We start from the raw sequence: 72,089 nt of genomic DNA on the forward strand, positions 1-72,089 counted from the left end.
ACTGCATAATTTTTTTATGCAGTGTAAATAACTTTTTTTTTTAATGCTCCCCCAGGCTGAATTATTATTTTAAAATTTCAGTAAAATCAGGTATAATATTAAATATTATTACAATTTAAAATAACTGTTATAAGATGTAATTTATTTCTGTGATGAAAAGCTGAACTTTCTGCATCAACTTCAGTTTTTAGTGTCACATGATCCTTCAGAAATCATTCTAATGTGCTGATTTGCTGGTCAAGAAATATTTCTAATTATTTTCAATGTTGAAAACAGTTGTGCTGCCCAATATTTTTGTGGAAACCATGATTCTTTAATATATAGAATATTTCAAAAGAACAGCATTTATTTGAAATAGAAATCTTTTGTAGCATTTTTACTGACACTTCTGATCAAATTACAGCATCCTTGCTGAATAAAAGTATTATTTTAATTACTGAACCCAAACTTGTGAAAGGTAGTGGGTATCTAATTGAAGAAAATGTAGGTTAGGACATAATTTTATCTATTAGGAATTGATTGGATTTTGAAAAGTGGTTATAAGATGCCAAAAGGGACTTGAATATGAGCATGCTAAAACAATTTCCAGTAGTTATTTGGCAATCAATTTTAATTATCCCACTCTGAAGTAAAGTCATTTCAGAGGCAAAACAGGTTATTATATTTTTTTTTCCATAAAATATTGTGAAGACAAATGTTTTTCTTTCTGAGTAATGTGCACTGATGAATCCTTCACAGTAAGACCAGGAATGAATATTAACAAATTAAATGGGGTCAGTTTTCATTTTATGTTGTATATTGTATGTATTAGGTGCATACTCAACATCCTCTGTGCATTTATGTAGCTTGTGCACTAACTTTTTACATTTACTGTAAATGCAAATCACATGCATATTTTTATGGCAGACATTAAACAATAAGTTATTTAACAAACAGAATATCCCTTACTCTAACAGCCTTCCGGATGACATTGTTCAGTGTAAAATGAACCAGCAAAATGTTCTTCCTCTCAGCGATAGAACCCATAAAGAGTGGTGGAGCCGTCTGTAATCAGGTGTGCCGTCTCCACCCACCTGCTCCAGGTAAAGGACACCTGTCACACTCAGCTGCCTTCCAGCTGTCCGATCCCCCCCTTAATCTGCAGGAGCAGAAAAAAGAGCCATGAAATATTCACTCCCTGATCAGCCTCAGCACAATAGAGGAGAACTTACTTCAGGCAGCAGTGTTGGACAACAACCTATTGAGTTTCCTACTCTCTGGCATCAGCCATATGGAGGACAGAAGATCATGCAACATGGTCCTGGTTATCACACCCTGATCGTGACCCCGTCTAAGGTCATTGCATCTTGATAGTAGCATGAAAAAAAAATAAAATAAATAAACATTCAGTGCATATTACCTTTTTAAACTAAATGGTTTCCTAACACTGTTTCCTCATCAGAACAGATTTGAAAAAATGTAGCATTCCATTACTTGCTCACCAATGAATCCTCTGCAGTGAATGGGTGCCGTCAGAATGAGAGTCCAAACAGCTGATAAAAACATCACAATAATCCACAAGTAATCCACACCACTCCAGTTCATTAGTTACCAACTTATGAAACAAAAAACTGCAATTTGTAAGAAACATTCATCATTAAGGCATTTTAACCTAAAACCTGAAGTTCTCTGTTCATAATATTGATTTCTCCAGTGAAAAAGTTGTCTCGTCTGAATCAGGAAAGAAATCTGCACAGATCAGGCACCGTTTACAAACCAAAACAGTCCAAAATAGCAGAGGACAACAGGAAATGGACTCATATTTTGGCCAGTAAGTTAAGTGTAAGTTAAAATCATCTTAATGATGGATTTGTTTAATTCCAACATGCAGTTTTTGGCTTTCAAGATGTTAACTGATGGACTTGAGTGGTGTGGATTACTTGTGTATTATTGTGATGTTTTTATCAGGTGTTTGGGCTCTCGTTCTGACGGCACCCATTCACCACAGAGGATCCACTGGTGAGCAAATTTCACCAAATCTGATGAAGAAATAAACTCATCTATATCTTGGATGACCTGAGGGTGAACTAAAATGCATCTTAAAATGTCACTGCATAATATCATGAATAATTGTAACCACAAATATGTGACCCTGGACCACAAAACCAGTCTTAAGTCACTGGGGGTTTATTTGTAGCAATAACTAAAAATACACTGTATGGGTCAAAATTATTGATTTTTCTTTTATGCCAAAAATCAGATAGGATTCTATATGATTATCTAGATATCATATTCTACCGTAAATATATCAAAATTAAATTTTTGATTAGTAATATGCATTCCTAAGAACTTAATTTGGCCAACTTTAAAAGCGTTTTTCTCAATATTTTTATTTTGATTTTTTTTTTTTTTTTTTTGCACCCTCAGATTCCAGATTTTCAAATAGTTGTATCTCTGCCAAATATTGTCCTATCCTAAACCATACATCAATGGAAAACTTATTTATTCAGCTTTCAGAAAATGTATACCCTTATGACTGGTTTTGTTGACCCTCCATGACTGGTTTTGTGGTCCAGGGTTATAATACTTTTTTATTTATTTTATTACATCTTTAGAAAGTGTAATGCATAAAAACATAACTATTTCAAAGGAATCTGCAAATATAATGCTTTGGCTACAATTATTTATGTAAATATAAAATGCATTACTATGCAAATTATGAATGCCTGTAATAATGCATTATACATATAGGCTTCAAAAAAGTGTTCCCAGTATTTCTAGCAGGAAGTGTTTTTATGGGCCCGAAAGTGACAGAGTTGGCGTTTGGCTGCGGGATGCCCCTGCTCTGTTCGGTTTAATTAATAAAGGCAGTGCCAGGGGACTCCCGCAATACTGTCCGCTATGACAGGACGTGTCTCCGGTGCACTAAAGCATTAAATGACCAACTCCTGTCAGGCTAACTTCCATTGGCGTCCCTGGAGACCACTCGCTTTTTGCTTTTTATTTTCTTCGGTTTCTCTCCTGAAAGAGAAGCCCTTGCTATTTTTGTTCTCTCTTCCTTTTCACCCCTTTTTCTTTCTTAAAGAGCAGAGCTCCTGGTTCTCTGCTCAGGGTTTTTCTGTGTCTGATGGCTCTAGTTTATTTCTGCTGGATTAATTGGTCCCTGAATGAATTCGGTTGACAGGGTAATTCATCATGAGTTTACTCTGACAGAGAGGGGGAGGAGAGGAGAGATATACAGGAGAAAGAATGGGAACTGGGAGGATGGAGGTTGATAATTTGACTCTTTCTCTCGCTGTTAAAGGAAAAAATCACCCAAAATTAAAATTCCTTCATTATTTACTCATTAGTTACCCTCATGATGTTCTAAACATGTATAACATTTTCTTTTCCCCAGGCAAGCCAGCCAGGGTGCTCACACTATACATACAATGAAAGTGAATGACAGCAGACACTGTTGAGCTCCAGAAAAGGACAAAAAATACCATAAAAGTAGCTGTTCCCCACAGTTCTCTCTGTAAAAGGGCTGAAATCTCATTTGCAATCATGGACAGTGCCTTGATGCATTTTGGCAGGTTTTACATCACTGACAGCAAATGTTTTAGGCAAACCCAACATGCCAGAATAAATATGCAATATGGAGAATGAGATTTGAAAGCTACAGTGGAGTTAGCTTAGGTTTCATTTATGTAATGATTTGTATGTACAGTAATAACCATCTTTTTAAGTCATGTAATACAGTAAAAATAACCAAGATTCAATTTATACTTCAGTTAGGGAACTTTTCACCACTCTAGGTTAAAAAAAATATTTATTTATTTATTTATTTATTTATTATAAATGTATTTATCAATCTAGAGTGTTGAAAAGTTCCCTAAGTGAAGGATCTTCTACCAATATTGGTATAAATGTAATCCTGGTTATTTTTACTCTTGCAATCATGGAGAAATATTTTATATATATTATAGAAAAAAAAATAAATTAATTAATTAATAAAATAAAATAATATATATATAATTAAATTTTTTCCTAATATTTTCTAATGTTGTGATACTACCTGTGTTTTTAATCAGTTCTTCCTCATTTTTACTGAACTTTTTTTCATTGAAAGAAATAATTGTATATTCTATTTTTATTATTTAATAAATAAATACGCAAACAAACAAACTTCAGGTGGATTTTAGTTTGGTAACAACCTAGGTAACAGTGAATTTAATTTACAAAAATGTAGAAATTCTGCCAAATTAAACACAAATAAGGAAAAAGAATTTTAAATTTATAGTTTCTCAATGACTTTTTTTTTTTTTTTTTTTTTTTTTTTTTTTCAGATGACTTTAGAAAGATTGGATTATAGTGCACAAGTCTTAGTGAAAATAGCTGTATTTTTTATTTTTTTTTTTTATGGAAGTGTAAATAGTATTAGATGCTTATTAATTCATTCATTGTTTTATTTATTTGCTCCAAATAGTCTAAGAACTACCTCAGCATACACCTGTATATTTTATTATATTATGAAACCGTATGGATGCGTCATTATTGCTTTTTTGTCCTTTTTAGGTTAAATTTAGAAAAAAATTGGCTTTGGAACAACATGGGAGTAGGATTTTTTTTTTGGTTTTTTTTTTAGTTTCAGTGTTATTCAGAAGTCTTCAGTGTGACAGACGTGACTGATCACCGTGAGAGTTTGCGCTCTGGAGAGATCTGCACGTGTTTGGACGATTAAGGCAGTGCGTGTTTTGACACTCAGGACCCCTGACTGCCTGTCATTCTGCCTGCGGTAATCACATACGTGCATAACATTAGCTTTTAATTGCATCATGTATCACACAATAGCCATTAGGGCTAATTATTGAGTGGTGAGGGAGAAACGCTTGGCACTGGATGGACCGGGCGGCACGTTGGCAGTGCTGGAGTCGTTTAATTCACTCTCTCACACTCTCCTTGGCGTTTGCTGTATTGAGTATGAACAGCTTTCACCTGTGATGATTTTTCATGCTCATTTACTCCATTTTGAAACACTTGCTTCAGAAGGTCTGATCACTGAATGTTCACTCATTAGCTCCTGGAAGACCTTGCATTTCCTCAGTCAAAAATCATCTATAATTGTTGTTCAGCCATCAGGCACCTGGGACGGCCTGCTAACACTCTGTGCCACACGGGGCCATGACTTGATATAATGCTTCCTTAAGAGACCCATTATTTATTGCCATATCAAATTAGATTCTCAGTATTAAAATGACAGCTTTGCTGTGCAGTTATGCTGAAGACATGAAACACGTCTGATTTTCTTTGTTTCCATCTCACAGTGAAAATAAGCACATGAGATTCACTGAGAGGACGAAGTGATGACAAAATCTGTAATTATGTCGTAACAGTGGTTTATTTTAAACAAGCTGTGGATAGACGTTGTTAGCTGGCATTCGGTGTGCACTGGGTTGTGAAACTGCGACACGTTTATGACCTGATGGGAAACTAATGCTGCTAAAATGACAATGTTTGAATCACGCATGGCTTGTTAATTCATCAAAATGACACCTTTGTTTAGACTGTTTCATTCTGAGAAAAGTAAAGAAATGTACATTTATTATGAGTTTACATAGGTATGTAACAGAGTACAAATAATCAAGATTAAACTTAATATTGGTAGGAGATTCTTCAATTAGGAAAACTTTTCTAGTCTCTAGATTAAAATCATGTTTTTTTTTTTATTTTTGTTTATTTATTTTTTTTAATATCCACTATACACTTAATATAAGATATAGTGTATTTTTATTTTGTTTTTCCACCAGTTATTGTTAAAGTATATTGCAATCAAATACAGAAAATGTAAATAAATAAATAAACAAATAAATAAAAATATGGAGGCTTCTTACACTTTTTAAAAGATGCCATATTAATTTATTATGATTTTTAAATAGTAACAATAATTATAATGTTATATTTTGGCTGCAAAATCACTGTTATAATTTATTATAATTTATATATACAATTATAATTATTAATTATAATTAAATAATAATAATAATATATAATATATTTTTATTTAGTTTTCCTCATTAGTATTAAAAACTATAAAATAAATAAATGTGTTCTTTATCAATCTTCTGGTCTGATTTTAGTTGGGAAACAAGTTAGTTTACTGTGAATTAACCTTGAATTTACAAAAATGCTGCCAAATTAAACATTTAAAATACAAATGAGTGGGGACAAAATATAAAATATTATGGATAAAAAGGTATACATAAAAAAAAAAGAATAAATAAAATTTTAGAATTATTTTAGGCTGCATATTTATATGTATTATTATTTTTTTTTTTATTACTCTAAATATTTTTTTATCAGCAATCAACATGCACTTGAATGTTAAAGGTAAAATGAATGCAACTTCATTTGGTTTTATGATACCAATGTTTGACAGTGTTGTGGTTGTAACTCCACTTGCCACAAAGAACCTTCTGTGAAACAGAAAGGTTCTTCAGATGTTAAAGGTTCTTTATGGAACAATTTAGACAAAAAAAAAAAAAGTTTTTCTATGGCATCGTGAAGCACCTTTATTTTTAAGAGTGTAGGCTACATATTTATATGTCTATTATGTTTTTTAACTGACCACAGCGCTAACAGTAATCAACATGCACAATGTTAAAGGTAAACTGAATGCAACTCAGGTTTTATGAATGACAGTGTTGTGGTTGTAAACTGTTTATGCTGAACATTAGTGGTCATGTGTTTGTAAGTAACTGACCACAGCACTAACAGATCAGCTCATTAATGCTCAGTGAATGGAAACTTGTGTTTACGCAGCAGGTGCTCAGATCATTAAACTGCATGTTTATAAACCCTGTAACTTAATGATGACACATTTTAGCTGTAAAATCTAGACTAGTTGTCAAAAATGTGTGGGTTTGTATATTTTAAACAGTCTATATGATGTTATGTGTGTGTGTGCAGCATTTGAAAAGCCCTGACAGTGGCAGGTGCTTTTTTTGCCGTTCTGATGAGAGCCAATCAGCTGGCAGCTCTCTCTCTGTCTGTTCTCTCTCCCCTCCCCGAATCCCGTCATCTGGCACGCCGAAGTAACGCTCCGTTTGATTGACAGCTGCATCCAGGTTCACAGTTTACTGGTTTCAGTGAAAGAGCCAGAAATGCCAATTTAGACAGGAGTGACAAAAAGTTTCCATCTAAATGGAATAATTTTACCACAGGGAATTCTCCGCTCAGGGAGGGAAGGAGTCAACAGTGGGTTTTTTCTTCTCCTAACAAGGCCTGAATGACAAACATATACGACAGTTAGAGGCTGATGTGAGATGCTACACAAGGGAGCGGAGAGATAAACACGAGCTGAAAAGATGAAACTACAGAGAAAACTTCAGCTAAACCCTTGCACACATTTACCATTGTTAACACAGGTTTTCCACCAATTATTGTTAGAGTATATTGCAATCAAATACTAAAAATATTATATAATAAATGTAAATTATTATTATTATTATTATTATTATTATTATTATTATTATTTTGTCATTAGCTGTATTGTCTGGTTTGCAATATTAATCTTAATTTTTGTTTCCTTAATTTTTTTTTTTTTATTTATTAATTTTGTTTACAAGCTATTGTTAATAATTATGCCATTGTTTGTTAGGCAATTTTATATATTTATTTATTAATTTTGTTTACAAGTTTGTTAATGTTTGAATATAAGGCAAAATAAGTAAAGTAAATATGTGTTTGCGGATGTAAATAAATAAATGAAATATGGAAGAAGCTTACACTATTTGAGAGATGCCATATTAATTTATTATGATTTTAAAATAGCAGCAATAACTGTAATGTTATATTTTTGCTGAAACTATGATAACCATGGTAACTAACTCTGTTATATTAATTGATATAAATATAATTTATATATATTTTTATTTATGTTTCATTAATATATACAATTTTCTAATTTATATTAATTTATTATTTTTTAAAGTAGTTGTAGTGTGGTATTTTGGCTGAAATTATGATTAAATAACTATTATATAAATGTATATAAAAGTAATTTATATATATTATTTATTTATATATAATATATTAGAAATAATATATTTATATATACTTTATGTATTTATATTAATTATGATTTTAAAATTGTAATTGTAATGTGGTATGTTGGCTAAAATTCTAATTACCATGGTAAACAATTCTGTTATAGAGTCTTATTTTGAAATTATATAATTTATTTATAATTAATTTGTATAATAAGACAAACCTGCATTAAAATCAACAATTCCCAATTGAAAAAGCCAATAAAATACCTAATCTTTTCTTCAAAAATCTTCACCAAAGGGGAAAAAAAGTAGTTTAATGGTCAGATTTTGTTCATAGGCAAATAAAAAAAAATCTCTCCTAGGGCTAGTGATTTTGTTCAAGCGGAATGAACTCACCTCAGTCAATCTGGTCTTTTGTCCTTTTATTCATAATCAATAATGAAGCCCCAAACAATTCTCCATAAGCCTGCAGGATGAAGAGATGGGAAAAAATAATTTCCAAAGAAATTCATTGCATCCTGTGTGAGAATTCCTGCTTAGATGCCTCTGTCTTTTTGTGAGGTCTCTGCTAATTGAATTCATCCCCATTTCTTGAAATAATATTTCAGCTTTTCAGGGCCTGGAGAGGTTATACATTTTATATGCTCGGTGATCCAAATCATAAAGAAAACATTCTCTGGCGCTCTTCCCAGCCACATTGTGATCTCTGGCGCCCTTAAATAAGTTCATCTATTTACCTTTAAATTCCCTAATTACTTTTTTTGTGAATAAACAAAATAGAATTCAGTCCATTAAGCAACGAGGTGTTTATAAAGCCTCGAGGGGATCGTTCTCACGAGAGCCACTGAAATGCTTCTGAAAGAGATCTGGAAGTGAATTAATGCCACATTTTATTTTACAGACTAACAAATGGCCTATTCTTCACTCGCACTTTCTTGAAGTTATTGAAGACAGTGATATTCATAATGTCAGCATTCATGCTGTTGTACACTAAAAATGGATGGATAGATGGTAAGAAATCTTGTAAAATTCCTGCTATATTCTCAATATATAACTATTTTGCATAAAATAGTGCTGAGCTAGTTTCATTAGACTGAATTTAGAGACTGTAACTATTTGAATAATAATTTTTAAATAAGTTAAATAAATTGCTTGTATAAATAAGCATTACAAGAAGAGTCAAATCCAGCCTATTTTTCTGAAGTCTGAGGTATTTTAAAGTCTGTAAAGTGTTCAGACAAAGAATAAAATGTATTGCTATAATTTAGAAGCTGTTAGCTATATTGTGTATGTATTAGAATATTCCTGTTTGTATTCAACCCATGTGTGTCTATAAGTTGCTTGATAAAACCAGAGAGACGAACCAGATTTGATCAGAATGTATTTACAGTACAGAAATGACATTTCACACAAAATTATTTTAAAAATTATTATTTCACAAAATAACATAAATAATGAACAAAACAAACATGTCAGTAGTTTTATAGTTTATGCATACAACAGCTTTTCTTTGCTCTGCATAGGATTTGTACATATATTGAAAATGTTTTTACTATAATACTGTTTGTACAATGCAACAGCAGACTGTAAATAAAAATATACATCAACAAAAAGTCTTTGGCAAATATGATACAAGTACATTCTCTCAACTGTAACAAATTCGATGAAAACTAAAGTTGTCAGAAAATGAATGCAAACTGGAGCATACAGTACGTGATTATGAAAAACGACTTGCAGAATTGCACTTGTTGTAAAGCATCAAATGAAAGGGTTTTTTTTTTTTTGCGTTACTGAAACAGCTTGACGATCCCCAAGCAGAGTTCTGAAAAGTAAATCATAAAGCCGATAACCAGTGACCAACCCATCTGTTGATTAATTGAACAGCTGCTAACTATTCTGTAAACACATTTGGAGGTTTAAGTGCTTCGTCTGATCAGTAGTACATGTTTGTTTTTCTCAAATGCTTCAAAAATTTATAGCAAAACACTGAGCATCCAATCCGACCGAAGAGTAAGTTCACTGCTTATTCACTGAAGACTGAAGATATTCATAGTCATCTCATAAAGAGCACAACCCATAGTGCAAACAATAACACTGAGGGGTGAATTCACTAAACTGCTTCTGCATCCGTATTTCAGTACAAAAACCTGGGTCTTATTTGCTGACTAACTCTAAACCAGTGACCAGTTGCATAAACCGATTAGACTAGTCTTAAAAGTTAGTCACTGATTTTTTTTTTTTCCCTGCAAGTCTGGTCAGAACTTTTTTAAACTTGGATTTAATTTGAATTTCAAAAACTTGAATTTCAAAAATTGAATTTCAAAATTTTGAATTTTGAATTTGAATTTGAATTTGAATCCGAAAAGTAACACAGACTTGAGATACGTTTATGCAACTGGCTGAAATAGTGTTTTCAGTGTTTTCCACAAAATCAAGTGCTAAAACTATCATGCTTATCAATAATTGCAGTTCATTCTTAGTGAATTCCCCCCTGAGAATTTGACATAATTTGATCTATGATAAACACATAAAAATGCATAATGAATGAAAATAATCCATGCATACTTTAGAGTCCTTCATGATACTTTTGTCATTATAAAAAACAACATACAAAAATGTATCTTCCACTTATATCAAATCTGGTCTCTGTAGAACCATGATTGACAATGTCTCTATTTCTTGTCCGGTTTCTTCTCTTTCTTGTTGGTATCTGATTGTTTCTCACAGAAGTGTGCTAGCGATCTTCTGCTGGCATTGAGAGGGTGGAGAAGGCCTGTTTGCTTTGTATTTCCATGCTGAGTTTGAGTACATACTGTATTGAGTAATAGTTTACTGTGTTGATGAGTGGAGCGTCAAGTTTTGAGTTTTGATGCTCGTTTTTGCGCTGTCCAGAGACACGCCGAGAGAGAATCTACAACCATGCGTTGGAAAGGTTTTACTTGTTCAGATGCGTTTATCCATATTGTAGGTATTCATAAATAAAGTTTAACTAGACATTTTTGTACCTTTTGGATAGACATTGAAAGTACAATCTGAAATGCAAATGCTTTTACATATTAACAATTTTTTTTAAATAATAATAATAAAAAAAGTCAAAGTGTTGATATGATTCATTTCAGTGTCTATCCAAAACAAATGAATAAATACATATGCTAGAACCACTTTAAGTATGAATACCGATGAATAATGTTAATGATAAGACAAAATATAAAAGTATTAAAAAAGCAGATGTTAATTCCGTTTTAAAAATCATATTTACCCTCTGTTTTTGAGATTTACATTTATTGTTCGTTTATCGTTTTTCCCTCGTCAAGCCCGTTGAGGCTCGTGCGACTGGCTGAATTGTCATCTTGATGTTTTTGTTCCTGATTGGTCTGTTCTTCATCACGTGACCGCATGAAACCGCTCTGTCCAATCAGCTGCACCGCTCACACTGGCAGAATATGAAGTCCGAGTCCATGGGTGTGCCGCCTAATTTGGTTTCCGTGGTAACTAGTGGCGGTCATAGGCAGTGGCAGCAGTTGGGGGGGCGGAGCCTCGGGATGCACTATAATAATAGGGGGAACCTGAAAGTTAATAAGAAAGGAATGTACCATTTCAATACACACCGACAATGACTGCATATTAATTTATTAAATGCATATTTGTTTTAAGCATCACGTAGTATTGATTTCATGTATGGTAGTCCTTCCAGGATTTTGCTTTCACAATAATCAATGCAAATTTTACCAATTACAATAATACGAATTTTGACAATTTTTGCATATAACAATCTTCAGCCAAGATGAATTACAAGCCATTTAAGTTGAACCGATTATTGTAAATGACTGGGAGAATATTTTAACAGTTGCATTATTTTTTATCATGCTGAAAACACAAAGAAAACACAAATATATTTTATGTCATTTAAGCTAATATTTGGATGTTTACGACATTTAGCTTGTGCACTAAAATGTTCACAAATAATTGTTCCTGTATTTATATTAATTATGTAATGATTATTGGTAAAGATTCTATGCATAATATAATAGAAAAATGTCACAAATGAGAAAAACTATAGCAGATTCTATCATTCTGAAAATTAAAAATCAACAAGATCTGCAAATCTTATGGGACTGTTAATTAATTTCTAGGAATTATTATCTAGCATTAATTTATTTGACATCCTAAGGTCCTAAGTGTATTTATATTAATTACATAATGATCATTGATAAAGACTGTTTGTTTGTTTGTTTTATTATAAACATTTATTAGTAAATGTATTTATTTTTTAATTATATTATTTTGAAAGTGTATATATATATATATATTTATTTGTAATAAATATTTAAACATTACATTTAATTATTTTTACAATTATATTTATTTATTTATTTATTTTGTCTATTCATTTGCATTCTGAATTATGTATTCATTTAATTATTACAATTACATGTATTTATTTATTTATTCATTCTCATAACAGATACTGTTCCTGTTGACAGAAGCTATGTTTACCATGGTACATTTCTGTATGAGACAGATGGTTGGCGACACTCACTCAGTATTGCTGGGTTGCTGAATCTCCAGGCTTCATTGTAGGTGGTGTACTGTGGATGGCTGTAGGGATTCCCTGAAAATTCGCTCCCTGAATGAGACACAGGCATGCATGTTAAAATAATGCACCATCAATTTTACATCACACTTGCAGAAACTTTGATAAAACCTCAAACTTGTTTAGAAAATGTCAAAATATAGATCATAATGTCAATGTGTCCTGCTGACTGACTGCACTACTGTCTCGCTTTCTTCTCTAAAGTTTCTTTCTCTATTGTGTAATTTGTGCAGGAAGAAAGTCAGAGCGTCGTGCTGAACAATGTTGGTCCAACGCTGTTTCTCTTTTATAGGATAATAAAGAGGTGTTTTTATATGCGCCGGCCACATTGAGGGCTGTCAGTAAATCTCTTGTGAAGCAGCGCGTCTGCAGAGAGCCACTTCTGCTGCTCTTATTACCTGCAGCGGCTAAAAATAATGCGAGATCGAACCACATTTTACGAATTAGTTTGAGCTCAGTGATCACAAAATGCCTTTCGTCTGGAAATCTGTTGGACCAGTTAATTCTTTAGTCAATTGAGGTTTGATGGTCTATAGTTAAAGGCTTCCTGCATTCACACACCAGTGAAATGCTGCTTCTATGAATGTCTGCGGGCTGCTGTAAACACGACAGGACTTCTTTTATTGAGTCAGACTGGTATCAGTGTCTGGTCAGTTCATAAATGCAAGCCAATCTAATATTTTATTATTTAAGCTTTCTTCAATGTAGAAATGTTAAAGGGATAGTTCACCAAAAAATGAAATATCTGGTTACCAAACAGTTGAAAATAGCCATTGACTTCCACAGTATAGAAAAAAATGCAATGGAAGTCAATGGCTATCATCATTCTTCAGAATATCTTCCTTTGTGTTCAGCAGAAGAAAGAAACTTTGGCAAATTTGGAATAAGTGGGAGGTGAATAAATGATAAAAGAAATAGAATTTTCTTTTTTTTGGGTGAAATGCAGCATTTTTCTAACGTTAAAATAGTTTATTGTACTCCAGTTTAATGTGCTTAGACAATTGTGATGTTGTATTTTTAAATTTCACTTAAATTGCCTTGTACTCACCAGGAACCATTCCAGCCAGTGTGGATGTTGGGTAGCTGCCCTGACCTGTGGGTGGGACGTGAGGTGGATATCCAGGTAAGGTTGTGTTGGCCATATCCCGACCTGCACACATAAATCACACCAACATTCACTTTCTGTTCCGTCCATAAACAATAAATCATTCAGCTGATACTAAATAGATTGCAAATTCATTTTGAACTTCACTCTTACAAATAAAGGTTCTTTTTTGGAATCTATGGTGCATAAAGAACATCCATAGAACCTTTCCATTGGACAAAAGTGGGAAAAGGTTCTTATTAAATTGTAAGAAAAAAAAAAAAAATGGATCACTGAAATGTTCTTTGGTGAACCAAAAAGGTTCTTCTAGGGCAAAAATGCAAAAAAAAAATAAAAATAAATAAATAAATAAAATAAATAAATAAATAAAATTAAATAAAATTTAAAAAATTTAAAAAACTCCTTTTGGAACCTTTATTTTTAAGTGGTGTTGTATTGTTGTTGAAATAATGATTAGAACAGAATCTGTTTTTGGTCTGTGACAGAAATGCAGCAGCTACATTTGCAGAAACACTGAGTATCAAAGGATTTATTCTTGTCTTTTATGGGTCAGAACAGAGAACAGATGTAAGCAGGGTCATACCGACCAGCCCATACCGGCCTCCGCTAAACAGTCAGTATCTCTTCTTAGTGAGAAGAAGCTCCACATTCAGAGCAGTAATTGGGGCTGACGCTTGGCTGTCCTACCCAACGACGTGAAGCCTCGACCCAGCCGAGCGCTGAAGCCTGACACCCCTCACAGACTAATGTTTTTGTTCAGGAAAGGGGGGCTGGGGGAGATGTGGAGGGTTTACTGGGGACGCTGGGGGAAACTTGGCCACCGGTTCAATTCTAATGAGCAGGACAGTGTCCATCAAAGCTCAGCGAGTGTAATCCTGTGTGGACCGGGACGGCTTGCCAATGACCAGAAAAAAAACATGCAGCACAGTGCAAAAGCTAAACCGCAGCTAAAAATGCACTTGAACAAGACAAAAATCTGAAAAAACTTCATACTTTTTAATTTAAAAAGCATCCCATCACTTGCTGACCAGTGGATCCTCTGCAGTGAATGGGTGCCGTCAGAATAGGTGTCCAAACAGCTGATAAAAACATCACAATAATCCACAAGTAAACCACATCAGTGCAGACCATCAAGTTAATGTCTTGTGAAGCAAAAAGCTGCATGCTTGTAAGAAACAAATCCATAATTAAGAATTTTTTTGGTCAAAATACAAACCTATAATCCATAATAACACTTCCTCTAGTGAAAAAGTCCATCTCTTGTTGTCCACCTACATCAAAATCCACCAACATATTAGATTAGAGCTGTTTTGACCTGTTTTGACTGTGCTTGATCTGTCCATATTTCTCTTCTGATTCAAACTAGATTACTTTTTCACTGAAGAAAGCAATATTGTGGTTCAAGGACTCATATTTTAGCCAAAAGCAATGGTTTTGTTCAAACAGCTTAATGTTGGATTTGGCTTCATAAGATGTTAATTTATGGACTGGAGTGGTGTGGGTTACTTGTGAAATATTGTGATGTTTTTATCAGATGTTTGGACTCTTATTCTGATGGCACCCATTTACTGCAGAAGATCCATTGGTGAGCAAGTGATGGAATGCTACATTTTGCCAAATCTGTTTTGATGAAAACTAATTTTTAACTTTGTCAAAATGTCATTTTTGGGGTGGACTATTCCTTTAAAAAATGTAAAGAACCTACAGAGAATCAAATTATAACTCAACATACTTTAAGTATGCATTGCATTTGTTTCTCATTCAAGTACACTTGTTTGAATACTTGAGTATGTTTCTGATTTAAGCATTGCTAGGAAATTGCATGACTAAAGCTTTGCATCAATAATCTGTCAACATAAAAGAAGCACACATCACCTATTGAATTGTCTAAACCTTTTTGCTGAAAATCAGGATGACCTTAGTATTATCTGAAAAAGTCGAAAGGGTTGAGTGCATACACTTGCTTCAATTTCACTGTATTAAATTTGCCATGACAGGGACACCTTAATGTTCCAACAACGAGGCTACGGGAAACGTTTGACCTCTATTTTCTACATTCAGGATGCAGCAATTTATCACCAGCCAAAAAACACGGCACCCTAATTAATTACAACTAAGCAAAGGATGTTTGGAGAGCCAAATTGCCCTAATTCCCTGGATGCACGGTGAAAGTCGTTTGTTATCAAATGTGTGCTCAAAGGTTAGTTTGCTTTTTGTGAAGATGGAATAAGCATTAATTTGTGTGACTAGGAGCGTGGTGCCCTCAGGTGCGGACACGGATAGCCAGTTTGTCAGGAGAGAGAGAAACTACTGCTTCTTTTAAGTTGACAAATTCATTGCATTTTCCAGCAGCATTTTCCATATGGGACAAAGTTCAGCAGCAAACCAGATCTAGTGTTAAAGCTGTTTATAAATGTGATTTAAATTATTAAATTTTACCTGTAAATATATAATACTTTTTTATGGAATATTATATATTTTTTTTAATATTTTACATATAATTTCTTGAAGGCAGATGCATATAAAATTATATTTTATATCAAAGAATAAATTTGAAAAAATATATATATTTTTTATATTTTTAATATTTATTTATTTATTTATTTATTTTTTAGGTAGTAAGAATTTTTAATAGGACAAGCCAGGAAAATAAAAGATGTGTATCTGTGAGGTATTCACAGTTCACCAAGAACCCTCATCTCCTCTGGCACCGGCTGCTTCATGAATCATTCATTTTTAATAGATTATGCAAATTCCCTTGCATAAAATCAACAAGATCAATAACTGTGGGCATTTTAATTGGGGTTGGAAAACATTTTATGGATGAGTGTAATCTGTGTTTCTTTTCCTTCAAGGAAACCATTCATCTGAACACCGGATCTAAACATTGGAAATCATTTAAATATTTTTGTTTTGCTTCAGAATTTCTTTTTGGTAAGTTTATCATGCATGTTTAAACTGGAATACATTCATATTTAGTACTAGTGCAGCCAAAAATGATTTCTGTACTCATCTTCAGCTTATTCTAAATGCAAATGCAAAAAATTAGTGCAGTATATGTCATATGGACTATTTTTAATTCCCATTCATTTTTATATTCTTCATAAGATCTCCTTTTGTGTTTCAGAGAAGAAAGACAATCATTTGGGTTGAATGTGAGGCTCATGTAGGTGAGTAAATGATGACAAATTAACCTGATTATTATATTCATACTCAGTTAATATAAACAACACAAATCTGTTGTGATGTGAAACTACCATGAAACAGATAATCAGTCCAACCACAAACCCACATTCTCTCTCTCTTTCTCTCTCTCTCTCTCTTGGCTTTCTGTCACCAGCCAAACACACACACACAGCAATGGCTGTAATGGGTTTTGCATAATTATGTGAATTTTAATAAAAGCGGTGTATATTTATCTTTGACCTGAAGATGATCGTAAAACTGTCAGTAAACTTCACACATTTCACATTAATAACTGGCACAACAAGCACACTACGTTTTAATTAACCGTCCCATCATTTATTATTAACAAGAGCGGGCGAGTGAGCGAGAGAGAGAGACAGAGAAACAAATACCCCACGTTCCCTGTCTGCCATGAGCAAATGATGAATTTGTTTATGTAAATGTTAATATTTTATATCATTTTGAAGCTCAGCACTGTGATAGAGCAGTTAAGGAACAAACGTCCTCTGTGCAACAGCTCATTAGTCTAAATCTGGTTTCATTACCTTTGTTATAAGACCAGTATCACTACACATGAGTTTTGAAGCTGCAGATCTAATTCATGCATGTGGATAAAAGATGAGTGCCTTTGCATCCAGTTTTACTTCAAAAGCATTTTCAATGCATTATTATTTGAGGGCAGAGATGGTTATGAATGGGACAGATCATGTGATCTTACCTACAGGGTAGCTCTGTGACACGCTGGCGCCCAGGTCAGAGGTCGTGCCGGAGGATAAACTGGGTTTGACTTCATCCAGGCCTGCGTTTAATGCGGGAAGGCTGTATTCGCTTGCCTGCAGACCAGAGGAACATCAAGCATCAGTATAGTTGTAGTACCAGCCTTTATTATATTACAGATGTCAGTTCCTCTTCAAATCAAACTAAAAACTCACTCAGTTTATGTTATGCTTGTTCCTCTCACAATGTTCTTTTGTCTTGCCTTTTTTTTTTAGTTGTTTATTTATTCACATATGTTATTGCTATAACTATTTTGTCATACTTTAAGTTTGTTTGTTCCATAACCACAAATGTTAAAATCCCACTGATTTACATTGAGAGAGAGACTCAAACCTTATGTACAAACAAGAATATCAGAGACTTAAAGTTGGTCTATTTTTATTTGGGCCAGAAATCAACATTTACATTTACAATAAACAACATAAATTGACCTAGCAACCATATAAAAATAATTTAAAATGTATTCTTTATTATTATATTATTATTGTTTTAAACATATATTTTATTATTATTATTATTATTATTATAGACATATAATTATGAATTACAAACAATTAAAAAAATGATATATTTTCACTTTTCATTTAAGTTTATTTTTTGGTTTTCATTTAATTTAAATTTACTGTAATTTTTTTGTAATTTTGTTGTGCTTTTTATATTTTTTTTATTTTATTTTATTTTATTTTTGTTTTATTTTATTTTATTTTATTTTATTTTATTTTATTTTATTTTATTTTATTTTATTTTATTTTATTTTATTTTATTTTATTTCCAGGTAGTGATTTTAGTTCTCCAACTTATTTCAATCATTTGCCAAGGCACAATTTCTAATTTTATTTAGCTTATATTTTAAATTCAAATATTTATATTTTAATTTACACTTTTATTTATTAGTTTAAGTTTACAGTAGTTTTCCTGTCAGCCCTTCACAACACCCTGAAATATTTGTTTGCATCCTTTTCATCTTATAAAACATTTTTTATAAGCCATCTTTTGAGCCAGTTGTGTTTCCCAATGGGCAAAATTAAATTTTTTACTCTAGAAAATAAAGATGATGACATTTTATTATGAATTTAAATTGAGGGCTTGATTAGTTCAACTCATTCTATAAATAAAATAATTTCTGAAGTGTTGTTTGAGCCTTTGCTGAATCACTTATAGGCCCCCGCTTCGGAAATGACATTGATAAGATTTATGATTTTCACAACCCCCTTCCATTACAGACATGCTCCTCAGACCGTGTCAGCAGATGGGGGGTATTTTTTTTTTTTTTTTTAACTCTTTTGTTATTTAATGAGATGAGACTTCCGGCGTCTGCATGTTGAGAATGTCTGTCCAAAGTAAATGTGTGTGTGTGTGTGTGTGTGTCACAGGGAGGCCCCTGACCCCAGCCATGTCTGTCTCTATCACAGATAAACTCTAATTGTGGGCTACAACTGTTTGCGGCGGCCCTGCCTGATGTTTCGCTCTTTTCGGTGGAGGCTGTGGAGCAGAACAGGGCTTTTCTCATGCAGATGGAGGGAAGAGTGAATAGGATGAGCACATGGCTGGCAGAAGTGTGGGAGGAGAGCCTATCACATTCAGCATCTCAGAATGGCTTTTTAATGCCCCTAAACACAACCAAACCAATGGCTCTGCTCCAAAACCTAGTCAGCTGCCTATGTAGGAAGTGTTTTAGGAATCATAGGCATGCTCTGGAAATTAAAAGCTGCTCCAAAAGGCAAGATTTGAAGAATGGCAATACCAAGGCAATGAACTGTGACAAGCGCAGTGAAAATCTATAAAATATATAATATAAAATATGTAAATCTAAAAATAAATAAATGCTAATGAGGTGAGATGTGTTTAGCTTCATATATTTTATCTCACTGAGCTTACACATAAACAATTTATTTAGTACAAAAAAAAAAAAAAAAAACAAACAAACAAAAAAAAAAAAACACTGAATTGTGTTATGTGCACCAGGGATATTAAAGTTAACTAAACTTAAAGCCTAAAATTAAATGAAATTAAATTAAAGCCTAAAATAAAATAAAATAAAAAAGTTGCATTAAATCAATGTGAACTGAAAAAAAACAACAATAAAAACAAAAAACTTATTTTATTTCAGCTACTTCCTGAAGTAACATTTTTCATTTTTATTTAACTAACTAATATATAACTAAAATAACAAAAATAATTACTATTAAAATAAAATGTATATACTAATAAAAATATACAGACTTATTAAAAAAAAAAAAAAAGAACTAAAATCACCCATAAGATTCCTTAGTAGACAGCTATCTAAGTAGGCAGTAGACAGCTAGTCAGCTCACTAGATTTGGAACAGGGCCATTAACTAATAGCCCAACATAGAGAGAGACAAAAATAGAACGGTGGTCTGGTTTAGGGATAGCGAAGGAGGGGAAAAAAAGAAAGGTGGTCTATGAAAGGAGAAAATAGTCTGATTAATATTGCTTTAAATTAAAACTGATTTTTCTAGAGCGTTCAGTTCGCCCATTTTTTCCTTCAAAGGCTTTCGGTGTTTCCTTCGTCTTTTTTCCCTCCTTTTTAATACCCTCTTTGACGGCCTTTGTGATTGCGAGTCATTTCCAATTCATTTCGGTATTGATCTTGCAGTGAAAATCAGTTTTGTAATTAGCTGCAAATTAGGCCTTCTTCTGGAGGTGAGTGCTGTCGGCCTGATTAATCGCTGGAGTAATGTCTCCCGATCGCACCCAAATTAAAATGAACTCAATTAGGCCGTTCCCTTTGCTTTATGGCTCCGACTCGCTCTTTCGGGGAGAGAAATTAATCGTCACTTGTTGTTTAGTAGTCTAATGAAAGTAAATAAAGGTTATCCATTATAATAAATCCTGCACTTTTAATACGAAATTGTACATAAAGGGTTTCATATGCTGCTGTTTGTTTGTGTGTGCAAGTGTTATTAATTGCTAACACTGTTCCTTTGTGAGTGTTTGGCCACATTTGGATTTTGTAAACCGCTATGAAGGAGCCGTACAGGAAATGACATCATTTCTCATGTGCCCGTGTTGTCTGTGTTGTCTGGGTGGTAGCTCATCTCGTGTTCTTTTTCCTGAGAATGTATTTTTATTTCCATCAGAAAATCAATAAGTGGAGGGAGTTCTGCTCTTTGATCCTCAATGCATCACTGCAACACCAGCACTTACTAATAAACAACATGTATATATTTATACACACAGATACATAAAAGGAAAAACAGAAACAGGACTAGAAGCATACCTTAAATATTGTAATTTGCTTAGACAAAAAGAAATACCATGGTATTTTTCTGTTATTTGACATTTAACATGTATTATTATTATTATTATTATTATTTTGTGGAATCTGTGATACCATTAAACAATTTGGGATGCATGATATTTTGAAATTAAGATTTTATTCAGCATGCATGCAATAAATTAATCAAAAGTGCCAGTAAAGACATTTATAATGTTACAAAATATATACATTTTAAATAAATGCCATTTTTTTAAAAACTTTCTAAGAATTCTAAAAAAAAAGTTTCATGATTTCTGTAAAAATATTAAGCAAAAAAGCTGTTTCAAAAATGAATAATAAGAACCATTATTAAAAATTGAGCAGCAAATCAACATATTACAATTATTTCTGAAGCATCATGTGACACTGAAGACTGAAGTAATGATGCTGAAAATTCAGCTTTGATCACAGAAATAAATTACATTTTAAAATATATTCAAATAGAAAACTGTAATATTATTTCAATATTTTTGATCAAATAAATATAACCTTAGTGAGCAGAAGATACTTATTTTATTTTTTTAATTGTAATGATTTCAGACTTTTTACCTGTAGTGTATACCATGGTATTTGTATCTGATACCATCTTTGTACTGCTGCTGCTATTTTTGTAAGGATAAATAAGTCTAAATATCACTATATTTCCCAGTTCATCACTCACCTGCTCCGGTTTGATGTGTTCAGAAGTGGGAAAGACGTCTGGGAATGCCGGCCTCTCGAACACTCGGTCCAGGGCCTCTAACTGCTGCTGGGTGAAGGCATCGGCTCGCAGATGTTTCCTCAGGCTCTCCACGCTGCCCTGAGAATCACTGCTCTGCGCTGAACCCTCAGAACCATCTACAGACACAGAAAGTATCCTTCTAGACTCCAACATTCAATAACAACAGGCTGTAGTGAGGATTTTGAGAGAAGGTCACGTTTATGATTGAGTTCTCCTCATATGTAGAGCAGGAGGCCCCCATTTTTTTGGCTTAAGTGCATTAAAAACAAATAAAAGTGCTAATAAAATGTCCCTCAGCTGCTAAAACCAAAGAAATATCATGTTTGTACTAATGCACTTATAATGCATGTCAATGGGGCAAGTGTTTACATGTGCACAGTGCATTGCATGCTCATCTCTCTTGTTTTCTCCAGGCGTGTGCAACACTGATTTGATTCTCCAAAACCTCTTTACTCTGAACCTGACAAACACACACCTGAAGAAAACCTATGCTGTTATTGTTCAATCTCTTTACTGGTTAAACAACGTTCCACAAACAGCACATTCTCTTGGTTTTCCTCTGACCTGATTACCCTTGTGCAGAGTAAAAGACTCCCTCACACCTTTCCCTCTCTCTCTCTTTCTTTTCCTTTTCACCCTGCCAAAATGCTTTAGAGCTCCTTTAAATATCTTCACATCCCGCCTTCTCTGGAAAGTCGCGTCTCCCTTACAAATCTGTCACTCTACATTCGCAGCATATTATGTTCTCTGTGCGGCCCACAGGCACTGTGATGTATGACATGCTCTGCCTCTATTGATTGACCCGAGAGGGATGACATGAGAAAAAGATAAACTCTTGTGCTTCAGACATGAAGCAGAATGTTGTTATATTTATATTTAATATTTTTAATACACATTTCTATTCTGTTGTTTGTGTACAAATATTGTCAACTATTAGAAAAAAAATAAATAATTAGTTTAGTATTTTTAATGTTTTCTCTCATTTGAATTCGGTCCTATTAGTAGTCAACAACATCAGAAAAACTACATTGCTTTATTTGAAAAAATAAACAATATTTTTCAATTGTTTTGGGAAAATAAAATTTAATTTAAAATAGTCAAAAGTGACAGTAAAGATGTTTATAATGTTATAAAAAATAATTTCAAATAAATGCTGTTCTTTTAATTCATCAAATAATGCTGATAATTGAAAACAAAGCATAATCAGAAATGTTTCTATCTATATATCTATATATATATATATTTGTCAGAACTATTATCTGTTTTTTATAAAATAAAATGCTACAAATTTATTAATAAATTCTTATTATTTCTTATTAATTCTTATTATTTCTTTAATTAAAACTTTAATTTCTTTAATGCAGTCCAATGAGATGTTTTTTCCTAAAGAAAAAGCAAAAGGTTGCATCCAAATAAATGAATATCACTTAGCATTTAAGAAAATTCCTTGCTATATAAACTTTTATTTTGTTTTATAGGCCATTTTGTTCCAGTACTCAAGAATCAGTGATAAGAGGGATGAGGGGATAAACCCAAAGGGAACGAAAGAGAAAGAGAGAGGGATGGATGGATGGAGTGATAGAGGCTCAGGCTGGAATGAAGTCTTGATGAGTATCCTGTCCCAGCTCATCGTGTCTATAATACTCTTCTTGATCGCACATTTTTCACTGCCGCTGAATTCAATTGATCAATCATGTCTGTCTGATGGCACCATTTCAGCTGGTTATTACCACTGCGCTTGTCACGGTGACCTTTTCTTTCTGCACAGCGCGCTCTTTCACACACACACACACACACACACACACACTGGACACTGCTCTCTCTCTCTCTCTGTATATCTCTACAAGTAGATTTTTACATTTTCTGAAACTTACAAAACTGCCACAATGGTGTTTGAATGTTTTGTGTGGTTGCTAAGGTTACTGAGGTGTTTTGAATAGTTGCCAGGGAATTACATCCTTTCTAGGGTGTTCTGGGTGGTTGTTAACTTGTTTCTGGAGTATTTAGTGGGAAATGCATTGCTATACAATTGATTGTGTGAGCTAGGTGGTTGTTAGGGTATTGCTAGGATGATCTAAATAGTTTCTTGGGAGTTGTTGTGCTATTTCTAGGGTGTTCTGGGGAGTTGTTAACCTGTTTCTTTGGGATTGCTGGGATATGTAGTACAGAATGCTACACGTTTGATTGCGTGAGCTAGGCAGTTGTTAGGGTGTTGCTAGGGTGTTCTAAATAGTTGCTAGGGCATTGTGTATGCCATTTCTAAGGTGTTCTCGGTGTTCTTGATTTATGGGGTATTTGGTGGGCAGTTCATTGCCTGGGTGGATTGGGTGAGTTAGGCAGTTGTTTGGGTGTTGCTAGGGTGTTTGAATAGTTGCTAGGGAGTTGTTATGCTGTTTCTAGGATGTTTCAGTGTGTCATTATTAGGGTATTTAGTGGAAATGCATTGATATATGTTTTAATGGGTGAATTAGGCAGTTGCTAGGGTGTTCTAAATAATGTCTAGGGCATTATGTTGTTTCTATAGCGATCTAGGTGGTTGTTAACCTGTTTCAATGAAATTGCTAGGGTATTTAGTGGACGATACATTGCTATACGATTGATTGGATGGGCTAGGTGGTTGTTGGGGTGTTGCTATGCTGTTACTAGGATGTCTTAAATAGATACTATGGCATTGTTGTCATTTCAAGGGTGTTCTGGGTGGTTTTTAACCTGTTTCAATGTAATTTATAAGGTATTTATTGTGCAAAGCATTGCTATGATTGATTTGGTGAGTTAGGCAGTTGTTAGGGTGTTGCTAGGGAGTTGTTATGCTGTTTCTATGATGCTATGGGTCTTTGTTAACATGTTTCAGTGTGCTTTCTGAGTATTTAGTGGGCAATGCATTCCTATACGATTGATTGAGTGAACTAGGCAGTTATTAGGGTGTTGCTAGGGTGTTCTAAATAATGGCTACGGCCGGCAATGAGATTGCTAGGTTATTTAATGGACAATACATTGCTATACAGTTAATTGGATAGGATAGGCGGCTGTTGGGGTGTTGCCATACTATTGCTAGTGTGCTCTGAATAGTTGCTAGGGCATTGTTACACCATTTCTAGAGTGTTCTGGGTGGTTTTGAACCTGTTTCTATGTGACTTCTGGGGTATTTAGTGTGCAATGCATTACTATATGATTAATTAGGTGAGCTAGGGAGTTGTTAGGGTGTTGCTAGGGTGTTCTAAATTGCAGTTAGAGTATTATTATGTTGTTTTTATGGTGTTCTGTGTGGTTGTTGACCTGTTTCTATGTGATTTCTGGGGTATTTAGTGGGCAATGAACAGCTGTGTGATTGTGTGAGCTAGGCAGTTGTTTGGGTGTTGCTATGCTGTTGCTAGGGTGTTCTGAATAGTCACTACAGCATTTTTAGGGTATTCTATGTGGGTGGATGTTAAGCTGTTGCTTTGGGATTACTAGGGTATTTAGTGGGCAGTGCATTTGATTGACTGGGTGAGCTATGTGGTTGTTAGGGTCTTGCTAGAGTGTTTTAAATAGTAGCTAGGGCATTATGTTCTTTCAATGGTTTTCCAGGTGGTTGTTAACCTGTTTTTAAGTGATTTTTGTGGGGTATTTAGTGGGCAGTGCATTGCTATATGATTGATTGGGTGAGCTATGTGGTTGTTAAGGTTTTGCTAGGGTGTTGTAAATAGTAGCTAGGGCATTGTTATGTTGTTTCAATGGTTTTCCAGGTGATCGTTAACCTGTTTTAAATTATTTCTGGGGTATTTAGTGGGCAATGCACAGCTGTGCGATTGATTGGGTGGGCTAGATGGTTGTTGTGGTGTTGCTATGCTGTTGCTAGGGCATTGTTATGCCATTTCTAGGGTATTCTGGGTGGGTGTTAAGGTGCTGTGTATTTAGTGGGCAATGCATTGCTATATGATGGATTGGGTGAGCTCGGTGGTTGTTAGGGTGTTGGTATACTGTTGCTAGGATGCTCTTTTTAGTTTCCATAGTATTGCATTTTGTTTCCAGTGTTCTCTCTGTGTCCAAGATAGTTGATAAAATGTCCTGCATTTTTTTAGCATGGTGCTATGCGATTTCTAGGTACTGTAGTTGCTCACTGAAAAAGCATCCTCAAGTCTCTGAGCAATAGTAATAGTGATGCTTGACTTTTGTGTTTTTCCCTCTTTAGCCTGTTAAAGCTGGATGTTTCCGAGCAGGCACTCTGTTTGGACAGCTCCCATGGGGGTCCTTGAGGTGGAGTGGGTATTTGCTGTATCGGGCGCAGGGGCAAATGAAGTCATTAATTAGGTGCCATTAGGGAGCCTGGGCCACAAACCTGATCAATACAGCTGCATTTGTCATTCACACCAGTGACAACAGCTTCCCACTCACTGGATGAGCAACACGCACATGTGCGCCCATTACTGCTCTGGATCGCTGTGGTGTTTTGGCAGGAACGATGAGCGTAACGCTTCAGCTGCTTAGAGAAAATCGACTACTGAATCCACATGTGACTCCTACTGTGACCAGGAACCAACATCATTATATTACTGCAAAATCTGTTTTAACTAAAAAATTGAAACAATATTACAGGGAATATTAGACATAGATATGGTTATTATTCATTATATTGCAACACTCTCAGAAAAAAAGTTCAAAAGCTTTCACTGGGGGGTTACCCTTTTAAAAAAGTACTATGTACCATTTATAAATATATGTGCACTTTAGTTACAAATATGCACTTTTAATGTACTAAAATGCACCCTACGGGGTAAACAAGGCACAAATGTGTATCTTTTAAAAGGATACTGTTCCAGTTGGATCTTTTGTACCTGTTATTCTGAAAATGAAGTCTTCTGTATTAATTTTAAAAATGCTTTGTGAGAAGAATCAGACTGAATCTCGAATCAAATTTGCGTCCTCATATATTCATGTTTGCATATGCAAAAGTGCGAATGAGACTTCATATGACTTCAGAAGACTTTGAATATAGTGTGCACGTCATATAAACTGCTTTTAAGATGCTTTAATGTAGCTCCATTTTGGCAATATGTTTTCGTTTAATCTTATATGGATTTGCAACACCATGCAAAATGACAGAATTTTCATTTGTGTATCAACATTTGTGTTTTACTCTCTTCACTTTTGCACTGCTTCTTCCGTCTGTTAGGTTGCCAAAGTAAAGTACGCAGCTGATCAGGACATTTGCCAAATTTCTTCAGTCATAGAATGAGATTAGTGTTTGGGGAAATGCATTTAAAGTAACTCAAGTTACATAATCAGATTACTTTTGTAAGTAACTAGCAACTTATTACTTTTTAATTTACAAGACAATATCAGTCACTTTGTTTTTCCATTTCATGACAATTACTTTTTTAGAGACTAATGCAATATTATAATGCATTATTTTTAAAAGTACGTCTCCCCAACACTGCCCATTAGTGCTTATGTAATGGCTTTCACCTGGAGCCTCAATGGCACCGGCTTTGAGGCGCTGGTGCACAGTTGCGATGTGTGCTGCCCTGCTGCTGTGGTATTGATCTGCGACTGAGTGGAGCGGATTCCTTTTGACGTGAGTCAGTATTAAGACTGAGGTAACGAGGGAGCGCTCTCTCTGAGAGCAGATAAGCAACTCCATAACACCGCAGGATTCACACCCACAGGGCCTGACCCCATGGGAAAGAGAGAGAGAGAAACTTCTCTTATGGCTTTGCTTCAGGGCCCAGATTTTACATGACTTTCCAAATGGCAAATTAAAACAGCCCCTGTTTGTGTATAAAAGTAAATTAGAGCTCGTACCAATTTAAATACTTGCACTACAGACTTAATGTATGTACTTTCCATAATTTGAGCGTGTAGTAAAACTGTACAGAGATATAAAGACGTTTTCATTTGCATTTGCATCTAGCGTCTAGAGAAATTAATTACCTTAATTATTTAAGTTTTGTTCTCACTTTCACCCAAAAACCTAAAAAAAGAGCAAACCTTTCTTCTTCTAGTGGTTTACTGTTGGCAAACTAGCCTTAAAAAAGCATGTACTAATGCAAACCATCCGTGCATGTTTTGACATGCTGTTTTTAATGTACTATAATCTTAATGTTACATGCTATTTAGGATGGATAGTATCAGAATTGTAACCCTCCTGTTATAATAAACATTTGCATTTGTGCTTTTCTAGTTGTCACCTTGCCTCAAACATATTCAGTCAAGATATATATAAAAAAAATCTCATGTAGAAAAATAAAAAAAGTGGATTTAAACAATATTACTGAGAAAATTGTGGAAAACTGCAGTGCATGTGTCCATGGTCAAGTTTACCATCATAATCATAATTTAAATTAAAATGTCAGTGTTTTTATAGTTATTTACTACAATGAAGTTGAATTTTAAAAGCTTGTATTAATGTTTTATAATTTTCTAGTAGCAACAGTAATTGTTTAGTTGTTGATATAGTGCCACATCATATGAGTGCCATATCAAATTTTGTCTGTAATTTGAAAACTTTGTTTGTTGTTTACAAAATTAACTTTAAAAGCATGTATATGGACATGCCGTTGAAAATTCACTGGAATTATTATAGCATCCAGGGATCTTCTGGTCATGTTAAATTTTATAGTTAAAGCATGTCAATTCTAATCTTGCATACTATTTAGTACGGTTTTTGTATGCAGATAAATTATAAGCGATCTATTTGAAGAACATCCTGTTTTGTGTTTTTTGGTTCTTATGCTTATTTGTTAAAATCTTATTTAGAGGATTCTTTGGCCTAAACACTAACATCCTAGCTATAATGTTAAGACAAAAATCATTGCAAAGTGGAATTTTACAACTAAAATTGAACATGCATTTTTCCAGCATAAATACAAACAATCAATTTAATGGTAAGGAATATAAAAACACACATTCACAATCTGAGCTAAAGCTGCACAGCACCAGCTCGTTCTCTTCTCCGTGGTGTCTTGGGTTGGCCGGCGTAAAACTGCTCTCATCTTTTTAATGGTCTGCTCTTATGAGACAGCTGTAAAGGGGGGTGCTGGGATGTGTGGATGTTAGATGTTAATTTGTGCCGTAATAGCTTTTCTCGGCGGAATTGCAAATTCTCTTAAATGTCACTTGCAGCATCGCAGCTCAGACAGCCAGGGTCCGTGCGGATACCAGCGCTGTCTCTCTCTCTCTCTTTCTCTCTCTCTCTGTATCGTGCTACTTTTAATTTGCAGTAATACAGTAGCGCTGTCAGATTAATGGCTGGTGTGACACCTGTGTCCCCGCGGCCTGCTCTCTCAGCTCCGCCGTGTACATAACGCGTGTCACAGCGCATTATCTCTCTGCTCGGCTCGTAATGGGCCCTGCGTCTGAGGCCGCTGCTGACTCCAAACCTACTGTAAGAGCTGCGTGAGTTCTTGGCCTCTCTTGGCGTGCTGCCACAAGCAGGACCCAAAGAAACACTGTCCTTATACCACTAAGATCTGTTACATTGCATCTGATAGTGCAGCGTTTAAAAACTCGCTGTGGCTTTCTCAGAAAATGGCTGTTTTTATTGTGCATCTTGTTTGTGTGGTGGTTTAAAAAACTGTTTAAAGCAACCAGTGAAATCAAAATTGACTTTCTTATTGCATGTTTATGCATCTGTTTTCCTGTTTAACTTGGGAAAATGCATCACATTATGGAAATAAAATGCACTGAAAAATGATTTTTCATTTAGACAAAGATTATGGGAGTATGTTTTACAATTTCAGCTTTCTGCTTCAAAATTTTGCATTTAATTCATTGTGCTACTTGCTGTTTCTTTGTAATTATTGTGAAATTAATTAGCAATTTCTGAATGAAAATAGTTTGAGTTAATCCTGACAATTTAGAGTACATTTTAGTTCTCTAATGTAAAAAAAAAACTAGGAAAAAATAATCTCATTATGGAAGTAAAACACACTGTAAATATTATTTTACTAGGCTGTAAATAAAACAAGGATTAATAGAGTATGTTTTACTAGCCCAGCCTTTCTACTTTCAAATTTCACATTTATTTCGATAAGTTACTTGCCATTTCTTTGTAATTATTTGTGAAATTTACCAGCAATTTCTGAGGGAAAATTCTTTGTAAATTTGCTGTATTTAGTTATAATAAAAATAATAAAAACAAAGACTTTTGCAGTACATTTTAATATTTCAGTTTTTCATGGTTTCATGTTTCATGTTTAATTCAGTTATTTGTATTTTTTTTTTTTTTTTTTTTTACATATTATTTGTAGTATACAAGCAATTTCTAAAGGGGAAAGTTACTATATATTTTACTGTGCATTTTATTTCTATAATGGGGAAATCATGACATTATAAAAGTAAAATGCACTGTAAAAAATTACTTTTTTAAATTAAAAATGAAAAAATTGTTGGAGTATGTTTGACTATTTTTTAGTCTTTTTAATGTCATGTTTAATTCAATGAGCTACTTGATGATTCATTTACTTGTATGAATTAATTAAATTTACTAGCAAATTTTAAAGTAAATTTACTGTACATTTTACTTTCATAATGTGAAAAGTAGGTAAAAACATCATATTATAAATTTCAAAATATTTTTTTGTTAAGCATTTGCAATTTGCAACTTGCTGTTTCTTTGTAATTATGCACTTGAACATTTGTTTGAAGTGCACTTTACCTCTATAAAGTGATGCATTTTTCCTACAACAAATTTTGTTTTAGTGTAGTTGACAACAACAATGCATGTTGACTTTAAAGACGCAGCATTATGGGCATTATTATTTTGCATTCTATATTTACTAGATGTTTGCTGCAGGGAAGACATTGTGTTAAAAGCATTGTTAGCTCAGTGTGTGTGTGTGTGTGTGTGTGTGTGTGTGTGTGGCTGCAGGTTTGTCTGGCAAAGATAAAGTACACCTAATCTGGATTCCAGGTGTCTGCAGTCCATGTGTGTGTGTGTGTGTGTGTGTGTGCGTGTATCACATGACCATTTGTGAAGTTATACATAACATACACTGCCTTCCTCCTCTCCACTCTCCTCTCTCTCCTCCACCTCTTCATCCCCATCGCTTAAATCAAGAAAATGGCCACGCATCAAGAGGATCATTTGGGCCCGAGAACAACCCTCAAAACAGTCAATCATCTTAAAGACGCACACACAGACACAAGCAGATCTGAAGTCTCCCATCATTCCTTCTGCCGCTGATGTCACCCCTGCGCCCTTGCAGCATCTGACAGCAAGAAAACCGATGAACCCCAATGCAACACAAACGACTGCGAGTGTAATGCTCTAATCACAAGAACGACTCTTTCTGTGTGCAGCGGATCACGTGGTGCTGAATGCAGAATTGTATCAGTTACATGTTTAAAAAAAATGGCAATGGCACGACTGGCACAGGACATGCATGCTGTTATCTTTGCTTTGTTGTTTAGTTAAACACCTATTACCACGAGTCATCCATGCCATAAATATTCTCTCTAGAGTCACAGGAAAATGACATCATGACAGCTCTGGTGACTAATGGCACCACATGAACGTACACAGAACACGTACGCAGTGCACAAAACCCTTCGCTTGCAAAGACGGTGAGCTGTGACGTCAAAGTCAGCAGACAGGAAATCATGTAAGTGCATTTTATTATTTCTCTGAGTTCTTTCCCACTCACTGTTGTACTGTATTGCAACTTTTGAGATAAAACTATTCACAGGATTTGCTAAAAAAAATACAATACAAAGAATACAAAGATTTGGTCTGAGATATGTAAACAAATGTTATGTGGATATTTTAATATATGTTGAATCATTTATATAATGTCAAATAATATATTAATATTAGTTGTTATTAATAAAATTAATAGAAATATTAAATAATAATTAATAATAATTTAAATTGTGACTTAACATACAAAATATTTTAATTATACACTCCTGTTTAACAGTTTGGAGTCTCTTTTGCTCACCAAAGCTGCATTTATTTGGTCAAAAATACAACAAAATCAGTAATATTGTGAAATAATAATAATAATAATAATAATAATAATAATATTGTTTTCTCTTTGAATATAATGTACAATGTAGGTTATTTCTGTGATCAAAGCTGTATTTTCAGCACCATTACTCCAGTCTGCCACATGATCCTTCAGAAATCATTCTAATATTCTGATTTGCTGTTTAAAAAATATTTCTGATTATTATCAACATTTGTGCTGCTTCATATTTTTATGGAAACTGATACATTTTTTTTGGGAATACTTAATGAATAGAAAGTTCAGATAATCAACATTTATTTAAAATAGCAACCTTTTGTAAGAAAAGTATTCTTATCTTAATATATTTTTGATCAATTTTTCGCATACTTTTTGCATCCAATTTCTCCCAAAACAATATATATATATTAAAAAAAAACTAAAACTGTCAGTTGCTTTGAATGTGAATCTAATACTACAAAACAGGTGTACGATTTTTGGCCAGAATAAGCTGCAAAGTTGACCAGACGTACTGATAGTCAAAGCACTGTAGAAAGAGAGAGAGGTCCTTGAGCTAAATGTCCTCTTAAGACTGTCGCTCTTGTTTGACTGAGTTTGTTAGTTGGCTACATCATCTTGACATGTAATTACTGAAGCTCTCTTAATCACTGCAGTGCAGATTAATAACGGGGGGCTCCTGTGGGGGTCACATCAGCACATCAAACCCCCTCTGCCTCCCTCTGAGTCACACACTTGATAAATACTGCACCCAATCATTACACATTCAAGGGCAATCTGCTCTAAATATTATATGTGAAAACTAACAAAGTAGATTTAAACAGAAAACTGACTGTGAATGCACAATACAAAAGCACATTGGACAGTGTAAATCATCAGGTACCAGTAACTTCTCTCTAATTAAACATGCATCTCATATGCTCACTCATGAACAAATAAATAAAAATAAATAATAAAATGTACAAATATTAATTCATTTAAAAAAGAAATGTAAATAATTATGAAGGTAATATTTAATAATAATAATAATAATAATAATAATAATAATAAAAAGTAAAAAAAAAAAAAAAAAAAATTTTCTATTGTTTGTAGCCTTGCATGGCTTCAGGAATATTTTTCTGCATGTCCTCCAAATAACCATGAATGAGAGAGAAACCGCAGACTTACCAGCATCTCTTTTCCGCTTTTCTCCATTTGAGCGAGGGATTCCCAGAATGCCGTTGATTGAATAGGAGCCCACAGGGTCATTGGAAGAACTGGAGACTGGAGGAGATGCTGTACTGGGGACTATGAAAGTGAAAAAGAGAGGGTAAATGATCAAAACTCTTCCTATCACATTAGAATTACTTATATCAAATTGCATTCGAGCTGTTTGAGATACTTTGAGGTTTAAAAATCTGACACCACTAGTGTTTTGTATTTTTCTGCCTTAATGCACATTATTATAAATTATAATATCAGAATAACAATTTAGATGAATAAACAAAGTCATATTTGCATAATAGCAGGATAGAAACGGCATGAACAAAAGCTGATGATCATGATCTCCAGCATTATTTGAGAGCATCTTAAGCTTCAGTGGAAGCAAGAAAATCTGACAGTCTGTCACATTGTCGATGTTACTAATTTACCTGAATTTGATTAGTCACCTAAAATGTGCATAATCTTTAAGATTTCTTCTTTATTTTATGTCATTATGTCTTAAAACTTTCTTTTTCCCCGGTTTCAATTAGTTTTTGGATTTCATTGTTGTGTCAGAATTTTGACATTCGGATATGATTTATAACACAGCTTTTAAGTACTTATGCCGATGTGCAAAATGGTCTAATATTACATAATTTGATGATGCTGAGTTCAAAAATGTCAGCAAAACTTTCCATCTTATTCAGTTTTTTCACAAAATAAGAATGAAGATTTTTCAAGTTATATAAATGCACTCATTAAAATAACAAAAGAAGTATTCAAAATGAATAATTTAATTTGCAATCTAGACAGAAGTGGAAAAAAAAAGATAAATTCAGATTACGCATGAAATAATAATGTCTTCAGAATCATTCATACATGTGACCATCAGCTGAGAATTGAGCAGAATAGTTGCAATCTGGCTCAGAGGAAGACAGGAATCATGTTTTTATGGCTGTTTTTTCTGGTGTTTAGGGAAAAACAAGACTTCTTCACCTTCCAAATGGTTGTCGAAAACAAAAATGCTACAAATACATCATATTTTGTGAGAAACTGTGACATGCTCAAGAAAAACAGACACTGTTTTTGGAACGAGCGCAATTTGGAAACAAGCGTTAGATATTATGCAGGGCGGTGCAATGAATTAAAAGACAATAAAAGTTTAGCGTGCATCTGTACTTTTGAACTAAACCACTAGACATAGCAGGAAGGCATTTGATTGTGGTTTTTCTTCTGTAAACTGGTCCAGCTGCAGGTAATATCCAGCTCTGAGCAAAAAGCTTTGGCCCTTAATTTGATTTGGAGGGATGACCTTGTCCACAAGGGTCCAAAGATGGCCCCTGGAGTTAATGATGTGATCTTACCTATAGTGTGTCCTGGGGTGGAAAGAGATGTCCCATCTGGTGAGGGGTGAAACGGTTGCTGCACCTTCGTCCGAATGATCCTGCACAGTAAATACAGTACATTTACTCACATGGAACTCCAGAGGCAATGCAGTGTGTTGCTCTTTGTCTGTCTGTCTCCCTTTGATAATCTCAGATTTACTTTATATATCTCAGAGCAGACAGAACGGATAACCGCAGACGTTCAGATCCTGTTTAGCCGAGCGAGAAGCAGACCCGCCGTACCTTTAAGGTGAGATATAGCGCAAAGCTCTCTGAGCTCTTTTGCCTTGAGTGATCTTGCAAACAAAGCATGAAATCACAACAATTCACCTCGATAATCGTCCTTTCTGTTTGTGTGTGTTTCGGTCCTGAGGAGAGCCTCAGGCTGGGTTCTAGTGTGGATGAGGTTCTATTGATCTAGACTCTAGGATAAAAAGTTCTGAATTAGCCACATGGGTACCGGGATGCAAATGGAAAGCTATAAATTATATGTGACAGGAAAGCAATAGTTGCTCAGTGCGGTGTACAAGCTTACGCCAGCATTTGATTCTGTTAATCTGAACGGCACTTTGGGAAAAAGGCCCGCTGTCACGCTCATTTGTAAACTTTAGATCTATTCATCACCAGCGGCATTGGTTCTGTTTCAGCAGACATATGCAAACAAATGCACTGGAAGTGCACTGTGTTTGTGCTGCATGCAAAAACCATGCTTTTTGTGACACTTTTTTTTCATTTCATGCCCCATGAAGATTATTGATTGTAAAAATATTTAGAATAGACCTCAGATACTATTCAAAGAGCAAATATATTTCCATTCAAACGAGCATGCTGCTAATATTGATATCTGCTGAAATAAACATCAACTTTAGGGATGTGTCCTCAGGGCATTGAAACAGAGAATGGAAAGAACATGCAGTGACAACATATCAATATTATATTTCATTTCTCTCTTTAAAACCAGAGTTTGACCCTCTCGCATGGCCTGGGGAGAATAAATCTGCAGACTTTATCCACAATCTATGTTTCTGTTATTGAATAAGTCATTTGGAAGAGTGAATTAATGTCTGGGTTGTGTCTGAAAATCCTCGGAAGAAATATTAAAATTGCTTTACATGTGAATCAATAATATTGAGCGCCGTTGAGGAGGTTTTTATAAGTCTGGTGGTTTCGGTGCTGTCACTTGTTGGCTGTGGAGACACTTTAGTACAACAGGAACTCTGTAACGCTTAATAATGTATGTTAAAGAAAAGTGTTTCGAGTCTGAACATCCTCTCACTGTCAACAGGCCCGCTCTCAGTTTGCACACACAACTAGAGCTTTTTTCATTCATGCAACATTTTGCTTTAATGAACAACTTTTAATGCAGCTCTTATTGTACACCACACTTTGCCTAATGGATCAGCAAACTCTTCTTTGCAAGTTGCACATGCAAGCATCAAAATTCCCAAATTATTTATTTAAATTATTAACAGATTGAGCTTGGTTTTAGCCTTATTCAATGATCCAGACACTGCTTCATGCATGAGTATATCTACATACTGTTAAATATAAACAGACAAAAAGGTGGAATAAATTGTGTTTCATCAAAGTTAAGCTATTCCTAATACAGTCTTTAAAAGGGAGTCACATTTGCCTGCATTCATATTTTAATTCATCTCATAAACAAAGCCCTGTTTCCTGTTTCAAAATAGCCAGACTGAATTCAATTAGATTTTAGAGACGTTTAAGGGCTTCGGTAATTACATTAACGTACATTTTGCATTTATCTCACAAGTTCATGTCAAAAGACGTTCAAATGGCCCTTTTTAGGTGACCATGAGGCATGAAATGAATTTTTTTCTAGCCTTCTCTTCTGTTGTGTGAGGCGCTCTATTCTTCGCCATCGACTCATTAAAATGTAATGCAGAGTCTGGTTTTATGGAAGAGTGAATCTTAACCAAAGTTCAGCGCCTCACTGCTTCTTTTTACCGGTTTGATTTTCCACACAAGTCTAACACACCACCCTAAACCACCGTTTTAAGGATGTAAATAGGATCATATTGGATTATGGATTATGCATGCTGCAGATTTCCCATATTTGTAGGCTAGGTGGTATATTATCGATTCCAATTGGAACAAAAATAAAAAATGTCAAATATAAAAAATCACACTTTCGTTTAATTTTAGTATTAATTCATTCAAAGTATTTTACAGACAAATAATTTTTAGGCTACACAAATGAGCAGCTGACAACGATGAAACATTTGAAAATCCTTGTTGCTTCCAAATGACTATCTTCTCTTTATATTATTTTTTGGAAAATAGAAGGAACAGATAAATAGCGGTATAAACTCCAATCGAGCAGCCCTGTGTCTCTTTTACCAGGTCTGATCGCCATTCATTGATCGGTTTTCACTCGGTCAGATGAGATTTTAGAGCTTCAGTCTGTCATTGTTGCGGTAGTTTGAAGCAGGGGGTTGAATTTCATCCATAAGACCACCGGCAAAGCCACAAAACGGAGCTTTATACTGCAACAATAGACAGCCTAATATTCGCCAAAATACTTGATAATTACTATAATGAATTTCAAACCTTTTAACTGCAAAAATACTTGAAACGCAAACGATTGAAAAAAAAATGTTTTGGAAATAATTTCCATATTTTTTACCTCAACGAATGGTGATCAGACTGAGTAAAAGCAGACGTTTAACCTGTTTTTTTTTTTTCCTAATCGCTGGAAAGACATTAAATTGATTATTTTTGCATTTAAGTATAACTACGTTTCAAATATCTGTGGTTTATATTAATTTAAAGGTTTACGAACCACGTTTGGAAATAAGTCAAGGTGCGCTAAACAGACGATCCGTTTTTTCACCTGAGCTGGTAACCATAGCAACCGCACGCCGCTCCACTACTTTCAGGTATGATCAGTTTCGGGACAGAACACAGATTGTCCAATAATTTTTTATTGCAGATTAGCACATTGCATGCTTTAAAATGTCTTGACGGAAGCTATGGACGCCAAATTACTGACAGAAAAAGTAGTATTCACTCAATAATTGGCACAACAGATCTTGGGTTTTTCTCACCTGTTTATGGAGGAGACGCTGGGGACGGTGTCATTATCACAGATACCCTCCGCCAGCAGCCTGTCCCGGATCTCCCAGGCGAACATGGTGGGATTCTGGCGTTTATAGTCCGCTATTTTATCCACCACCTTCGGCGTGGCCACTTTAGGTTTGGATCCTCCGATGACTCCAGGCTTTATGCTGCCAGTCTCATAATATCTGCAGAAACAAGTGCAAATCTGATTTTCATAACCTGACCAAACCTAAAAGACAATAAACAACAGATGCGTGCTAACAAAGCCATGAAAATGTTTTATCTAAGCTACTTAACACGGCCCACAGCAGCACTAGTAGGAAATTATCATATGATTAGAATACTAATTTAAAATTTTGCGCAGCAGGACATTAAACAGCCCATCTGTTTTAGTTACTCACTTATTAATCTAAGATGAAGAAAATAAAATCTATTGGAAACGGAATTCTATACTGTGATGAAAACTACAATAAGCTAAGCTAAAATCAAATTGTCTCTGAATCACTTCTGGACTAATAAATCAATTTATTATTAAATATATTATTTATTACATTTATTAAAAGCTTATTAGCATTTCCACTTCTGCTTTTTGACCTTGTTGAAATAGCTTGAACTAATAAATTAATTTCATTTCATTTACTTTTTTTAATTTGAAAGTATTGGTCAGACAATTTATAAAAATAAAAGGCATTTTTGGATTTTTAGAGTCTGAGATGGAAAACAGTTTTTGGCAAAGTAATAATAATAATCACACATCGTTCAAGCTCATTAAACATGACTCTTTTGGTTTTGTTTATTTCACATTGGGTATAATCAGTGAAAAAGCACACTTTAATGATTTTAAATTCTGTGCTATATTAAAAGAAGCAAAACGTTTTTTTTTTTCTTTGACAGCATGTTGGGTGGATCGTCATGTGCTTAAAAACATTTGCAGCATGTTTATAATTCTTGTAGAATTATTATGCATCCAGTGTTTTATTAACTGTGATACTACATAAATATTTGTAAATCAAAATGACAATGCCTGAAATCTACGCTTCACGTCAACTGATGCGTTGTTCTTTAATGGGCCATCTTGGACAGAGTAGATGTCATGTTGTAGGGTCTCACCTGCCCAGGATTTTGCTGACGCAGCCGTGACTGACCCTCAGCTGTCTGGAGATGTCACAGGGTCGGACCCCTTGATGCGCGAGCTCCACGATTCTCTGGCGCACGACGTCAGGTAAAGGCCTTCCGTTCACGAACACCCCGCCCAGCTGGTTCACTCCCCCGTGCCCTATACCGGAGACAACAGCAACAAACACCCACAACATAACATTACATACAGGCCGTCAGTGACGTCCGTCACAAGTCCGTCACATTCGTCCAATTAACAAAAGACGCCTTCTGCGCCGCCACACAAGAGTTAGAAATTGCAATCAAACGCACTTTGAATCCCTGACTTTACTCACATCAAGTCACTGAATTAACAGACGCAAACGAATATATGCAATGATAAAATAATTCTGCATAACCTATCTGCATTATTTTTGTTTATAGATATACACAAACACACAGCGAAAACATGCACAAACATATATTATAGTTAATCTAGAATACTATATTGTTATTATTGAATATTATTTTATACAATAATCTAAAACATTGCAACATTATTATTATAAATGAATAATGGATATATATAAAAAAAAATTTTATTTTGTAGCCTATATATTATGTCTGTAAATGAATTGTAATTGCGTAAATACAGTGACGATCAGTAGCATTTTTAAAGCGTTTTACAAATTCTCCATATGGTCGAAAAATTAACATTTATTTTTCTGTTTATGTTTTCCAGTGATGCACATTAAACTCCTGTCCTGGTTGTTGAAACAATACTGGGGTTTGTTACTCGTAGGTGAGCGATTAAATTACACGAGCATTTATTGTTTTCATTCCCTAAATATAAATTATTAAACAGTTTAGTTTGATCACGTTACATATTGTTATTCTCAACTGATTATTTTTTTTTAAAACGTTCCATTTTAATTCATTTAAAAGTCCAAAGCTTGATGCAGAACCATTATTAAATCTTTTAATGTTGTGTTACATGTATTTTCAAATTTTGCAGTTTTTGCTTTGACCATTCATGAATATTTACCACTGTAAATGGAAGTGGAATTTTCCCAATATCCTCAATATTTTTTTCTTTTTTTTATTCCTTGCATTCACTTTATTTTGTAAATAATAATGCAAATAGCGCATTTTTAAAATGTTCTCACCACACGCAGGCACGTTTATCTCGATTATTAACTGAGTTCTTTAATGTTTCAATTTTATGTTATTTTATTTTTTCCATAAATGCAATGTAAGAAGAGTGTAATTTTATCTGTTTATCCGGAAGCCTAATAATTTCCTGTTCCAGTGAGGATCTTAATTGGCTTAAATGTGAAAAACATTCTCCAGATAAACTCCAGTGTAACTCACGGTGCATGGCGGAGAAGGGGTCTGCCTTACAGTGAATATCCATCGGATAACAGAGAAAGGACAGATAATCAACTGAAGTCGCCGTCTCGTCTTTCTTACAAACAGAACAACTGAAAGAAACGAAGAAGACGTAAGGTGAATCCAGCCGAGGAGAGGGGAACTTCGGAAAGTTGCAAATGGACGCAGGATTTGTCAGGTGTCAGACATGACCGTGTGTTCTAGGTCAGAACAAAGTGCTCTCAAAGCAATAAATGCTTAAATGTTTTCAGCACGCATGCTTTCCCCAGAACTCGTTTTCCAGCGTCCGTCCCATCCATCCGCGTGTTAGTATCTCTTATATCCCGGTGGTCTCGGTTAGCAGGTGCGGGGCTGCTGGGTTTCGGCTCTGCGCATGGATGACAGATAGCAGAACCATTGGAGACTGCGGGTTTCCTGTGCCCAGCTTTCCCTCAATAACAAACACGATGCGTTTGCACGCGCGCACGGCCCGGGACTGAAGGACTTGGGTCGCTCGTGTTGGTTTGTAAAAGCTCCAGCCCCCTCCTTTACGCGGACCCCCTTTCGCCACTATGGATGAGTGTATCAGACAAAGGCAGTAGATTCCAGCACTTTGTGATTCGCTCAGATGAAGCTCCATCCGCCTGTCACTCCAAAAGGGGAGGGAGAAACACGGTGCCTCTGAGTGAATGAGAGTTTAGTGGAAATTGAGTGAGGATGAAAGCAAATCATTTGCTTTTCGTTGTGATATAATAGTTTACGACTTATAGGTTGTTATGAGGAATTCTGTCAAATCACAATTGCGTATTTTCTGCCACGTCCTTAATGAATCGTATCAATGCTGTAACGAAAAACAAACAAGCGCGCAGGTAATAAGATGCGTAAAATGAGCATTTGTATTAAATTAACCTTCACCTTCAGTCAACATCTCACAGAATAAAAGCGCACAGCTGTGGCCTCCGAAAATATAATGCTAAATACGCATCTTGCTGGAAAAGCGCAGCTCTAATGTCATTAATGGAGAGGTCGATGGTGTGATTATGGTTTGATTTAAACACCATCTTGTTTTGATTTGCTGCGCTCGTCTCTGCGGTGAGCAGCTTTGGATCGGGTCAGGCTGACCGAGACTGGCTGTAGGTGGCGCTATATCGTTTCCAAATCCTTCGGAGACACAACAAAAAAGATGGGTGCATTTATAAATACATATATTACTTTTTATATTGTTACAGAATTCGAGGCAAAAGAAAATATTGTTGAATTTCTGTTTAATTTCTAAGTTACACTCTCCATTGAGACTTTTTTTAGGTGTTATAGATAAAGATAAATATATTTTAACATTATTCCCATAAGAAATGCAAATTTAGCTGTTTTATCACATAAAAAAAATATCTTTTATTTTGATATTTTGGATACAGAAAAGTTCGGGATGACTTCTTTCAGACACCCTGGACTGTTTTTTTTAACTCAAAAGAAAAGTAAACTTTCATATATTATCCTTTTTGTTTTACTTTTTTCCCCCGCAGAGTTTGATGTTGTGCCTGTATTTCACAAGAGCGGTTTATTTTCGTGTGATTTCCCTGCAATAAAAATACTTTTCTTTATGAAAACCAATATAATAACGAATAAACTGAATTGCATATTTGATAGGAGTTGTTATAAATCAAATTAAGTTAATTAAATATTAAATAATTTAAAAATAAATTTTAAAATGTAGTTTCAGAATTAGGAAGGGTTAAACCGAAATTTATGGGAAAATATTATTTTGTTTAAAATATTAATGCACGTAATATTACCTCATACAATATTTAACAACATGACCAGTTTTTTTAAAAATGTATTTTATGTAGTTATTTCATGGTGATATTTTATAAACAAAGAATGAAATACTCGCTGGCACTATAAAGACTGCAGAAAGCGGCAGTAAAGTGGAAATGTTTTGGACGGATCTCTGAGGGACGCAGGGGGCAAGTCGGCTAGTCTGCCTCCTAGTTAGGTTAGAGGATGATTTTTCTTTCTCCTGGTGTTTTTGGAGGAGCTTCTGGTACAATATGTAGCACTGCGGGCTCTAATTTCACCCTCCGTTGCACACCTTCCCCAAAGCTAGGGTTTTTTTTCTCTGTGAGACCCCCTCCCAGCCTTTCCCCCCTGCCCTTGTGCTCTCTGCGTTTTTTGCTCTTTTTTTGTAGACTTCTAAAATTAAGTGTTAGTGTTTTTTGTCACCCTTGGAGAAATTTCACACTGAATTTGAGCAGACATTGTAAATCATAGCAGGACTTGGCGTTATGTGTTTGAGTCCGTCAGGGTTTCAAATACAGGAGGAAGCCAAATTTATTAAAAACATTCAAACAGCAATAAACGGAATCACACATAATCATTAATGGATTTCCTATCAATAAACAAAAACAAAGCAAAATAAAAATAATAATAATAAAAAAATAATAAATAAAATAAATTCCAAAACAAATGATTTATTTAACAGTTTAATGCCGCTTTTAGATATTTATAGTAACAGTAATATTAACTTTATGAGTACAAATACATTTATGGCTCAGTTTATGCATATAAAAGCTCTGATAATCCCACATAAGAATGTGCAACTGAACAAGGAAAAAAAAAGTCTGTAAGCGAAGTAAAATGTAAAACCAAAAAAAAAAAAAAAAAAAAAAAAAAAAAAAAAAAAATCAAACATTTTGGGTCTTAATTTCATTAGGGCCATGCGAACTGACAGTGAGTAATCCATCTTCTCTCCGGCGCTGTTCGGAGTCTCTCCAAACACAGACGGGAACCACACACATCCCGAAGATGGATCTCTCCGTTCGTTCCGGCTCTCCTCTGTTCTCCCTCGTCGTTCTGGTGAGCATTGAGGAAGCTCATTTTGCCAGAGGTGAAGATATTTCCTCGTTCTCTCAGCCTCCCGTTCTCATGGTAACGTCACTGATCGATCAGAGCAGCGTGCGCTTCATTACCGAGCATCAGCAGAAGTGAGTCTGACTCCGAACGACCGACGTGTGCGAAGAGAAACTCTGTTAAACTACCATTTACGGTTACGCATCTTATGATTATCATTTTAAGAGCTGCTTTAAATAGTTTAACAATTATTTCTGTCACGGCGTACTATTTTAAATATGTGTGCGTATATAAAAGTCAAAAGTGTAGGAATTTTCATATTTCATAAAATATGAATTCTTATGAAATATTTTCGATTTTTATTCCCTTTGTAATTTATGATAATTTGTTTATTTGTTACTTTCATTAATTTAGCTATTTTATAAAATATTTCAGTGACGGTTATGGTCACTTATGCTGTTTTGTGGTTTAACAAAAGCTTTTTAAAATTTATAAGTGATAGTACAACATTTTAACTTTAAACAATAAAAAACTCGGGCTTAAAATATGTAATAAAACTCATATGCTCCAATAGGAAAGTGTAAAATAAAGGGTTTTGGGGCCTTGAGCTTGTGTTGTGAGGGGACAGATGGAGGCTTCACGCAAGAGATTGATTCTGCGCTCTCTTTTAATTTCGACATAATTAATTAGATCATTACAACAGTTTTCCATTGATCTTGCCATTTAGGCCCAAAATTAAAAGGTGAATCAGTTAGCTGTTAGATATATGTTGTCTATTAACAAAGGCATATTAGTAAGTAAATGGAAAACGCACGCACGCGCGCACACGCACACATAATGCGTAATTCTGTGCTTCCTAGAGTTAATGTGCACGCAGACCTATAGCAGAGCTGTATATAGGGATATGTACCAAAACATGTTACAGTGACAAATTCATTCATTCATTCATTGATGTCCTAAATTATGAAACTGTAATTATCCTAAAATTCAGCGGAATCTTCTAAACTTTTACTTTAATAGGAAATGTATATAAAGTATGCAACATATTTATTATAATACAATTAATGTTATGTATTATAATACATATTATTGTTAATATTAATAATTCCGCCTCAGCAATACATTCAGTCGTCAGTCTTTTTTTTTTTTTTTTTTTTTTTTTAGTGTGCAGTATTTTTGACATGAGAAGTGTCTATGTTCAGTACGTGTTGTCTAAGTACATTCACAGGCCATTTAAAGTTACTGCCTCCCATGAAAAGCATCAAAAATTACGCCGAGAAATGAAAGTTCAATATTTAACTTTTACTGCTGTTCAGCCCACGTTTTAGATCATAAACCTGATTTCGCAGAAATATGCCTTTTAGAGGCCAGTCGTAAAACGCAATACGCTGAAAATATAAATTAGGAAAGGAAATGAGAAATTCTTCACAGATGAAACAACAGCAGGATGACGATCTTCTGTGTCTCAGTCCCTCCTTCTCGCTCTCTTTTTATCTCTTTAATACTCACAATCAAAGTAGCCTACATAAAACCTTATAAAATGATTCTATGAGAAATAGATAATATAATATAATATAATATAATATCTATGCATGTGCTTATTTTCTTATTTTGTGACACCTAAAGCAGACAAAAAGTCTTAAAATAACTTTTAAATAAAAATAAGAAAAGAAAAACCACCTAATACAGTGCACTTACAGCTCAAGTCATGCTCTGTTTTATTTTGCTCATCCTGAAGCGTCCCACAGGCTAATAATCAGGTTAATCTGTCTGATATTAAGCACACTTGGGAGGTAAAATCCAGCACATGAGAGCCAGTGGTTCATACAATATGCAGATTTAGAAAGAATTCCTAAATGTGCCCTGAAGTGTTTAAATATAAATAGTGTTGAGGTTATGCCTGGCTTTTTCACTGCTGCTGTCAGGGGAAAATGGAAAATTATAAGTCCTTAAACTGTTCACGCTTTACTGGTCAAACTTGTCTCTCATCTGAGCTAAAAAAGTGTTCTTGTCAAATGAACAGATCTATTTTTAGCACATCTCAAATCAGACGTTAGATTAATCGACTTAATGTTTTATTAGGCATTGATTATAGTCACTAGCTAATGATGTGAAGTTTGAAGATGGTGACAGACCAGTTTTCCCAGCGCATGCCCTAAAGCAGGTCCATAGTGTCTCTGTGTGTGTGTGTGCGCAACACAGCTGCGCTGCTCTGAAGCGACAAAAACAGCTTTTTTGCACTCTGGTGCAATATGGGAACCAGTCCGTCTGTCCAAGACGGCCCTTGGGCATCATCTCTCATCCCTGTGGCCCGTGGCATCAGACGCGCTCTCTTCTAGAGCCTGTAGTTATGCTAATACTCTCATCATTTATCCAGATACAAACATTCCACTATTGTGTGAATAATTTGTAATTAATTCTTTGAAAGGTGAATAGAAGAGTGTCCACCTCTATTTGACACATTGTATTTTGACAGGTAAATAAATGCATATGTTTTTCAGTGAGAATGAATAATTGGTCTGGTGATATGTACTGTCTGTCTTTCTCCCTATAGCTTCTATCTGCACAGATCATAAGTTCTTCATAGGCAAGACAAACTATTTTTTTAATATGAGATGTACAGTAATAAGAAATAAAAGCCTAATATCCCCCCCCAGCATTTTATACTCTTACTATATGTTAAATATCTTGTTTGTGTTATTTTTTTCTAGTATCAATGAGATATTATTTTTTAGTTTTATATTAATAGTTTTAAATAAAATAAAATAAGATACAATTTTAAGATTTTCTGTTTTTTATTTTCTGTTCTAATTGTTTTTTTTATTATTAGTTTCTTTTAATTTCTATATAGTTTCTATATAGTTCTTTTATTTATAGTTTTAGTTTTAGTACATCAAGTCAAACTAGATTAATTAGAAATGTTTCCTTGGCAATTAGTTGAATTAAAATAAGTTGATATATTTTTAAAAATCTTTTATTTCAGTTAACATTTATTTTATTTCAACATTTTTTAATGGTTTTAGTGAAATATAATAATCATTGTAGAAACACCTGAAATCATGTAATGTTTTTGAAAGAAGTCTCTTCTGCTCACTGAGGCTGCATTTAGATGATTAAAAATACAGTAACAACAGTAATATTGTGAAATATTATTACAATTTAAAATAAGTGTTTTCTGTTTCAATATATTTTAACATGTAACTTATTCCCGTGATGCAAAGATGATTTTCAGCATCATTTTTCCAGTCTTCAGTGTCACATGATCCTTCAGAAATCAAATATGCTTTTGCTAAAGAATCATATCTTATTATTATGTGTCACTTTCAATAAAATGAACGCAGCCTTGCTGAATAAAAGTATATCAATGTCTTAAAAAAATCTTACTGACCCTAAACTATTGATAATGTACAGATGAAGTGTTCTGATGCAAAAGCCTCCGAGTGCCATTTGACATTTTCTTACGTTTATGTTGTTTATGTCTATGTTTATGTTCAGTTATTTCACTTTGATGGCAATGAGAAGAACTTATTTAAAGTGAAATTACTGAATCTACACATTAGTGCCTGATAAAAGCGCTTATTTTAGAAGAAAATTTTAAATGGAACTTAGAGGCTTTTGCATCTGAACTCTTCATGTATTATATATCAGAATAAACTATTTTATAAATATTTTCAGGAAATGAATTAATTCTAAGTGGGGTTAGGGCTGAGCTAGTCTTAAAGCCAGCAGTGTGCATGTAATGTCTCACAGGCAGTCTCCATTGCTTTGACTTCATTCTGCATTTCGTTTATTTTCCAAAACATGCTTTCGGAAGTTCAGCGATAGCAGTACTCTTTTTCAGAGATCACAGAGTTAAACCGCCAAGATCAATTACAATTAGACTCTGAACATTTATTACCCATAAGTCTGTGGTGTGAATCTAACCTGTGAACCCCGGAGCGGGCGGCCCAATATGGCTGCCACGGGGCGGCACTCAGTGGCGCAATCAGTCCATCACGAGTAATTAACTGCCCCCTCCATCGGCGTGATGCAACGCTCTCGCTGCTCTCATCCATCCTGTGACACGGAGGCCGTCGGAGAAAACGAGCTCTCGTTCATCATTCCTCCCTCACTCCCAACTCACACAAACAAACAAACAAATAAACACATAAACAGCCCATTACCGCCAGTCTCAGGCCTCAGCGAGCTCACGTACGGCCTGGGAAACGTTCGGAATGATGATGTTTTTTCCTCCATACAAACGTGTCTCTTTTCTGGAGGAGTTCAGGCTGGTTTTTGTGGTGAATCTGTTGAGCGCTGTATACGGCTCAGTGCTCCGTCTGACAGGCGTCTCAGCACAGCTGTATTCTGTGTGTGTGTGTAGGCTGTTGTACACATGCTTTAACACTTGTTTGCTGTTCTCGTCTCATCTCAGGGTCTCACCTGTGCCAGGTAAACATCTGCTGCTGGCTCCCAGCAGGCATTGCTCTGGGTGAGGGCGTGGCGTGCTCGTCTTGTGTGGCGGTGCTGCAGGTGGGCACCGACGGCTCCAGGGACCGATAGAGTTATTAACAGGTAAACAGGGCAGGAATGGCACACCAGTGGAATCAACCCTGCCAGCCTGAAGGAAGAGAAAAAATTGATGTTGTTAAGCTCCACCTACCGTAATTATCACCCAATAGTAAACCTGAATTTAAAGCCAAAATTGCATTAACAATACTGTTTAAAAGTTTGGGGTCAGTAAGGTTTTTAAAAATATTTTTATTCAGCAAGGATGCATTAAAGTGATTAGAAGTGGCAATAAAGACATTTATAATTTTACAAAAGAATTCTTTGAACTTTCTCTTCATGAAACCAAGAACAAACATGTATCACAGCTTCCACAAAAACATGAGCACAAGTGTTTTCAACATTTATAATCAGGTTTCTTGAGCAGCAAATCAGAATATTAGAATGATTTCTGAAGGATAATGCACTGAGGACTGGAGTAATGATGCTGAAAATTCAGTTTTGATCACAGCAATAAATTACTTTTTACAATATATTTACATAGGTAACAGCTCTTTTAAATTATAATAATATTTAACTGTTTTTATATATAGTTTTTACTATATTTTAATTCAAATAAATGCAGAGACATTTCAATGCATATATATGTATTATTTCATATGTGATATTTTTATATATTTATATATGCATTATAAAGTTATATGTGTATTATTATTTGAATGGCATTATATTAGATAAGTGTAATTTATTGTAAAGACAATTTTAGAAATCTTAGAAATCTAGTCTATGGTTAAAAAATAAAATGTGTTAAAAACACAGACTAAAAATACTGTGTGAGTATTTTAGTGGGACGAGACAGTTCATGTAATTCTATGTGAGCTTGTGTTGTCCATGTTTATTGTGTGTGTGTCAGGCTAAGCTGTTTTACTAACACTATTGATTGCAGGTGATGTGCTGGACAGAGTCCATCTGACCCCACAGAGCCTTAAATACATCACTGTCCAACAGGGACCTCCAGAGACGATGCCAAGCTTCATGTGAGTGTGTATTCATGCCTGTTTGCCTGTAACACTCATGTGTTTTCCTTGCCTAAACACTTTATATTCAATTCTTCACACATGCACAGAAAAAAAGTAATATTGAAAATGACAAAATACACTGGAGTATGTTAATCAAGCTGTCATTCTTAGCATCAGTGTGTTTAAAGAGCAGTCTAAATTAGATGTTTTTTCAAATTCAAACTTCCCATTTACTTATAATGTTTTATACTAAGCAGAAAATGCTATCCTATAAAATTCTAACTTAACTTTTCATTATTTATATAAATGCATATATAGAAACCAACCCCCTATAAGAGTAATTAGGATGCAATTTGAAGTTTTTAGATTTTCCCTCCATCAGTTTTTAACCTAAACGTGTTTACTTTGTGTCTCTGTGTCAGTTTACTCATGTCAGGGCTGAAGGGTAAATTAATTATAGAGTTGTTGACTAAAAGAGCATTTACTTGAAATTACATAAAAATGCTAATTAGCCTGGGGTTATGAACTCCCATTTAACCTTGTGAATGTGTGTGTGTGCATGTGTCTACGTGGCAGCCGAGCCGAGAGCTCTGGGTCGCCTGAAATCGTCACCTAATGGCTTTGACGGGACACACACTCGCCGCGTCTGTGCTTCTTTTGTCTTCATTCAGATTGAAATGGACCGCTTGCAGCTCACGTGTATCCATCTTCCAGAACCCCCAGCTGTTCTGGTGTCTGCGGCCCAGCTTCCACGCATCGCTTTACAAATTGTCTGTGAATAGTGTGAATAAGCCCCCCCCACACCACCACCCCATTATCGCCGTGTCCTGACAAATGGTCCATGTTTCTCTGAACGTGCGCGTGTGTGTTTGCTGATTTCATCCACTGTTCAGTTGATATCAACACTCAGATATTAAAAAGCTTGGTTTAAGATTCAAAATATTGAAAGGGATGAATTTTAGCCATATTCTTTTTCATATTATAAGAGTTTATGGTGACTAGCACTGCATTATATTGCAAGTTTTCTGAAATTATACAGACGTGTTGTGGAAGAAACCATTCTCCATTCCGCATATTCAAATTTTTGAATTCTTTTTATAGCAGTTGGCATTAATGACATCACACCTGGAACATCACTTTAACATTCCATTTTTGAATTTTTGAATCAGATACAGTGTATACAATAACATTTTAAAAAAATCCAGAGATGCCAAAAGACTCATGTTTTATTTTTATGGTTTGTTTAAATATTTAAAATGTTTTTAGTAGGATTCTCAAATAATTTTAACTGTCCTTTTAAATGTCCTCCAATGATTGTATCAGACTGAGCTCAGGTCATTGATTCTGTATTAGGTGTTATATTTCAAAGATGTCCATTATTTCATGTGCCATCAGCCCTGCTGGTTTGTAAGAACTGCATCTTTAAAAAAAAAAAAAAAAAAAAAAAAAAAAAAAAAAAGATAGAGTTTGATGGAATGGAAAGGAAACAGATTATAGAAAAACTGCAACTGCGAGACAAACAAATTGTCCTGCTTCCCTTTGTGAGAGTTTCAGAGGAAATAATTCAGACGGATGGGAAGATGAACGACCCGTCAGCTGAGGTCACATGCTGATTAGCCTTTTTCTCTGCTATTTCACTCTTCGCAAACCATTATCCCTGACACACACTCCTGTTCTATCCATCCATAAAAATGAGGGAGGGCAGAAAAAGAGAGAGAGAGAGATGCATTTGGAGACTTGCAGTAACATCACTTGTAATCCTGGATGTGAGGCCTTCAACAATCTGAGCTGTTACAATTTAAAAATAACTAATTGTGCAAGTTTTCTATCAATTATGAATGATAATCTCATCTCTAGTGAAAATAGTCTGATCACTTAGTAAAGTAACAGCACACCTCTTCTAAACAAGGCACATGATTTAATGTTTCTTTTATGCTTGTAGTGCAAATGATGCAACAAAAATGACATGGCAGAGTTTAATATTTAGTATGTGCAAGTATAAGGAATGCTCGTCCTCAGTGAATATCAATAATAAAGGCATTTCACGCTAAATTCCCTGTGAAGTGTGAGTTAAGTCTTAATATGAGGAATGGCAGGGTAAAACGCGACACATGCCTTCTGTCATTTTGTTTTCTGACTCAGAGGAAAATAATATCTGAATGCAGTTCAGTAATGGGAGCTGGAGAAAATGACTCAGGCTCATTATGATCTCCATTTCTCTCTACATTTGCTCTGATGAATGATTCAGGCAGAACTGATCGCCCGCTGTGTTCTGTGACCTACCTGTGCTTTCATTCCACACTGATACAAGCAGAAGAATCCATGAAAAACTACAGCTTTATTTTGATTATAGCATTTAAACAGCTGAACAGCTGAAGCGGATGATTTCTTTTGTCCTGGTGTTGTAATTTTTGTTTAGATAATATTTTAGTTTTTATTCATATTTTGAATTAGTTTTTATGTTTAGATTTTCCATTTTCATTGTAGTTAAAGTTTTAGTAATTTTGTTCTGTGTTTTTGTTATTTTTATTAGTTTGTATGTATGTATATTATTATTTTTTTTTAATAAACTGTTTTATTTATTTATTAAGTTTTAGTTATTTATTTTAGTACATTTAGTTAATTTATTAAAATAACTTAGTTTTATTTATTTTATTACATTAATTAACCTTGCATTTCAAATAAATGCTTTTTTGGTTTTATTTTATTTCAAAAACCCTTAATGTTTATTGCATTTTGCTATTTTATAAAAAATATTTTATAACTATGTTATATATATATATATAATAATATGTATATAATATGTTATATGTATAACAGATATTTAAAAAATTCAAAATACTTAATTTTTTGTTATTAAATGTTAACTACATTTAAGTCTCTGTTTTTGTTGACTGAGTTAAGTGAAATGCAAATGCATGTTTTCTTTTCATTTCATAGGCAATTCCTATCTGAAGATATTTTTAAAATAAATAAATAAATAAATGAATACATTTAAAAAAGATAAATAAAAAATCCAGCTACTCCAACATGATTATCTGATTCAATGAAATAAGCTTTTCAGCTCATAGGCCAGTGAATCTTTGATTTTAATTGTTCCAGAGCTTAATTTTACTACTGAGATGATTTTCTAAATGAGCGATGTGGGCAGTTTTGAAACGTTAGACTAATAGGAAATCAGTTTGTCTAAAATCATCCAGAGGAAATATTATTGTTCATCATATGATATTTGTTTTCCCCCTTGTTACGTCTCATATTTTCATGAATGCATATCATGCATACTCATGTAAATTATAGCAACATTAGACAAGACACTCTAGTTAGTTTGTCCTTTGAAAGCTTTACCAGCATCCAGACTGTGGCTTGTCAGTTCAACTGTATATAAAGATAAATTACATTATGTTGAATGCCACTTAATTACAAATTAAAATTTTCTGAACATGGTCATTTTCTAGCTAGCGAATCAAGTGTAAGGAGCTAATTAGGAGCGTTTCATTGGAAAAATAGCTCCTCATTTTCAAGGATAATGAAAGTGAAACACTCTGGATTAATGGCACTATTTATCTTTTTTAAATTTCTATCTTTCTCTGCTGATGCCTGCCACCCCCAAGGAAAATATTCATAAAATGAAATTGAAGTTGCATCTTAATAGCATATTAAAATATTCTGAGTGCACATCGCTTCTGCTTTGCAGAAGCTGTAAATTCACATTCTTGCATCTTTTCTTGATGAAGGTTTGAGATGGTGTGCATGCAGATCATGCAGAAGTTGTGTAGATAGTGAGAAGTGCAAAAGAGTTGATTCAAAACAACATTTTCTGTGAATAAGTGCTTGAATTTTAGCATCTTAATCACAGAGAACTATTGTGCGATTTCAGAAAACAGAATATAGTGCATAAGTTGTATTACCTATTTGGTTGTTTTTGTCCTTTTTGATTTATGCCAGATGTGCTTGCTATATGAAAAGAGCTGTACAAAGATTCTTCAAAATTTTTCCTTTCGTTTTCTACAGGCAAACAGGGTCTGACATAAGAGTGAGTAAATGATTCCAGTACTTTCATGAACTTTTGGGTGATTTTGCATTAGTCTGACATCTAGAGGTTTTGCCTGATATTATTCAGCTTTATGTGGGTCTGAACACATCCGCTGCTCCTGCTGAGAACTGAGAGGGGTCATTTTCTGTTTTTCTCTCTCTGAGTACCTGTTTCAAGGTCAGGGAGGTAAATCAGCTCCTCTGAAACTTATGGCGAGGTGTTTTTACGAAGCATCCTGTGCTTACGATGAGCTCAAGAAACCTGCCGTAAATTTGCAGCCGTTATTTAGCACCAACGATGCAACAATGTTTTATTTGGCCTGCAAGGACACACCGGCACGTATGAGTTTACAAGCTTGGTCATATTAAATATGACATGATTATCTCACTGCATTCTGACAACAACAGGGAGATAAAAGCATTTATTGTTTGATACACAGTCCTGAATAGATGACAAAAGTGGCTGCTGCAATGGATTTGGGTGTATGCAATCACTTCTTTGAGTTTATTTATTTTTTTATATATATATATTTTTTCTCTCTGATAAAGGGTTATTCCACCCCAAAATGCAAATTTTGTCATTAATCACTTACCCCCATGTCATTCCAAACCTGTAAAAGTTTTGTTCATCTTCGAAACACAATTTAAGATATTTTGAATGAAAACCGGGAGGCTCATGACTGTCCCATTGACTGCCAGATAAATACCACTGTCGAGACACAGAAAAGTCATCAAAATAGATCTCCCATCAGTGGTTCAAAATCCAGTTTATTTTTTGTGTACAAATCATTTTATTCAACAATTCGCCATTTTGGAGATTATCCGTTGGACGCAAACTGCGTACGCCAGATATGCTGTTTTCATTCAAATCAAAGCGTAAATATATGTAGAAAATGTATCCGTGTGGTGCGGCAACCTCCCGCTCTCTCTATTGAAACCAACACGGAAGTGATTTAAACTGCAATTCATCGACTGGCCACTAGAGACTGGCTCCAAAAGGGAGTCAATCCCATAGACTCCCCATGTTAAAATGCCCAACTTTACAGCAAAAAAAAAATATGTTTACAGCCTGGTACAAAAAGTGGTTTTGGTGTGTATACAGTAGCTAATTTTGCCCTTCATGTCAAAATATAACTCATCCATTTAAATTATATTAAGCGTTAAAATTCTGCATAATTTAGGGCATGGTCACTTGAGTGACAGGTGGATTGCCACTGCTGTCACCACTGTCATGCTAGGTGGGTTTTTAGCAACCAGCTCCACCCACGTCCTGCCTCTTTGCCCATTTTCAGTTATTCAGGAGTGACGTGCAGTGACGCGATTCCAAGATGGCGACGGCTGACTCCGCCCACTAAGAGCTTCAAAAATGCTCCTCAGAAACCTACGGGTGATGTCACGGACACTACGTCCATATTTTTTACAGTCTATGGGTGTGGCTGACACAGAACGACACAGGCTACGCAGTTTGCGTCCAGTGGATATTCTCCAAAATGGAGCTACGCTGATGCTGAGGAGACAAATTGTTGAATAAAATTGTTATTTTTTTTCTTTGCACACAAAAAGTATTCTTCTCGCTTCATAAAATTCAGATTGAACCATTGATGGCAGATGGACTATTTTGGTGATATCTTTCATACTTTTCTGGGTCTTGACAGTAGTATTTACCTGGCAGTCAATGGGACAGTCACAAGCCTCTCGGTTTTCATCCAAAATATCTTAAATTGTGTTCCGAAGATGAAAGAAGCTTTTACGGGTTTGGAACGACATGGGGGTTGATTAATGACAAAATTTTAATTTTGGGTTAAGGATAAAGGGCTGACTAATATATCTATATTGTTATAAATAATACAGTAATTAATAATAAAAATGTTAAAAATGATGTGTTTATATTTTTTTACATACACAATTATATATTATTATAAATGTATTAAATTGTAAAATATTATATTAAATATGGATATTTTATTATAACAAATATAAAAATAAATGTATTATATCTAATTTTCTATTTTAATTTTCTATTTTTCTATTTTATTAACAATATTTTGTTCAATATGTTTTATTACAATATATTTATTACTTGAAATTAATTTTATTTTAATATATATTATATTAGTTTATTCTAGCTAATATAACAAATATAAAAATAAATGCATTCATGCATGCATACACATTTGTTTTTGCTACACGAATGTCATTGAATTATTTTCATTTGGAGATAAACATCAGAATTTATGAATAAGTTGTGATCTGTAAGAAATGTGGGGGAGGGGCAACTTTATTTCTGTGGTTAGTTACTGCATGGGTTAAGTTAAGTTTAGTCTTGCAAATGTGTCTTCATTCTGAACAGAAGACGCTACACACCAGAACTGACATATCCTTTAGAGAAATAGCCACTGTCAGTCACCTTCTCCTGACAGGAATATTACTTACAGTCTGGGATAGTGTTATACGCGTCCCTGCCATCAGTTTGAAAATTAATAACATTTTGTTCACCCATTTCAAGAACGGATGGCGTGCAAATTTATCATTTCAGAGCCCCACCACCTTATTCCCCCAAGGTTTGTCCGCTCGGTCTCTACTTAGAAATTCTGCATGCTGAAAACCTTCAAGTAGAACATATTGAAGTGCTCAGACAAACCGGCCCTGTTTATGCAGGAGGAAGCAGATAGGCTGGCGGACCCCCAGCGGGCAGGTCCTGAACGGAGAGGAACGATCCTTTAAACTGCCGAGGTGATACCGCTGGATAATGTAGCAAATAAATCAGACAATAGGGTTGAATATTTCATTTCACATCCATATTCCTCATGGGCAGAAATGATGGTGAAATGTAAAAACAGCGATTGCGGCCCCTCTGGAGAGCGGGCGTGCGAGATGCTGTTTTGCTGTTTGAGGATAGAGGAGGTTTGATGGCCCTGCCTGAATCACATCCATCTCTCAGGCAGCTGGAATCGCATCTTTTAATGCAATTGCATGTGATCCCTGTGTCTCTGCAGCCCTGAGAGAGCTGATCTGCATTCGATTTTACATGGTAAACCATATTGTTTTAAAGGAAGAAAATGCATTAATACCAACCAGAGGCTCTAAAATGTGTCCAGACACTCAAACTAGTCTGTAAAAGAGTTGACTGTCTTTGCATTAGACAACAAAACATCAAACCGGGTGTTTTTTGAAAAAAAAAAAAAGGTTTAAGATATAAAATAATAGATCAATTGTTCTGTTAAATCTAAATGTTTAAATAAAAGGAAGTTTGTTTAAAATAATCACACCAAACAGCTAAATAACAGCTAAATAAAAAAAAAAAAAAAAAAAAAAAAAAAAAAAAAGAATAAAAAGTTAATGAATAACAGTGAATTTAGTTCTGAGAATGTAATAATAATGTATATTGTAGATATTTAGATTTTACACTCAATTTCACCACTTCATTTCAATAATGCTGCACAGTTTTTCTCTCCACATTGTTTATTTTAATATCTGTATTAATTATAATCTGGATTTCACAGTTCATGAAGAGGACAGTAATATTTTCATTTTAATATCTGTATTCTTATTTATACCCATCTGGTTTAAATAATTCAGTTTAAACAATTAAATAATTTAAACATAAAATGATGACATCATTTAATTTATTGCCTGACTACAGGCAAATGATGAAAACACAAGATACTGATATGGTAAGAGTTTATTTATTTATTTATTTATATTTTTTCATATTCGATAAAATGGTTTGCGTATTACCTCAAAGAAAATTTGTAATTATTTATTTATTTATTTATTTATTTATTTTAGGTATTACGTAAAATGATGACATGCAAGATATAAATATGTGAAAACAATATTGGTTGTGTATTTTATGTATTATTAACATACATACTGAGACACAATAAAGTATATATAAAAAAAAATGATAGGATAAAGAATGACTGGCATTTTTTTTTCGAGTACGATAAAAACTTGATGTCAAATACCCACGCCCTTTTCTTTTTTTTTTTTTTTTTTTTTTTTTTTTTTTTTTAAATCTACATGCTTAAAGTGAACAGTGAGAAGCAAGATGACATCATTTCCTCTGAACTCCACGAGGCTGTTGACTTCCTGCCCTGATTCTTTGGTTTTTCTCTGATTCACCTTCCCAGCTGCCCTCTTGCAATCTCTCACCTCCTCCTCATAAACTTTCAGCTCATTTTCCGCCATCTGCTTCAGCATCTGCTTAGGGGGCAGATAGAGGAATGAAAAAATGCTCATGAAACCCACTGTCTTCCTTCTTGCTTTCTTCTAGATCCTTGTATTATTTCCTCCTCTCATCTCTCTTCATGTCATCTATTCTTTCTCAGGGGGCTCGATGTGCCTTTCGCTTCTTAAGCCTCCTTTAAAGTTTAACTCAACATTTAAACCTGAACCCCCCTCAGTGTGGGGTGACTTACAAACAAGAAGAAAAGGGGTTTTTGCACATTTGCTTGGGAGGGTCTTTCCATGTCCAGTCCGTTTGGTCAGTAGGCACAGTCAACAGAAAGCACAATAGATCAAAAAAAGTGTTATTGTAATATTTGGACAAAAGCTTGGGGTGTTTTCAGAAGGAGGGCCAGCAGAACAGACCGTGTGGCTCCCCAATCCAAAGCTTCCTCCCTCTTTTTTCCTTTGAGGGCAGCAGACAATGGGACAGAGCACTTCAATGGTGAGGGGAACAGACCCGTGAGGATTACACATTCTTGAGGAGGCCCTGGGTATCACTAATACCTCAGCTGTTTTTGTACATACATACTGAAAAGTTTTGGAAGTTGCACACTTGGTTTGAATTACTTGGTCTGAACCTGAGTTTGAATCCACCCTCTTTAAGATTTTTAAGAATTTGTTCCTAGTCCCTTATGTTTACCATTGTTTCCAACAAAATTTAAGCAGCAAAACCTGTTTTCAACATTGAAAATAATAAGAAACAACAATATGCAAATCAGCATATTAGAATGATTTCTGAAGGATCATGTGACACTGAAGACTGGATTAATGATGCTGGAAATTCAGATTTGCATCAAAGGAATAAATAAAATTTGTAGAATATATTCACAAAGAAAACTGTTATTTTTAATTGTAATAATATTTCACAATTTTACTGTTTTTATGGTATTTTAATCAAATAAATGCAGCATTTGTTTGCATAAGAGGCGTTTTTAGATACATTTTAAAAATTAAATATTTTATTAGCCATACTGTATACACCATAAACAAAAATCCTGTAAAATTTATGGTAAAAAATGGCAGCTGTGCTTGTCGGAATGTTATTTTAATTTTAATGGTAGCAACGTTTTAGGTTTTACTGTTTAACACTGATAACTACCAAATGCAGGTGGTGATGAGAAAGTCACATAATGAACCAAAGCCCATCACAAGCAGCTTTTAAATACTAACATATATGTGACCCTGGACCACAAAACCAGTCTTAAGTCGCTATATATTTTTAGCAATAGCCAAAAATACATTGTATGGGTCAACATTATTGATTTTTCTTTTATGCCAAAAATCATTAGGAAATTAAGTAAAGATCATGTTCCATGAAGATATTTTTGTAAAATTCCTACTGTAAATATGCGAAAACTTAATTTTTGATTAGCAATATACATTGTTAAGAACTTTATTTGGACAACTTTAAAGGCAATTTTCTCAATATTTTGATTTTTTTGCACCCTGAGATTCCTGATTTTCAAATAGTATCCTAACAAACCATACATCAATGGAAAGCTTGTTTATTCAGCTTTCAGATGATGTATAAATCTCAGTTTTGAAAAATTAATCTTATGATAATCTTTTGTGATACAGGGTCACATACAACTTTAAAGTACAAAACTGATAAGAAAAACTAAGACAAAAAAAACAACATAAAATTTGAAATGTAATGCAGGGAATTCTGGGGATGTCAATTTATGGTTATTCACTGTAAATTGTATGTTCTTTTTCCACAAAAAACAGTATACTACTGTAAAATTACATACAATGTACAATATAGTTTTTCACCATATATAGGGGAATTTACCGTTAACCATTTAACAGGATTTTACTGTAGCATTTTTTTTTACAGTCTTTTACTGTTAAATTCACGGTAATTTTTACAGTGTATTATAGTCTCCAAGAAACACACAATAATGTCCGATTCATTTGTGTAGAATCATACTGTACTTGTTTTGTTTCTGAATGAATCAGTTTTTTTTTCTTTTTTTTTAATGATTCAGTCACTCACTTATAAATAATTTAATTTCTGAATGAATCAATGTATTCGAACGATTCAGTTGAATGAATGATTCCATGAATCAGTCATAGGTACGATCACTTCTCGCCACCTACTGGTGTGACAATGTAACTTGCAGAGCTATGTATATGAAGTATTGCGGTGGTTCTCAGGGGTGAGTGATGAGAAGATTAAATTAAACTTACATTTACGTTTTATTTGAAAAACCAATGGCATGTAAATTTGTGGGACATGCATTTTAATATAATATGGCACCAAAGTGACGTTTTGGAGGTGCAGGATAAATTTCGCTAGTGGTGCACTGAGCCGACGTAGTACTTACATGGCCATTTGTTTAGCAAAGCGTGGTAAGTTTCAGTTCTTTCTTTTGCAGTCTCTCTCTCTCTCAGGGCCAGCTTCATAATTGTGATGAGGAGGAGATGCCTCTGGCGATTCCTGTGCAAATAAATAAAAGCTGACATAGTCCTTTCCGCAGATCCTCTCTCTGCCTCTGTGCCCCCTCGTGAGATTACCCTGCAACAACAATTATTCCAAATGTCAGTGATTCGTGCCCAGAGGGCCTCAGGCAAATGAGGATTAAATCTTTAACACAGTGAGGAATTAAAATATGCTGCTCTAGACGAGGGGACGCGAGGTGGTCTTCGCCATCAGAGGCGGTTTTGGCTGAGTGGTGTTTTCCTTTTCTAAGTCAGGCATTATGCGCAGTGTGTTACTCCCCCTGATGGCTGTTAACCCCGCTGTAAGAGGGGCAGCGCGTTTGATCATGAAGGGAAACTGAGCAGAGGACACACTCGTGCAGTGAGAGGATGCATGTCAGAGGAGAGAAAAAAGATCACGGCCTGCTTAAACGAGGGCGTCACGTGACCGAAGTTAGCAGTTTGTTGCGAACCTGTTCTGAATTCTAAATCAAAGGAATTCAACGCAGTGAATGCATTCTGGGAAATGAAATTTTGTTTGTTTGTTTGAAAGTTTGTTGAAAATGTTAATAAAAATGTAAACATTTTGAAATTAAACTTTTATAGGAGTACATTTAAATTTATAAAACTGCAGTTACATGTTTTAAAACTGCTACCTTTTTAAAACCTTTGATTAAATTTGATTTAATTTGTCTTAAAATTCAAAATTTATTCAAATGTATAAAACATGTAGAAATATATAAATTAATACATTTTTATAGATGTAATTTCATTTGTAAGGCCTATAAACCTTCAAAGGCTCAATTCAATTTGTGTTAAATTTCAAAGTTTATTAAAATATATTAAATATGTAGAAATACACAAAATATATTTCATACAAATTTCTATAGGTGATCTTCTTTAAGACCTTTAAACCTTCAAAGGCACAATTAGTTTGTGTTAAGATTCAGAGTTTTTAAAATGTATTAAACATGAAGAAATATATAAAGTAAACACAAATTTCTACAGGTGTAAAATCATATTTATAACCTCTAAACCTTCAAAGGCTCAATTCACTTCTAAATGTCATTCTAAGTTTTTTTTTTTTTCTGTACAACAACAATGATTATTTTAATGGTTTTGAATATATACATCATATAAGTATGTAAATGCATATTATGGTACTATACGTATGACACCACCATTGTTATTGAACTAAATTGAATCAACATTTAACTAAACTGAGCTGAATAATGACACTATTGTCTGTTTAGAGCTGTTTTACAGCTAAAATTGTGTTTCATATATGTGATGCTGGACCACAAAACCAGTCATTACGGTCAGTTTTTTAAAATTGAGATTTATACATGTGAATAAACTGAATAAATAAGCTTTTGATTGATGTATGGTTTGTTAGGATAGGACAATATTTGGCCAAAATACAACTATTTGAATATCTGGAATCTGAGGGTGCAAAAAAATCTAATTATTGAGAAAAATCAAACAAAAATTAAGTTTTTATATATTTACAGTAGGAAATTTACAAAATATGTTTATGGAACATGATCTTTACTTAATATCCTAACGATTTTCAGCATAAAACAATGTTGGCTGTTGCTACAAAAATACCTGTGCTGCTTTTTTTTTTAAATAAGGAATAGGACCCCAGTCATAACATGCAAAAATCTAGTTTCACATACGATTACACCTGATTTTTGTCACTTTAAATGCAAAGGTGTGCTGACATGAAACCCATATAAATCAGAAAATAATCAGTTGTTACCTGCACATAATAATTAAATAATCTCTCTCCCTTAATATCTATATAGTCAAAGTGAGAAAATTATGATTTTTTTTTTTTTTTTTGCTAGTCAGCAAACGGTAAGGTTGAATGAATAAATGGGCAGTTTGCGCAGAATTGCCCAGAAGTCATAAACATTCTTAATTACCTTGCTCAGCCAACCTCAATGTGGTCTTTGCTGTTTTAAAGAAATCAAGGCAAAGGTGCATATCCTTGTGAACTCATCCAACTAGTTTGGTAATTACCTAATCTTCCAACAAAATAGTCACTTTAGTGTGTTCGTCATTTTAATAATCACTATTTTATTAGCCGGTGCTGGCTGCTGTTTGCATAGTAACATAGCATGGTGGATGCGGGCCGTCCCAGATCCTCTTATCAAGAGACAATGAGAGTGTGTCAAGAGTTCAAGTGCTGTCAGAGGAGGTGGAACACTGCGTATATTGAGAATAAGTGTGCGGAGAGGCCTGTTTTCCATTTTAATTGTAAAACAGATAAACGCTAAACACTCCTCAAGAATAAATGACTTCTGAGTAATTATTGTCTAATAGCTCTCCTCCCTCGGGAGCTGTTTACGTGGCCCAGATGGCTACCAAAATGGGATTTAGGGAGAAAATTGACAACATTATTCACCCAGGCATTATCAATTACCTGGGTATCAATTGTACTGTAATCAAGTTGAATATGAGGAGGGATTCTAAGAGTCACTGTAATTAAACCTTTTTGAGACTGTGGACATTTGGGTGTCGTTCGTTATTGAGATTTATAAGGCAGCGCAGGACAGCCCTCCTTCTTTTGTGCGTAATGGATGAATGTTGAGCAGAAGACACGGATAGTCCATAAAGAACAAAGACAATGGCTTTTATGTGCCATGTACGGGCTCCATTACCACGGACGGCCTCGGCAGGGCAAAACATAGCCGCCGCTATTAAACCGAAGCACCGCAATTCCCCACGAGCATTGCCGAGAAGCTACATTAGATCCTGGTTTAGTAGCCTCATTAGAGAGGTTTAATTAACCTACTCAACTCAAGTGTGACTTTCATTTTCCAGAGAGCTAGGTGCTTTATTTGTGTTTTATGCCATACTGTAGCTCTATATGATCATGACCATCATTCTAACCTGTATGTGGAAAGCTAATGGCTTTAGTATGATAATGTCTTATCTTCTGTGGCACTGAGGTGAAAATCTCTATTGTTGCTCCATTTTTTTGTTGCACGAAAGCGCCACACGAAGGAAATTTTCATTTCTGATGAACTGTTCCTTTAAGACTGGAAACACGACTTTACATGCAAGCTGACTGCAGATTTTAGCCACTTTATCTCAGTGATTCAACCTCTCACAGAATAACAGAAAGTGGCCTGTTTATTTAAATAGCCTACTTCAAGTGGCATTATTTCATCAAATATAATCCAAACATGTTGATGACACTGATAAATGCTTATAAATCGAAACGTTTCTCATAAGATTTGTGAACCTGAGAGCACAATTAGACCGCTAGATCATAATTCCTTTTAATTTCCTCTTGACGTGGAGAGGTTTCTAGTTAGTTAATTAAAATCATAGCAGTGTAAATGATTTGTTCAGGGCTTTGACAGTGATATATATTACACCCTTCATCCTCAGTTGGTCTGACTGGCTAATTAATCAGTATTATTTATGCAAGAACATTATGTGTAATAACTTGATTTATCACAACAGTATGGCTGTGGAATCATTATAAGCATTTAAGGGATAAAACTCTGAATAAATTCAAGTATTTCTGCTTCAGATCTAGGTAGTTTTAATCACCGTATAAAGCCACAGAATAAAGGCTGGGCTTATTACCAAACTGACCAATCATATCAAATATTCGAATAACAAGGTTGTTTGGCACAAGGGTTATAAACAAATTAAATTGATAAAAAAATCTGAGCAATAATACCTCGCATTTATTAAACTGTCTAATAACAAAAACGCTTTAAAACATTATCTGTTTGCAGTTACTTTCCTGTCTTTAGTGACTGATTTTCAACTATTTCCAGTTTATAATATAGGCCTATTAATATCCCTTCGTTTTAAATGTAATTTTACTTTTTTCCTATTTAGGCTATTTGGTTTCTCGTTGCTTTTTACTGTCTGTATATAATTTTTGAGGATTAATTAAAAAAAAAAAAAGTTTAATTCGCGTTTCCGCATGTACAACCAATCACTGTCAGAAGTAACCATTCAAACCAATCAGCTTTCAGTATCACATTAGTGCGTCATCAAACCTGCTACAACAGGTAAATATAAACTTAAAACAAATTATCGCTGAAATACAAATTAATGGCGACTCTCAAAACAAGTGAGACTGAACGGCATGACTATATGTGACCCCGGACCACAAAACCTTAAGTCTTAAGTCGCTGGGGTATATTTGTAGCAATAGCCAAAAATACATTGTATGGGTCAAAATTATAGATTTTTCTTTTATGCCCAAAAATCATTAGGAAATTAAATAAAGATCATGCTCCATGAAGAAATTTTGTAAATTTCCTACTGTAGATATATCAAAACTTAATTTTTGATTAGTAATATGCATTGTAACAAACTTAAATTGGAAAACTTTAAAGGCGATTTTCTCAATATTTTGAATTTTTTGCACCCTCAGTTTCCATATACTAAAATAGTTGTATCTCGGCCAAATATTGTTCTATCCTAACAAACCATAAATCGATGGAAAGCTTATTTATTCAGCTTTCAGATGATGTATAAAGCTCAATTTTGAAAAATTGACACTTATGACTGGTTTTGTGGTCCAGGGTCACACATAGTTCATTTTCACATAGGTGAGTAACTTATGGATCATGTATGGATGTTTATAACGTTTCGTGCTGCGCGATTTGTTCGGTTGATTGTCTGTTGTTTTGTTGGTGAATGGAAATATTATAGTGCGTCATTAATTATCAACAACCTTATTGTTTTGGGGGGTATCCTGTGGATGTGAGAATCATTATTAGCAAATATATTAAAACTTGCTGCTATCTTGTTATCAGTTCGATCAATATTGTATTTATCAGCACTAAGCCTGCACGAAAAAAAATCCTCTGCTAGTTCTTCAATAGAACCAATGGCTAACGTTAGTTGACACACTGTAAACTTTAATGCAAACATAATGTTAACTTTACAACTTATTGAGCGCACTAAAGAAGTAATTCTCACAGTACATAGGAAGTATTAACAGCATTGGGGAATATCATTCATTATTGGCTGAGTTATTCCAATAGGACAACAGCAGAGTCAGCGTTTGTGTGCACAGTAGTAGCTCGTCTCCTGTTTTATAATCTCTCTGCAATTACAATGCCACCGCTAATGAGTTGTCCAAACATAACACATGCAGTGAACTCTCCTGCAAGCAGTGTTTAAACCTTATGAGAACCTGTAAAAGAGGTTTGGTTTATTGTGAGCAACTGGAAACCAGACCATTAGATCTCTCACTGCTCAGCTGACCATGTCTCCACATCATGAGTCACTTCTGCAGTAAACTTATCAAAAACTCACTCTGTATCAGAGCAGCCCACCACCATCCATCTTGATGATCTCTCTAAGCATTCTAAGCACATATTGTTGATATGTCATAATCAATATAGAGTTGTCCTTGTTCTAGTGCCTGAGAGAGCTGTGTGTGTGTTTGTGACCTTCTGTTTGGAACTGTACTCTTCTGTATTGTGTGGCCTTGAGCACATAAACACATTTTCAATCACCTCAGCAACCCTTCAAGTGACCTGACTACAGCTGTGGCACCTTTACCGTCTCTTTTTGTGCAAGGCACCTTAGAGAGTGATGGTTTGACAGGAAAATGGAGGGATTTATCTTTCTTTGTTAGTTTTGCTTCAGGGGCTTAAGGTCTTGGAAGAAGAACTTGATATAACCAAACTGATAAAAGCAAAGAAAGATAAATGCATTGATAGATCATTCTAATCTTTAATGTTATAGCTGTTACAGGTTGTTTCTGGATATTCAAAAGCTTAGAAAGTTTTTTATAAAGGTATGATTTGGTGTTTGATTTTAAGTAAACAAACACATTTCTGTTGAACAGAAGCCTAATTCAATTTAACTTTTCTCTGTATTCTTAAGGAAAAAAAAAAAAAAGAAATCAAGTTTTATATAGAGGACAACTCACGGGCGTCGGGAGGGCGGCTAAGACAGAAAGAGGTGTGGTGCAGATGGGGTCAGCAGCAGTGTGGGGTCACCTAGGCCTCACTGGAATGGGGCGTTGGGCATGCATGGGTGATCCAGGACAGAAAGGGTGATTACAACATGATTTGTTGGCCTTTGATAGATTGTGCCTCTTCTTTGAAGGCCACAGGAGCCAGGCTGGCTAGAGCATTGTATTTTACCATAATTTAATTTTAAGTTGTTTTAATTTTATGTACTTTTACCATATTTATTTCAATATTTATGTGTAATTTGCATTATTATTATTATTGTTAGTAGTAGTAGTAGTAGTATTTGTTTCAGTAATTTTAGTACTTTAATTTAATTTCAGTTTGTTGACAGAAGTATTTCTAATTTTTATTTATTTATTTATTTATTAGTTTTGATGTTTTATATTTTGTTTTATTTAAGATTTGCAATAATCTTCCATAATCAGTGCTGTTAAAATTCTGTAATCTGGCCTTAAATATATTCATCATCTGAAAAATGATGAGAAAAGAAGAAAAAAAAAAAAAAAAAAAAAAAAATATATATATATATATGTATATATATATAGGTATTATTCTCAGGTCTTTCATTTCAGGTGTTTTTTTTTTTTTTTATTACAAAAAAATTTGTTTGTGATATAATAATTTCTTGTAGCCAATATTTAAAGTTATAGTTGACCTGAATAATTAATCATATGATTCAAAACCCATATAAATATGAGATTTTTTTTCAAGGCTGATCTTTTCCATATTGAGAAAGCATAGTATCTGAACAGAAGCTGTGAAGCTCCAAAAAGCACTGTAAAAGTAGGTTATAGAAGTAGATTCCTTCATGAGATGAGTGTTTGTTGATGATTTGATTTGACATTTGTTGAAATCTGCAATAAACTGATACCCATTCAGTTTCAGTTCAGAAATGAAATAACAGTTTATAAAATGGCCCGTGCTTTGAGACAGATGAGGTGTGCGTTGATTTTTTTTTTCCTGTGGGCTGATGGACCACAGTGGTGCTCAGGTTCTCTCGGTCATGTAATTATCTGACAGCTCTTGATAGAAATCAGTGACAGCCCGCAGCGGAGTCTCTCTATAACAGAGTGCATCTGTGAGAGCGTACATGAACTCAGCTGCACAGGTATCAGGACTTTAGATTAACTCCGAGGCGTGATCATTTCTCTGTCACTTACCTCTAGACTGAACGCTTGAAATGTCACGCATCAGAACCCCTCAACTGCCCATTACTACAGTGAGGGAAAAGCCGGTCATATCAGGGCCTGAGAAATGGAGTGATCTCTATATTCAAGGCTTCAGGACTGCACGATCTTCAGCCAACTCTATCAAGAAAGTCAGTCATTAGTTTTTGATAAGTTCTAAAGATCAATCAGGGCTAGAGATTGTCATTCTGAGATTTCGAGGAGCTTCTTATTCGATTAAATGTCAATTTGTTTCTCACACAAAGCTATCACATAGATTTTTTTGAAAAGTCTTTTTTTGTGTTACTAAGAAAAATGGGTTTTGGACAACATGAAGGTATGAATTAGGGGTTGACTGATTACTGGTCTGGGCCGATTATTGGTGCTGATATTAAGCATTTTTACTAGATATTGACGGATATATCAATATTTTTCCTGATATTTAAGCATTTTACCATAATCGGTTATCGGTTTTGTAATATTGGGTTCACAGATAAACGCCAGCAATTAGTAAATTAGTAAACTTTATTTAATATAACGGCCATTAATGTTCATATTAGATGTGATACATAAATGCCTGATATGTAGCTAGTTTATGCAGCTTGGCTCTAAGAAATAGAGACAAACTTACAGTCACGTAAAACAATTTGTCAAGTCCTGTCCCGATAAACATAACATTGCCTGAATTAAATAATATACAGCCATGAATGAGCACATGTTGGAAATGAAAGCGCTGAATTTAATTCTCTCTCTTTTGTCTATATGCTCATCATTAGCCTCATGATGTCAGTCACGTATAGGCTTAAACCATCATAAGAAACAGAGAGGAACTCACAGTCACGTAAGATAATCCATCAAGTCCTGTCCCAATAAACGTAATTTTGCATGAATTAAATAATATAGCCATGAATGAGCAAATTTAACATGAAAGACTGCTAATTTTCAACACTTTTTAAGATGACTAAAAGGAGGAAAAACCAAAGTGAAGTATGGACTTACTTCACTCAGTCACTGATTTACTTTGTAACAGTAAATAAATATCGGTTCTGCATATCGGTTATCAGGCACATAATTATGCAAATAATCGTTATTGATTATAAAAAAAAATCAATATTTTTTATGGTTGGTCATTACTTTGCTGAATTTTTTTGGTTTTCAGAGCCGTTTTATTCTTAATTTTGACATTCATTTTTTTTACAAACTGATTTACTGTAATAAAATAATTTAGTATGGAAGCTTGTTTCTGCAAAGAAAAAATTAAAAGATGTTTATATTCTTGCAGTTAACTCTCAAACGCTCTCATAATTGTGAAATATGAACTTAAAACTATATAAACTCACAATTGCAATGCTTTGATAAAAAAGTGAGATGAAAAATAAAATTGCGTACCTTTTTATGTCATTTTTTTTTGTGACAAAAGACTGCAAGATGTAAACTTTGAATTCTGAGAAAAAAAAATCTGAAATGTGAGATGTAAACATGCAATTAAGAGTTTATAATTACAAGAGCAATTACAAGATATAAACTCACAATTCTGGGGGAAAAAAAGTCAAAATTGCGAAATAAGAAGTTGCAGTTAGCTATTTTCTTTTTTTCATATCATGGTTGAAACAATTAAAAAGACTTGTGAGATGTAAAATCAGAATTTCTGGGAAAAAAAAAAAGTCAAAATTGTGATATAGAAACTTGCAATTAACAAGATATAAACTCACAGTTTTGAGAAAAAATGGTCAGAACTGTGAGATGTTATTTATCCCAGAGGGAAAACAAGTTTGAAAGGATCTTCACCAACACTAGAAGTTTTTTATACAGATGCTTCAATACTGTCATTCTGATCAGTTCATTGGGCGCAAACATTCGTTGCATACACAGCTCTTGTCACTGTACAGTAGATGTTCACAGCATGTTGACATGCAGGTCAATAATAAAAGCCTGTGTAGAGCAAAGCTCCGCCCCTCATTATATAGTCAAGGTGAAGATTTAAATATCACTCAAGCGCCACTCCAAGTGTAAAGGAAAATATGCAAATGAGCGCATATCCATCAAAGAATGTTTCTGTCTTGGCAGAAACCTATTAATTTTTTTTCATCAGTTGCTGACACTTTAACGTATACATCGCCCTCAGATTGCAAATGATTTTTTTTCTGGTATGCGTTCTCTCTCCTTATTGACGTGTTATATTTTCTTTGCGCTTGCATCTTGTTATTGTTCTAAAGTTTCCCTGTCTAGTGTGCATTAGTGCACCCTGATTGAAATTTTACCGACAAACTGAAATATGACTCTGTGTTTAATGGAAAAAATAATTACACGTCAGGTGAAACAAAGCATGACTCATAGTTACCGAGGAAAGTGACTGGAGACACGAGCCAGCAACGGGGTCAACAAGCTCGCACACACTCGCAATTTACACACTGTTCTTGCTCACTATCTGCTGAACTACTTAATATCATTTTATAAACATCTTCATAAGGCTCTTGTAACGTTTATCCGGTCTTGGACATAGTCAGCACTGTGCACTGAAAGTATGGATTTTGCTGGTGATGGCAAAGTCTGTATTTCTAGACTAAATTGCATGCAAATTGCAAGAACCACGCTTTTTAGATGAATACCTGCAACCATGTTGCAGTTGGGTTGCAGTTCATATGCAGTTGTTGATTAATGCATTCTAAAGATAAAGAAATTCCAAATGTTCAGGTGTGCAGAGATGTGCACGTCTGTTTTTTTTAGTCACTATGAAAACCATCAGGCCTAAAATCTTAGCCGCGCTTCAGTTCTTGCACTGACTGCTATTATTCTGAGTCTGTTACTGACTTCACGGCATTGCTTCTAATTAGTCCTGAAACAAGAGACGCTTTAAGTGCCAGATGGCAGTATTATCTGATATTTTTCTAAAACGGCTGCAGTGCTTCTTCAATGTTAGTCTTGATATTTTTAATTAAAATGGCTTGTCAGAAAGGCAATCTGAGCTAAATTGATGTTATACAAGATACAATTAATAAAATTTCCCTGACGTTCCTATTAATTACTCGGAGTGGGAACACTTGTTATTGACTCAAAGATCAAGTCTGACTGAAAGCCTTATCAAACATTGCTGTGTAATTTTCTGTTTGATAAGGAAATTAGCATGCTTCTCGTTTGCTCGGGTAGAATCTACATGACACACTTGGACGTTTTTTACACCTTGTTCTATGACCTGAGACAGAATTTGCACCTGCATCTGTGACAAATCTGACAGAACGTGGCAGTTCAAATAGGCACTGTTTGGCTGAGCAAGCAGGAAATCTGTCACATGATATGCTTTATTAAGCAGTATGCTCCAGGTCCGACATCTGCAAAGGTTAAATGGGCGTTAGACTGCCGTACAGGCTCAGTGACTCATAGTGGGGCGGGGTTTCAGAGGTGTTAGGGCTTTCTATCCATCCATCCATTGGTCTGTCTATCTGTCCATCATCTGTATATCCATCTGTTTATCTATCTATTGCTCTCTCCAACCATCTATCAATCATCCATCTCTCTGTTCATATATCTATCATCCAACTATTTATCATCCGTTTGTCTATCACTCTACCTATTGCTCTGTCCATCTATCTGTCCATCTATCTATTGCTCTGTCCATCTATCCATCATCCATCTATTGATATCTGTCCACCCGTATCTTCCATTATTCTTTCGCTTTATCCATCCGTCCTTCCATCCAGCTAGCCATCCATCGCTTCCTCTATCTATCCATCTCTCCATCCATCTATCCATCCATCCAACGCTTTATCTGTCGTTCGTCTGTCCATCCATCTGTTTGTCCGTCTGTCCGTCCATCCATCCATCGCTTTATCCATCCATCCATCCATCCATCTGTTTATCTATCACTATCCATCTATCTATTGCTCTCTCCTTCATCTATCTATTGATATCTGTCCACCCATTTGTCAATCCATCTTTCTGTTTCTCCATCCATCATCTATCACTTTATCCATCCGTCCATCACTCTGTCACTATTTCCATCTGTCTGTCCGTCTATCCATCCATCCATCCATTGCTTTAACTGTCTGTCCATCCATCCATCTGTCCATCCATCACTTTATCCGTCCGTCTGTTCATCCATTCATCCATTGTTCTATCTTTTCATCTATCAGTTTAATGTTATGTCTTTTCATCTATCAATTTATTGTTATATCTGTTATATCTTACATCAATTCATATTCATATCTGTTGTTCTAAACTATTTAAAGTACAGTTTTGTTTTTTTTTTTTTACTTTTTAAACTTAAGTCAAGACAGGGTATCTGCAGGTTTCTACGAGTTAGATTTAAGACTTTTTAAGACCTTTTTAATACCGTACAGAATGAAATTTAAGACCAATTTTGTAGTAACAAATTTGCAAACACCACACAACACAACCAATTACCTTAAACTCTTTATTGATTTACAGAAAGCATGAAACAAAATTGCAAAACATAGTTTTTGCACCGACTAATCATTAGGAAGAATATTGACAGCCATAGGCTTATGAAGATTTCAAACAAACACTGCACAGCAGTAAGTACACTGCATGCCATTAACCTGAACATTTGTTTTTTTACTGTATCTCAGTTCTTTGCCCTTTGCCTCCAACTCGGTCTCCTACTTTGAAATGGTGAAGCAAATCCTGAGCTGTTCCATGTCCCATAGGGATGCTCATTTTAACCGGTTAACCGTAAACCGACAAAAAAATTTGACCGATTAATACAATCAGTTAAACGGTTTAAAAGGTCTTTTTTCAGTTATCAAAATATTTTAAAACATTTTCTGGATGGTTAAAATAAAATGAAATTGCATTTTTAAGAGAAAAAAGATAAATCGCGTAGGCCTATAACGTTAAGTCGCATTTTATTATTACATTCAGAAAGACCTGTTGTTGACGCGAAATATTTACAATACACTATAAACATAGGCTAGACTATTTTAGTTCCCCTCACTCCACAAAAAATCCTTTCAATTTAACAGTATTTAGAAAAGAACAAGAATGAAAAATATAAGAAGCTAGCGGACAAGCCAAAACGAAACCATTTAGGCTAAAGCGAAACTGAAACTAACATTGGGTCTCTCATACGACACAACTCCAAATGTCTCCTTATTCAAGATGCATTTGAATGCTAAAATATTATTTATTATGTAAACCTGATTTTGTACTTCTCGCATTACAATATCCACATAAAAAAATGAATGGCATAATATCACGGCAGTACGTTAATAACGATTAAGCAGTGTGATTTTTCCCCCCCATATGTTTGGCTGATTGTGTGTGCGCGTGCGGCGCCGGCGCAATGACTTGATTTTTTCCTTCTAACAGGGGAAACGACTCTTTACAGATAATCGACACTGTAAACGTTTGCTGTTTGTAAAATAAAGAAAAACAGGATATGCCGCTTTCAGCCGTCTTGCTTTCGCGCAGCACAAAAATGAACCAAAAGCATACCAGGTTGTTGCACTTTTTTTGTTCGTTTGTTTTATTAAGTAAAAATATTAATCTTATATGCCTATTCATTCATTATATATATATATATAGCATGGCTTTATGAGGGTTTTTTTCCATTCGCAGAAGCGCTGCAGGTGATGCGACATGTGAATCCTCATGTTCTGTTGTTTGCTGCTTTTTGCGCATGTCAAATTAATCCCGAAAAATAAATGTTGGTATTTTAACGAGTCACAGACACTTATCCTTTCTGAAATAATTTAATTCTAATTTTAAAAAATCTTGTCAGTTAACGGTTAATAATCGGTTAACAAGCGTCGGCTGTCGGTTAGGAAAAATAACCGAAATGAACATCCCTAATTGTGACCCTAGGTATCTTGACTGGACGCGATCCTGCCCCCAAAATCGAACATGCATACATTTCCCCATGGCTAAACAAGCCTAAAGCTCAAACTTTACCATGGTTCACGCAGCATTACAGCGTAAAGCCTGTGTCAAGCGAACTCCCCCGCGAACGCGTATTTTAATTGGTTCCGCCCATTTTGTGATATGTGACTAACAGACGAAAAGATTTCAAATTGAATAAATAAAATCTTCTTTACAGGGTCGGTTAGATTTCATTTTTAAGACCTTTGAAACGCGAATTTAAGACATTTTAATGCTAATTAAGGCCTTATTTTTAAATTATGGAATTTAAGACTTTTTAAGACTTTTTAAGGATCCGCGGATACCCTGCAAGATTAAAC

General features: G+C 34.6%; 1 protein-coding gene across 2 annotated transcripts; it reads right to left on the reverse strand.

Annotated features, from left to right (window-relative positions):
- Positions 1–10,354: 10,354 nt before the first annotated feature.
- On the reverse strand, positions 10,355–40,190 carry pax2b (paired box 2b). Of its 2 annotated transcripts, none has more exons than XM_051100750.1 (10): positions 39,730–40,190; positions 38,374–38,539; positions 37,251–37,448; positions 34,162–34,241; positions 32,783–32,902; positions 21,615–21,790; positions 17,613–17,727; positions 13,652–13,753; positions 12,550–12,636; positions 10,355–11,556 (listed from the first exon to the last, which is right to left on the reverse strand). In XM_051100750.1, exons 1-10 carry the CDS (start codon positions 39,770–39,772, stop codon positions 11,438–11,440), a joined length of 1,206 nt encoding a protein of 401 aa, XP_050956707.1. In that variant the 5' UTR covers positions 39,773–40,190; the 3' UTR covers positions 10,355–11,437. The 2 variants fall into 2 exon arrangements, with proteins under 2 accessions (XP_050956707.1, XP_050956706.1); XM_051100749.1 differs by having other exon boundaries at positions 10,355–11,575.
- Positions 40,191–72,089: the final 31,899 nt, after the last annotated feature.

This window comes from Labeo rohita, unplaced genomic scaffold (genome assembly GCF_022985175.1).
Source record: "Labeo rohita strain BAU-BD-2019 unplaced genomic scaffold, IGBB_LRoh.1.0 scaffold_109, whole genome shotgun sequence".
NCBI classification, from domain to species: domain Eukaryota; kingdom Metazoa; phylum Chordata; class Actinopteri; order Cypriniformes; family Cyprinidae; genus Labeo; species Labeo rohita.

Coding starts and splice junctions, on each gene's coding strand:
- pax2b (XM_051100750.1), bottom strand. CDS start 39,772: ATGGATATTCACTGTAAGGCAGACCCCTTCTCCGCCATGCACC. Junction 12,637..13,651: donor ACTGGCTGGAATGGTTCCTG/GTGAGTACAAGG, acceptor TGTCTCATTCAG/GGAGCGAATTTTCAGGGAAT. Junction 11,557..12,549: donor CAGCAACCCAGCAATACTGA/GTGAGTGTCGCC, acceptor CTATTATTATAG/TGCATCCCGAGGCTCCGCCC.